The sequence below is a fragment of the Triticum urartu genome, chromosome 1A (genome assembly GCF_056163025.1).
Source record: "Triticum urartu cultivar PI428250 chromosome 1A, HENAU_Tu73, whole genome shotgun sequence".
In the NCBI taxonomy this organism is placed as follows: Eukaryota; Viridiplantae; Streptophyta; class Magnoliopsida; order Poales; family Poaceae; genus Triticum; species Triticum urartu.
The window spans coordinates 588,639,961-588,712,049 of record NC_141873.1 but is presented as its reverse complement, the minus strand read 5'-3'; the positions used below and the strand labels follow the sequence as shown (position 1 = coordinate 588,712,049).

Here is a 72,089-nt window from a genome sequence, read left to right as displayed (position 1 = left end):
CGGCGGAGGCAGGGCGACGGCGAGGCGCAGCCTGGCGGCGTCGTCGAGCGGGGAAGAATGAACTGAACCCAAAATTTTTGCAAGTGCTACTTATATAGACGAAGCATTGGTCCCGGTTCGTGACAGAAACCGGGACGAATGCCCCCTTTAGACCCGGTTGGTGGCACCAACCAGGACCAAAGGCCACTTTTCGGCAGCCCAAAGGGCGGGAAGCGGCGGCCTTTAGTCCTGGTTGGTGGCACCAACCGGGACCAAAGGGGGCATTCGTCCCGGTTACTGTCACGAACCGGGACCAATTCTCCACTTTAGTCCCGGTTGGTGCCACCAACCGGGACCAATGGCCTTGCGCTGGCGCGGTGGTGGGAGTTTAGTCCCACCTCGCTAGTTGAGAGTGACGAGCACCTGTTTATAAGCTCCGCTGCCTCTTCCCTCTCGAACTCCTCTGAAATGCAGGCTTATGGGCCTAATTGGACACTGCAATGCCTGTGGGCCTACTGGGCCTACTGCGGGCCTGAATCCTGGCCCATGGTTGGGTTTTTAGTCGTATTCAGGCCGTGCTGGCCCAGTAGGTGGCATTTTTTTTATTTTTTTCTATTTATTTTTTCGTTTCTACTTAGAACTAAATACTTATAGCTTTTTAGTGATTTCTTTTTTCTTTTAGGTCACAAAAATTGTAAACTTTCTGTTAGTGCCATTAGCTTTAAAATTTGAATAGTTTAAATTTGAATTTTTTTAAATTTGTGTGAATCACTAGTTTATGAATCACTAGTTTACTAAATTTGTGTGAAAACACTTTGTAGAATAGTTAAAATTGATTTTTGAGTCAATCTTTTTCCTGCTATTTAATAGTAGGTGGCACTTTTTTCGTTTTTTTGTTTTGTAGTGATTTCTTTTTTATTTTAGGTCACAAAAATTATAAATTTTCTATTAGTACCATTAGTTTTAAAATTTGAATAGTTTAAATTTGAATTTTTTTAAATTTGTGTGAATCACTAGTTTATGAATAACTTTACTCAATTTGGTAATTTTAGTTAGTCATAACAAATATTATAGGCATTTTTTTCTTTTTTGCTATTTATTTTTTCATTTCTACTTAGAACTAAATACTTATAGTTTTTTAGTGATTTCTTTTTTTAGGTCACAAAAGATAAAAACTTCTCTGTTAGTGAACATAGATGCACTTATAGAGAAAATTAAACATAAATTCATAATTAATTTCTATTTATGAATTTAGGTCCAATTTCCTCTATAGGTGCATCTATTTTCACTTTGAGAGGAGCTCAACAACGCAGAGAGGGACGGGCTTATAAACAGGTGTGGGCGCCCTTCGGTTGGCGAGGTGGGACTAAACTCAGGGCCAACCCTTTAGTCCCGGTTCGTGGCATGAACTAGGACCAATGGTGGTGGGCCAGGAGCCAGGACCATTGGTCCCGGTTCGTCCCACAAACCGCGACCAAAAGGTCCAGACGAATCGGGACCAATGACCCACGTGGCCCGGCCGGCCCCCTGGGCTCACAAACCGGGTCCAATGCCCCCATCTGTCCTGGTTCTAGACTGAACCGCGACTAATGGGCTGACCCGGCCTGGACCGTTGCTCCCTTTTCTACTAGTGGAGATCTTTGGTGCCTTGGTGTGTCTTCCAGTCAAGATAAGAAGAATTGACATGATTATCCCTTCCTTGTAAACCGACTATGTGTAACCTTACTACCCCTGGTGCCTATATAAACCAGAGTGTTTACTCTGTAGAGGCTAGAACAACAACCACCATCCTACTCGCCTAGGGTAGTTAATCTGATCTCGTGGTAGATCGACTCTGTAATCATCAATGCACTTCAATATAATCAAGAAGTGTTGGAAATATGCCCTTGAGGCAATAATAAAAGCATTATTATTATATTTCCTTGTTCATGATAATTGTCTTTTATTCATGCTATAATTGTGTTATCCGGAAATCGTAATACATGTGTGAATACATAGACACCAACATGTCCCTAGTAAGCCTCTAGTTGACTAGCTCGTTGATCAACCGATAGTCATGGTTTCCTGACTATGGACATTGGATGTCATTGATAACGAGATCACATCATTAGGAGAATGATGTGATGGACAAGACCCAATCCTAAGCATAAGCACAAGATCGTATAATTCGTTTGCTAGAGCTTTTCCAGTGTCAAGTATCTTTTCCTTAGACCATGTGTAACGCCCCGAGACCGATGTGCCAGGTGTCGTCCAGTTATTCGCTGCCGTTGCCTTGTCATTGCTTGCGTGTCAGGCATTGCATATCATGTCATCATGTGCATTTCATTTGCATACATGTTCGTCTCATGCATCCGGGCATTTTCACCGTTGTCCGTTTTGCATTCCGGCGCTTCGTTCTCCTCCGGTGGTCATTTCTACCTTTCTTTCATGTGTGGGGATTAAACTTTTCCGGATTGGACCGAGACTTGCCAAGCGGCCTTGGTTTACTACCGGTAGACCGCCTGTCAAGTTTCGTACCATTTGGACTTCGTTTGATACTCCAACGGTTAACCGAGGGACCGAAAAGGCCTCGTGTGTGTTGCAGCCCAACACCCCTCCATTTTGGCCCAAAACCCACCAAACTCTGCTCCATAATCTAGATCGTTCGATCACGATCGCGTGGCCGAAAACCGCACCTCATTTGGACTCTCCTAGCTCCCTCTACCTATAAATAGGTGACTCCCTCCGAAAAATCTCGCAGTCCAAACCCTAGCCCCGCTCTTGTCGCGCTGTCGGACATGTCCGTCCAGTCGCCGGACACGTCCAGTTACGCCGCCACCTCACTCCGTCCAATCAAGAGAGGCCACGTGATCGCGCCGCCGCCCTCGTCCACTCCCCTCGCGCCATCTGTCCGCCGTCGTCGTCCCCGCGGCCGCAGCCCGCCGAGCCCATCGTGGGCCCGCGCGAGCCCGTCCGCGCCGTTCGCGGCGCCCGAACCAGGAGCCCCGCTCCCGCAGCCGGTCAAGGGGAGGAGCCCCTCGATCCGCGCCCCCACCGCCAGCGCATCCTCGCTGCCGTTTGACTTCGCCGCCGACCAGGCCTGGCTCCCCCATGCCCTGCTCCTTCTTCTCTTCCCCGACCGGATCCGGAGGGGCCATGCCCGGAGCCGTCCGCCGCGTCCTCCCCTGCATCCATTCCCGGCGGCCGTGCCCGCCGACGTCGCCGGAGAAGCCGCCCTGCTGCCGCCGGCGTCCCTTGCTCTCCGGCACCGCCTCCATGGTTTCTTGCGTGTGAAGTTCGCGTGAGGAGGACGACGCCCTTGCCTCTGGGCCTCCTCCCGCGTATATGGGCCGCCGTGCCAGATCCGGCCCGACCTGCCTCCTCCTCAGCTGGGCCTTGGACCATGGTGAGAACCCATTTAAACCCCGCCCGTGAGTCCCCGAAATTCCCAGATTCATATGCCCATATTCATCGCATCATAATTCAGCATCCGTAACTCCGTTTTTGACATATAGCATATGAAAATGTTCGTCTCAGAGAGTACACCATTTCATCTCATTGCATCATTTTCATTTGAGATCATCTTGATGCCCGAAATGCTGTTAGAAGGAGGCTACTTGAGTTAATTGTCAGATCTGCTACTTTATCTTAGACATTTGTCATTTTTGCCATGATTATTGTGTGCATGATATGACCTTGAGCTCTACATATGTTTTTTAAGGGTTTTTTCATCTTTCCAGAGGTGCAACCCATGTATTTTTGTGATGTGTGTGGTGACTAGTGCAAGCTTGCAAAGTGAGGCACTTGGTAATTCTGTTTTCAGGGACTTCGTAATTTCACTAAGTCCTGGGATTGTTTAGTTCATGATGCCATATGTTCATGCTGTTTCCTAGTGATCCGTGCCTCTTTTGAGGATGATCAGTAAAGGAGTTTTGTTATTGTAAAGCTCTATCCATCCATGTCTTTGTTTGCAATTATGGAGCACCCTAGCTTGAGTCAATCGAGCTCTACTTTTGCTTCGTTGTGAATCTGGGCAGATCGTCAACTTGTTTGCGATTTTGCCGATGTTGTTGTAGTTGATCCGGGCATGCTATGCTATTCTTCTTGCCATGTCTAGCTCGCATTTTGTGTGTTATTAATGGATGTATGCTTGTCTTGCCATGACTTGCTCCGTAGTGAGTGCATCGAGCTCGTAAACATGCCTACTTGAGTTATATTTCAGCATGTGTCAGTTTTCACTAAGTCTGAAAACTGATTATGTTTTTACTATGTTCATGTGCTTGTAAGTATTTTTTTTCGGATCCCTTTTGGCTCAAGGTCACTAAGGGACTTCTGTTAAGCTTGTTGAGTAGCTCCATGCCATATTCTTCTTTGTCATATTCAGGTCATGTAGCATGTTGTTTTGTTGCTCCGAAGAGGGCTATATGATCTGAAATTCCAGACAAGTGTTAATTTCACTAAGTCTGAGATCTGTTTTCCATTTGCGTTTTTTCCATGCTTGTTTGAACCTGTTAATGGATGATTTGGCCGTAGCTCAGTGCTAGACTTTTGTTAAGCATCTTGAATGCATCCCTGCCATGTATTTTGTTGTCATGTTTGAGCCCTGTAGCATGTTCATCTCATTGCATTTAGATGGCTACTTGCTGTAAATCGCAGACTGGTGTCATATTTGAATCGCTTGCCATTTCCAAACCGTAACTCTGATTCCGGTGTTCTTTATATCGTTTTCAAGCGATTTCATCTCTTATTTCCAGTGGCACACTTGGATTTCCAAGTTGAGGCCAGGTTCATGCATTCCTTGTCCAATCATGCATATGCATCGCATACCGCATCCCGCATATCATACGATGTTCTTGTGTTGGTTGTTTACTATGTTGTGTGCTCTTTTCCGGTGTTTGCTTCTTCGGGTTGGTTCCGTTAACGTCGCATTTGTGAGGACCCGTTCGACTACGTCCGTTTGTCTTCTTCATGGACTCGTTCTTCTTCCTTGCGGGATTTCAGGCAAGATGATCATACCCTCGAAATCACTACTATCTTTGCTATGCTAGATTGCTCGCTCTTTTGCTATTCCTATGCTGCGATACCTATCACTTGCTTGTCATGCCTCCCATATTGTTGAACCAAGCCTCTAACCCACCTTGTCCTAGCAAACCGTTGATTGGCTATGTTACCGCTTTGCTCAGCCCCTCTTATAGCGTTGTTAGTTGCAGGTGAAGATTGAAGTTTGTTCCTTGTTGGAACATGGAGATGTTGTTCCTTGTTGGAACATGTTTACTTGTTGGGATATCACAATATATCTTATTTAATTAATGCATCTATATACTTGGTAAAGGGTGGAAGGCTCGGCCTTATGCCTGGTGTTTTGTTCCACTCTTGCCGCCCTAGTTTCCGTCATATCGGTGTTATGTTCCCGGATTTTGCGTTCCTTACACGGTTGGGCTATAATGGGAACCCCTTGACAGTTCGTCTTAAGTAAAGCTCCTCCAGCAATGCCCAACATTGGTTTTACCATTTGCACTAACAACCTACCACCTTCCCTTGGGTTCTGCAGACTCAAGGGTCATCTTTATTCTAACCCCCCCGGGCCAGTGCTCCTCTGAGTGTTGGTCCGAACTAGAGTCCTATGCAGCGCCCCCTCGGGGAAACTCGAGGTTTGGTTTTAGTTGTACGGAGCGCTCATCTGAGTGTGCCCTGAGAAAGAGATATGTGCAGCTCCTATCGGGATTTGTCGGCACATTCGGGCGGTGTTGCTGGTTTAGTTTTACCCTGTCGAAATGTCTTGTTGTACCAGGATACCGAGTCTGATCGGAATATATCGGGAGGAGGTCTATTCCTTCGTTGACCGTGAGAGCTTGTGATGGGCTAAGTTGGGACACCCTGCAGGGATTTGAACTTTCGAAAGCCGTGCCTACGGTTATGGGCAGATGGGAATTTGTTAACGTCCGGTTGTAGAAAACCTGAAGTTGACCTTAATTAAAATGAATCAACCGCGTGTGTAACCGTGATGGTCTCTTTCCGGCAGAGTCCGGGAAGTGAACACGGTTGTTGGAGTTATGCTTGACGTAGGTAGTCTAGGATCACTTCTTGATCATACTTTTATCGACCGTGCTTTGCCTTCTCTTCTCGCTCTCATTTGCGTATGTTAGCCACCATATATGCTAGTCGCTTGCTGCAGCTCCACCTCATACCTTTACCTTACCCATAAGCTTAAATAGTCTTGATCGCGAGGGTGCGAGATTGCTGAGTCCCTGTGGCTCACAGATACTTCCAAAACCAGATTGCATGTGCCGATGAGACCGTGCAGATGACGCAACCAAGCTCAGGAGGAGCTCAATGAAGATCTTGTCCTTTGTGTTGTTTCGTTCTATTTGATCAGTAGTGGAGCCCAATTGGGGTCGATCGGGGACCTTTGTCGCATTTGGGGTTCTTCTTTTATTTTGGTTCCGTAGTCGGACCTTGAGTGTATTTGGTCGGTGTAATGCTTTATTCATGTAATTGTGTGAAGTGGCGATTGTAAGCCAACTATGTATCTCTTTCCTTATTATATTACATGGGTAGTGTGAACATTACCTCACTTGCGACATATGCCTTCAATGCGATTATGCCTGTAAGTCGTGCCTCGACACGTGGGAGATATAGTCGCATCGAGGGCGTTACAAGTTGGTATCAGAGCCTTCCCCGACCTTAGGAGCCCCACTGCTTGATCGTAATTAGCGGCCGAGTTGTGTCGAGAAAAATGTTTTGAGTCATTTAGGAATTATATATCGGAGAGTTTAGGAATTCTTTTTACTTCCCAGTCTCCTCATCGCTCTGGTAAGGCATCCTGATGTAGAGTTTTGACTCTTCTCTTCCCAAATTTCACTAAAAAAAATTTTAGGATCACGCGGGTATCTTGGAATCGTTCCGATGGTTATGTGACGAGAACATTGTCTTGGTGCCTCCTGTCAGGGGTTTTGTGGAAGTGTCCCGGGGAGTTGAGCTCTAAGGTGTTGTCGTCATAATTTTATCGTTGCAGTTCTGGAATACCTGAGTTTAGTACGCCGACATCGAAAATCGCTTTTATGCAGTTCGTTGGTGAGATAACCTCGACGCCACCCAGTACTGGGGCGGGAGTTCGGGAGTATCGCCATAACTTGTATAACGGATGCTTTTCGAAGGTTGAGGTAGATGATTTCCGAAGGCTTCTTGGTTATGTGTTGAAGGATGGATACAGCTGGATGTAGGATTTGCTAGTTTTGGGTGAGATATTATGCTTCCCCTGTATCCCCAACACCTGATTGCATAACCGGAAAGGTTCGGGAGTTTCATAGGTGGGAATTCAAGTAGCTCTTAGGATTTCTTTCCGACAGATGTATGATATGACGCAACCAAGCTCAGGAGGAGCTCAATGAAGATCTTGTCCTTTGTGTTGTTTCATTCTATTTGATCAGTAGTGGAGCCCAGTTGGGGTCGATCGGGGACCTTTGTCGCATTTGGGGTTCTTCTTTTATTTTGGTTCCGTAGTCGGACCTTGTGTGTATTTGGTCGGTGTAATGCTTTATTCATGTAATTGTGTGAAGTGGCGATTGTAAGCCAACTATGTATCTCTTTCCTTATTATATTACATGGATAGTGTGAACATTACCTCACTTGCGACATATGCCTTCAATGCGATTATGCCTCTAAGTCGTGCCTCGACACGTGGGAGATATAGTCACATAGAGGGCGTTACACCATGAGATCGTGTAACTCCCGGATACCGTAGGAGTGCTTTGGGTGTGCCAAACGTCACAACGTAACTGGGTGACTATAAAGGTATACTACGGGTATCTCCGAAAGTGTCTATTGGGTTGACACGGATCGAGACTGGGATTTGTCACTCCGTATGACGGAGTGGTATCACCGGGCCCACTCGGTAGTGCATCATCACAATGAGCTCAATGTGATCAAAGTGTTTGATCATGGGATCATGCATTATGGTACGAGTAAAGTGACTTGCCGGTAACGAGATTGAACGAGGTATTGGGATACCGACGATCCAATCTCGGGCAAGTAAAATACCGATTGACAAAGGGAATTGTATACGGGATTAATTGAATACTCGACATCGTGGTTCATCCGATGAGATCATCGAGGAGTATGTGGGAGCCAACATGGGTATCCAGATCCCGCTGTTGGTTATTGGCCGGAGAGGCGTCTCGGTCATGTCTGCATGTCTCCCGAACCCGTAGGGTCTACACACTTAAGGTTCGGTGACGCTAGGGTTGTAAAGATATGTATATGCAGTAATCCGAAAGTTGTTTGGAGTCCCGGATGAGATCCCGGACGTCACGAGGAGTTCCGGAATGGTCCGGAGGTAAAGAATTATATATAGGAAGTGCAGTTTCGGCCATTGGGAAAGATTCGGGGGTCACCGGTATTGTACCGGGACCACCGGATGGGTCCCGGGGGTCCACCTGGTGGGGCCACCCATCCCGTAGGGTCCCATGGGCTGAAGTGGGAGGGGGAACCAGCCCATAGTGGGCTGGTGCGCCCCCCTTGGCCCACCCCCTGCGCCTAGGGTTGGAAACCCTAGGGTGGGGGGGCGCCCCACTTGCCTTGCGGTGTACTCCACCCCCTGGCCGTCGCCCCCCTTGGGAGATCTAATCTCCAAGGGCCGGCGCCCCCCCCAGGGGCCTATATAAAGGGGGGGAGGGAGGGGGCAGCCGCACCCCTGCATCTTGGCGCCTCCCTTTCCCCTTGCTACACCTCCTCCTCCCGCAGACGCTTGGCGAAGCCCTGCCGGATCCCTGCTGCATCCACCACCACGCCGTCGTGCTGCTGGATCTTCATCAACCTCTCCTTCCCCCTTGCTGGATCAAGAAGGAGGAGACATCACGCTGACCGTATGTGTGTTGAACGCGGAGGTGCCATCCGTTCGGCGCTAGGATCTCCGGTGATTTGGATCACGACGAGTACGACTCCATCATCCACGTTCTAGTGAACGCTTCCGCTCGCGATCTACAAAGGTATGTAGATGCATCTGATCACTCGTTGCTAGATGTACTCATAGATGGATCTTGGTGAAACCGTAGGAAAATTTTTGTTTTCTGCAACGTTCCCCAACAAGAAGGACATAGGGTTTTACCTCTTCGAGAGGGCCCGAACCTGGGTAAACATCGTGTCCTTTGTCCCTTGTTCCCCATTGATCCAAGATCCATAGCTCGGGACTCCTTACCCGAGATCCGCCGGTTTTGACACCGATATTGGTACTTTCATTGAGAGTTCCATTGTCGGATCGCCGAAAGGATCAATGGCCCGCCTAGTCTTTAACGATGCCATCCACGCCAGGGACACTTTCGTCCCCAACCAGATTTTTGCGTTTGGCAGTGTAATACTATGCGCCGATCCGATCGGCTAGGTTGGAAACTTCGCCCCCGGCCAGGAGATCAGGTTCGGAGGCCTAGAGTACACCGCCAACTCCCAGGGAGATCTTACTCTCACAAAACTTCAGCTCCCCTTGAAAAGCTTACTGATCCCGATGCTTTAACCTTGGGTGCGGTAAACCAGGCGGGGACTGACGTCACACGGAGCCCGGCCTTAAAGCCCGACCCCGTCAAATCGATCAAACTAGTTTTGGCCGAATACCGCCTGGGCGCAACCTCAAACGTCCCTAAAGAGGCTATACTTGCGGGTCAGCCCCGGATATTCGGAGCAGATGGACCCAACAGACCTTTCATTGCTAAATAATCTACTGGACCGGATTCGAGCCTTGGGAATCTCCGACGGCCAATCCTCGGTCTATAATCAGATCGGGCTTAAACCTGATGATAGGGAAATTTACATCCCACCTGTCACACACCTCGTCGCCACCATCGAAGACTTGACCAAGGGCTTGCAATAACCAAAATTAAAAACAAGTTGTGTCCTGGTTTGCGATCATCCTGCCCAAGCGTCTAACCTGGAGTCCGATGTTCGCCCCGAAGAGAGCCTGGAACCAAGCCTCGACTTGAGACATGACCTCGAATCTACATGACAACATGCAATTGATAGTCCAGATTTCGAACTTGGCGTACCAAATACTGCGATGGTGCTGGACACCGCCGCCAAAGTTCCGGATACGCAACTCGTTGGAACGCAAAGTTTTTTTCCACTCACCCTCCACGTCGGGAAATCTTGGCGTATGGGATTTAATGTACATAAAGCAGCAACACAGAGAAACGGTCCATCACTTCTGGGCTAGAATCCTCCTGGTCAAAGACAGGATGATGGATTGCTGCGACCAAGAAATCATAGCAACCTTTTGGTTTAACTGCCGAGACGAAGGAATTTTGAATTCCCTCGCCCGTCGCCACGTGCAAAGCTTCACCGAGTTATCGGATCTGGTACGCAAATATTGTGCCATGGAAAGCGCCTGTAAGGCACAACAAATGCTCGTGGAGTCAACCCATGCCGAGCAACCCAGAAAAGCTGGGGCAAAACGCGTATACCGACGGCGGCCGCCCAAACATGAGCCCGCCGAGAAGAAGAATAGATCCGTCGCCGGACCCAGAACAATCCTTGACGAGCTACTGGACAAACCATGCCCTCATACACTCGGTCTCGCTGAACACGAACCCAACCCACAACCTTCGAGCTTGTTGAGTGGTTAGGCAGGGTGCTAAGAGTGGGGAGGCTATCGTCGGAGTCACACCCTCCAATAGGCGGTCAAAAACTCCCCCCCTACAACGACATGGAGGTTTTGACGATCTATGAGACAAATAGGGGTACACGCTCCACTGATTTTTACATTCGAGATCGCAGAAGAAAATTAAACTTCCGACTTCAGTTATCTTCCTGACAAGATTATAGTTTTTGATAGTGCAATTCGTTCTGTTGCAAATCTTGCTAGTAATAAAAATATCTTACATAATCCCTCTTGTTGTTTCAACTTTCTATTTGTAGCTATTTCGTTACGGCAATACAAACCACTGCATCTCTTCTTAACTTGATGTTTGGAGTTGTTCTATGAATGTTAGTGATCTATACTGCAATATTAAATTGTACGACCTGCATATCGTGTTACTCAATCTGAGGGCCCATGAGTTTTTCATGACGTAGGGAAAAAAGCATCAGGTAATTGATATATTTCACTTAATATTTTCAGACCTTAATGTATTTCTGCATGAAGACTAATGAGTAATGACACTCACATTTTGATTCAGAACTTATACATGGTCCCTCTTATTATTTTTGTTTTATTTCATCAGAATTTATTTGGTCTAACACACTTAATATATAATACATACTAAAATTGGATATTAATTGATTTGAAATAGTTAACAACATAACTAAGTTGTCAAATACTCCATCCGTTCCAAAATAAGTGTCGTTGATTTAGTACTAAAGTTCATACTAAATCAACGTCACTTATTTTGGGACGAAAGGAGTATCAATTATGGTTTTGTCTGTTACACAATTTTATTTTCTCTTAAAACATACTTGTGTTATGACAAATTAAAATGGTATAGTGTGACAAGTTGCATGCCTCTTTGTGGATAAATTATGAAGCTTATATATGCTCGCACCATTTTATGAAGGATCAATAAATATGGTACCAAGAAGTTATGCAACGTATAACATAAAAATATCTTTAGAGATGTTTGTAGAGCATACATTTGTCTATGTTGTGTGTAACTACATAGAAAATTAAATCATGCAATAGAAAAAGGAAAAATTATGCATATTAGCATGTTCAAACCGGTTTAGGAATTTTGCCCATTCTGATGTTAAATTTGTTTTTTGTTTATCAAACTACATATTGAGTTTGGTGCTGAAAATGTGTAATATCATAGATCCATATAGTGCTTGTGTTGCAAAATTACTTCATAATGTATAGCAAAATTAAATACAAAAAACTACATGGGTGCACAGAGAGTACTTCTCACATTTTTTGAAACAAACTCGCAAGCTTTATTAAGTCGTCATAACGTTTACAAGACGAAGAGAAGATCTCAGGGCTGGCCTAACCAAACATGGAGACTAACCCCTAATGTAAGACCCGGCTTTGCTAGATTGTGAGCCTGAACATTTGAAGTTCTAAATTCATGACTAAATATGCTAGAAACAAAATGTAAGAACGATCCTTAAATTCGGTAATCACTGCTCCATAAGTAGCCGCGCTCCCGCTCTTGATTTCTTCCACAATTAATTTGTGGTCCGATGAGACAAAAATCCGATGAGCATAAATTTCCTTAACAAGGGCCAAAGCTTCCCTAATTGCTAGAGTCTCGAGTGTAGGAGGGTCAACCAAATGCAAGAAGTAAAGAGTAGATGCGCCCATGAAAGCACCCTCTGGTCGCTGCAGATTGCTCCCACAACACCAAAATCGTCATGCCGTGACACTACTGTATCAACATTGATTTTCACATAATTTGTCGACGGAGGGGTCCGGCTTGGCCTGGGTACTTGAGCTGGCTGTCTGGTTACTGTATCCTTCTGCAAAATCTGAATATCTGACAGGAAAGATAAAACAAATCCATGGGTAGATAATGGACTCTGGAATATATCCTTGTGGATGGCATTCCCTTGGGAGATCATATCGCACAAGGAGTCACGATCATTTTTGTAAATTCCTCCTGTGAAAATGAATCATTCATGGCAAAGATCCACTCCTTGTCACTGGGTTCAGAATTTTGACACATATGCTTGCCCATTTGCTTCTCAGAAAGGGCCCAAATGCTCCAGCCCATACTACAATCAAGTAGGCTATGTCTCCAGTTGTCCACTGCCCCACAAAGCGCGCCAAAGCAACCCGGGACCCCTCCGGGGTCACCACAAAAGTGCCAGTGCCTTCTTTTGAAGGTGAAAAACTACGCTAGCTAAGAAAAAGAAAAGGGCTGCGCTAATGGCAAGGAGCAAGAAAAGGGCAGCTAGCTCGAAATCCGATAAATCGAATACCTCCATATAGGTGAAAGTGCCATGTTGCCGTGATGAAGCAAATCACCCATAGGAAGTGATTGATGAGTCAATCTCCTTGCAAAGGCTAGGAGTTTAGAAGGAACCCTCATCTTCCAAATTGATGACTAGCCATCCAAGTCCTGATGCCCATTGGAGATGCCCTGTTGTGCTTCCAACCATTCTTCACGTTGTATTTTTGTTCTAAGGATCATGTTATATGTTGACCGTACTGAAAACCGACCCTTATGATCCGCCAACTAAGCCCAAAAATCAGGTATGTGTTGTGTGTAAATGGGAATTCCCAAAATCGCCAATGCGTCATAGGGAACAAAAGTGTCGCACACAAGGTCCTCTCTCTTGAAGCCGTTGAAGCATAAATCAACTGAGCCACGAGCACCAGAGGGTTTGCACATTGAGGGGCAAGTGGCCTCATCATCCGATCCCTAGGGATCTAGTTATCAGGCCAAATGTGCGTAGTCTCCCCATCTTCGATTCTTCTTCTTATTCCTTGGTGCAAAATGTCCCGACCATCTAGCATTGCCCTCCAAACTTGTGAAGGATGTGGAACAAGTTCGGCATCCATAAATGAACAACACAGAAAGTATTTAGCCCTCAAAATCCTTGCACCGAGTGATGTGGGTTCATGAAGTATACGCCACGCCTATCGAGACAATAGTGCCAATTTGAAAACCTTCAGGTTCCGGAACCCTAATCCTCGCAAATTTGTGGAGACGTCATATCATCCCAAGAGACCCAACTTGGCTTTCGTTTGTTATGCTTGCTGCCCGTATGATAGATGTGAAATTCTCACAAAGACTACCTGGTAATCTGAAACAAGCCATTGAGAACACGGGAGTTCCGGCGCCATCGATTTAATTAATACTTCTTTACCATCAATTGACAAGAGTTCAATTTCCTTTCCTCTGGTTTTTGGCCACCTCGACGCTTTCTCCTGTTACAAAATGAGGCACACCACTTTCTCCGGTGTTTGTATGAACATCGAGCAGGCAGAGAGATTGTTTCAGGATTCAGAAGCATAGTAGCTGCTAGTGTAAACAGATTACAACGTTACATCACACAGGAAAGAAACAACCGCTGCAAGATATATGGAAAAGGAGTCAAATACCAACATTCCAGCACAACGAAACAGAAAATATAGCTTTTGAAATATTAGAGGCCCTGCCGTCTAAAGCCAGTACAGAAGCAAGCTGATGGTGTAAACAGCTCACAACTTAAAACATCACGTCAACAGAAAAGATACTAAATGCTCCCTCCGTAAAGAAATATAAGAGCGTTTAGATCACTAAAGTAGGGTAACATTCAAGCACAACGGAACAGAGATTCATAAGGGGAGGATTACTTTGAATTACAAAAGAGGCATTCCGCGCCGACTCTGCATGCAGCATCAAAGCACTTGAAGGGATTGGCCATTGACAAGTCATGTGTATGACTGTTATCTATGCCATTATGCCTACAATAACGACTTGTGAATTCGAATCGAGCGTCTCGAGAAACTCTGCTGTCCACTTGTAACCACATGTGTTGATTAGACTTCCATTCACGGTCGCGGCTGTGAATGGATCCAAATTTCATTTCTTCTAGCACCTTCGCATTCAAAACGAAAATTTTAGCAAATTCAACACTCGGCGTGTCCCCAGAGTAGCCCTCCAACACCACTCTTTTGAGATGGCTCTCGAGGCATTCAATTGGATCCAGTGGGCCATATTTTTGCACACTTTCAATCTTCATCCGCGACCGTGCGTTAAACTGTAGATGGAGAGAATCAACAATGTAAAGATAGTTGGTTAATGTATTAGAGCACAAGCGATACTAGTTCAGACAGGCAAATACTACAACTCACAATGAGCAGGCCAATTAGTGCATCAAGATTAGGGCCATCATATTCAATAGCTAAAACCTTCACGGTGGGCATTGTGGTTGTCACGCTGATGGGAATCATTTTCTGGACAAACCAAAATGAGAAAAAAAATACTTGCATAGAAGGCTGATGTTATCTGAAAATCTGTGGCTCCAATGTAGAGTTTGAATATTTGCCTCGACAACACACCTAATACTTGCAGCTTAGGTGCTTGGATTATCCGGAGAGTCTCCGGACCAGAACCTGGATAGAGTGGCAAATTTTAGGTATTTCAGGATGTTCTTGAACGCTGTCCAGTGATCCACTCCTGGATTACTTTGGTACCTCCCTGCTAAACTAATAGCAAGGCACACATCAGGTCTGGTACACAGCATTGCATACATGATAGAACCTATGGCTGAAGCATAGGGAATGACTTTCATTTTCTCTCTATCTTCTGAAGTGGTCGGGCATTGAGTCCAACTCAACTTCACACCTTGTAACACAGGCAAGAACCCTTTCTTTGCTTGATCCATTCTGAATTTCTTCAAAACTTTATCAAGGTATGTGCTTTGTGAAAGTCCAATTAAGCGTCTTGATCTATCTCTATAGATCTTGATGCCCATATAAGCAGCTTCACCGAGGTCTCTCATTGAAAAATTCTTATTCAAGTATCCTTTTATGCTATTCAGAAATTCAGTATCATTTCCGATCAACAATTACATGTAATATCAGAAATGCTATAGAGCTCCTACTCACTTTCTTGTAAATACAGGCTTCTCCAAAAGTCTGTATAAAACCTTATGCTTTGATCACACTATCAAAGCGTATATTCCAACTCCAAGAGGCTTGCACCAGTCCATAAATGGATCGTTGGAGCTTGCACACTTTGTTAGCACCTTTTGGATCGACAAAACCTTCTGGTTGCATCATATACAACTCTTCTTTAAGATATCCATTAAGGAATGCAGTTTTGACATCCATTTGCCAAATTTCATAATCATAAAATGCGGCAATTGCTAACATGATTCAGACGGACTTAAGCATCGCTACGGGTGAGATGGTCTCATCGTAGTCAACTCCTTGAACTTGTCGAAAACCTTTCGCAACAAGTCGAGCTTTGTAGACAGTAACATTACCGTCAGCGTTAGTATTCTTCTTGAAGATCCATTTATTCTCTATGGCTTGCCGGTCATCGGGCAAGTCAACCAAAGTCCACACTTTGTTCTTATACATGGATCCCATCTCAAATTTCATGGCCTCAAGCCATTTTGCGAAATTTGGGCTCAGCATCGCTTCATCATAGTTTGTAGGTTCGTCATGGTCAAGTAACATGACCTCCAGAACAGGATTACCATACCACTCTGGTGCGGATCTTACTCTGGTTGACCTACGAGGTTCGGTAGTAACTTGATCAGAAGTTTTATGACCATCATCATTAGCTTCCTCACTTACTGGTGTAGGAATCACTGGAACTGATTTCTGTGATGAACTACTTTCCAATAAGGGAGTAGGTACAGTTACCTCATCAAGTTCTACTTTCCTCCCACTCACTTCTTTCGAGAGAAATTCCTTCTAGAAAGGATCCATTTTTAGCAATGAATATCTTGCCTTCGGATCTGTGATAGAAGGTGTACCCAACAGTCTCCTTTGAGTATCCTATGAAGACACATTTCTCCGATTTGGATTCGAGCTTATCAGGTTGAACCTTTTTCACATAAGCATCGTAGCCCCAAACTTTAAGAAACGACAACTTAGGTTTCTTGCCAAACCACAGTTCATATTGTGTCGTCTCAACGGATTTAGATGATGCCCTATTTAACGTGAATGCAGCCATCTCTAAAGCATAACCCCAAAATGATAGCGGTAAATCAGTAAGAGATATCATAAATCGCACCATATCTAATAAAGTACAATTACGACGTTCGGACACACCATCACGTTGTGGTGTTCTGGGTGGCGTGAGTTACGAAACTATTCCGCATTGTCTCAAATGAAGACCAAACTCGTAACTCAAATATTCTCCTCCACGATCAGATCGTAGAAACTTTATTTTCTTGTTGTGATAATTTTCCACTTCACTCTGAAATTCTTTAAACTTTTCAAATGTTTCAGACTTACGTTTCATCAAGTAGATATACCCATATCTGCTCCAATCATCTGTGAAGGTCAGAAAATAACGATACCCGCCGCGAACATCAACACTCATTGGACCGCATACATCAGTATGTATTATTTCCAATAAGTCGGTTGCTCGCTCCATTGTTCCGGAGAACGGAGTCTTAGTCATCTTGCCCATGAGGCATGGTTCGCAAGCATCAAGTGATCATAATCAAGTGATTTCAAAAGCCCATCAGCATGAAGTTTCTTCATGCTTTACACCAATATGACCTAAACGACAATGCCACAAATAAGTTGCACTATCATTATTAAACTTATATCTTTTGGCTTCAATACTATGAACATGTGTATCACTACTATCAAGATTTAGCAAAAATAGATCACTCATCAAGGGTGCATGACCATAAAAGATATTACTCATATAAATAGAACAACCATTATTCTCTGATTTAAATGAATTACCGTCTCGCATCAAACAAGATCCAGATATAATGTTCATGCTCAACGCTGGCACCAAATAACATTCAGGTCTAAAACTAATCCCGAAGGTAGATGTAGAGGTAGCGTGCCGACGGCGATCACATCGACTTTGGAACCATTTCCCACGCGCATCATCACCTCGTCCTTAGCCAATCTTCGCTTAATCCGTAGGCCCTGTTTCGAGTTGCAAATATTAGCAACAGAACCAGTATCAAATACTCAGACGCTACTGCGAGCATTAGTAAGGTACACATCAATAACATGTATATCAAATATACCTTTCACTTTGCCATCCTTCTTCTCCGCCAAATACTTGGGGCAGTTCGGCTTCCAGTGACCAGTCCCTTTGCAGTAGAAGCACTCAGTCTCAGGCTTAGGTCCAGACTTGGGTTTCTTCACTTGAGCAGCAACTTGTTTGCCGTTCTTCTTGAAGTTCCCCTTCTTCCCTTTACCCTTTTTCTTGAAACTAGTGGTCTTGTTGACCATCAACACTTGATGCTCCTTCTTGATTTCTACCTCCGCAGCCTTTAGCATTGCAAAGAGCTCGGGAATCGTCTTATCCATCCCTTGCATATTATAGTTCATCACGAAGCTCTTGTAGCTTGGTGGCAGTGATTGAAGAACTTTGTCAATGACACTATCAACTGGAAGATTAACTCCCAGCTGAGTCAAGTGATTGTGGTACCCAGACATTCTGAGTATATGCTCACTGACAGAACTATTCTCCTCCATTTTGCAATTGTGGAACTTATTGGAGACTTCATATCTCTCAATCTGAGCATTTGCTTAAAATATTAACTTCAACTCCTGGAACATCTCATATGCTCCATGATTTTCAAAACGTCGTTAAAGTCCCGGTTCTAAGCTGTAAAGCATGGCACACTGAACTATCGAGTAGTCATCAGCTTTGCTCTGCCAGACGTTCATAACATCTGGCGTTGCTCCTGCAGCGGGTTTGGCACCTAGCGGTGCTTCCAGGATGTAATTCTTCTGTGCAGCAATGAGGATAATCCTCAAGTTACAGACCCAGTCCATGTAATTGCTACCATCATCTTTCAACTTAGCTTTCTCTAGGAACGCATTAAAATTCAACGGAACAACAGCACGGGCCATTTATCTATAACAACGTAGACATGCAAAATAATATCAGGTACTAAGTTCATGGTAAATTAAAGTTCAATTAATCATATTACTTAAGAACTCCCACTTAGATAGACATCTCTCTAATCATCAATCATCTAAGTGATCATGTGATCCATATCAACTAAACCGTGTCCTATCATCACGTGAGATGGAGTAGTTTTCAATGGTGAACATCACTATGTTGATCATATCTACTATATGATTCACGCTCGACCTTTCGGCTCAGTATTCCGAGGCCATATCTGCATATGCTAGGCTCGTCAAGCTTAACCCGAGTATTCTGCGTGTGCAAAACTGGCTTGCACCCGTTGTATATGAACATAGAGCTTATCACACCCGATCATCACGTGGTGTCTCGGCACGACGAACTACATTGAAATTTAGTGAGAGGTCATCTTATAATGCTACCACCGTACTAAGCAAAATAATATGCATAAAAAGATAAACATCACATGCAATCAAATAAGTGATATGATATGGCCATCCTCATCTTGTGCCTTTGATCTCCATCTTCAAAGCACCGTCATGATCACCATCGTCACCGGCTTGACACCTTGATCTCCATCGAAGCATCCTTGTCGTCTCGCCAACTATTGCTTCTACGACAATCGCTACCGCTTAGTGATAAAGTAAAGCAATTACATGGCGATTGCATTTAATACAATAAAGCGACAATCATATGGCTCCTGCCAGTTGCCGATAACTGTGTTACAAAACATGATCATCTCTTACAACAATTTATATAATCACGTCTTGACCATATCACATCACAACATGCCCTGAAAAAACAAGTTAAACGTCATCTACTTTGTTGTTGCAAGTTTTACGTGGCTACTACGGGCTTAGCAAGAACTGTTCTTACCTACGCATCAAAACCATAACGATTTTTCGTCAAGTTTGTTGTTTTAACCTTCAACAAGGACCGGGCGTAGTCACACTCGATTCAACTAAAGTTGGAGAAACAGACACCCAGTAGCCACCTGTGTGTGAAGCACGTCGGTGAACCAGTCTCGCGTAAGCGTATGCGTAATGTCGTTCTGAGGCGCTTCATCCAACAATACCGCAGAATCAAAGTATGACATGCTGGTAAGCAGTATGACCATTATCGCCCACAACTCTTTGTGTTCTACTCGTGCATATAACATCTACGCATAGACCTGACTCGGATGCCACTGTTGGGGAACGCAGTATTTCAAAAAAATTCCTACGATCACGCAAGATCTATCTAGGAGATGCATAGCAACGAGCGGGGAGAGTGTGTCCATGTACCCTCGTAGACCAAAAGCGGAATAGTTAAGTAACACGGTTGATGTAGTCGAACGTCTTCGCGATCCAACCGATCAAGTATCGAACGCACGACACCTCCGCGATCTGCACACGTTCAGCTCGGTGACGTCCCTCGAACTTCTAGATCCAGCTAAGGTCGAGGGAGAGTTTCGTGAGCACGACGGCGTCTTGACGGTGATTGAGGGAGTCCTGGATTAGGGGGTGTTCGGATGGCCGAACTATACCTTCAGCTGGACTCCAGGACTATGAAGATACAAGACTGAAGACTCCGTCCCGTGTCCGGAAGGGACTTTCCTTGGCGTGGAAGGCAAGCTTGGCGATGCGAATAATCAGATCTCCTACCATTGTAACCGACTTTGTGTAACCCTAACCCTCTCCGGTGTCTATATAAACCGGAGGGTTTTAGTCCGTAGGACAACTTCAACATACAACAATCATACCATAGGCTAGCTTCTAGGGTTTAGCCTCCTTGATTTCGTGGTAGATCTACTCTTGTAGTACCCATATCATCAACATTAATCAAGCAGGACATAGGGTTTTACCTCCATCAAGAGGGCCCAAACCTGGGTAAAAACATTGTGTCCCTTGTCTCATGTTACCATCCGCGTGGACGCAGAGCTCGGGACCCCCTACCCGAGATCCGCCGGTTTTGACACCGACATTGGTGCTTTCATTGAGAGTTCCTTTGTGTCGTCACCCTTAGGCCCGATGGCTCCTTCGATCATCAACCATGATGTAGTGCAGGGTGAGACTTTTCTCCCCGGACAGATCTTCATCTTCGGCGGCTTCGCATTGCGGGCTAATTCGCTTGGCCACCTTGAGCAGATCGAAAGCTACGCCCCTGGCCATCAGGTCAGGTTTGGAAGCTTAAACTACACGGCTGACATCCGCGGGGACTTGATCTTTGACGGATCCGAACCACAGCCAAGCGCGTTGCACTGTCTCGATGGGTATGATCTAGCTCTGCCGCCGAACAGTGCCTTGAAGGCCGCACACGCATCGGTTCCGACCATTGATTCGGAGCCTACTGCGCTGATCGAGGACGAGCGGATGGACGCCGCCTCGGGGGCTGCGATCTCAGAGGCGATCGAGCCGAACACCAGCCCCGCACTCTGCAAGATCCATGACTCCGAGTGGCCGGACTCCTATTCGGACTCCGAGCCCTCCGCGCCCCTGCCGATCGAATCCGATTGGGCGCCGATTATGGAGTTTACCACCGCAGACATCTCTCAGCACTCGCTCTTCGGTGACATTCTGAAGTCACTAAAGTCTTTCTCTTTGTCAGGAGAGCCCTGGCCGGACTACGGTCAGCAAGGATGGGATACGGACGATGAAGAAATTCAAAGCCCACCCACCACCCATTTGGTAGCCACCGTCGATAATTTAAACGACGTGCTCAACTTCGACTCCGAAGCCCCGCCTCCATACAGATCGAGCCATAGAGCAGGATGAGCCGGCAGACGACGAGCATACCTTAGAGCAACCGTCCGAACAGGGCAACTCAGATAAAGAAACCGAACAACCCGTCCCCGGCGAAAACGGCATTCCGGACGACTTTACGCCGGATAAGCCCACGGAGCATAAGAACCTCCATAAAAGGCTCGTTGCAACCGCTCACAGCCTAAAAAAGCAGAAGCGGAAGCTAAAAACTACGAAGGACGCACTCAGAATCAGATGGAGCAAAGTACTAAACACCGCAGACAAATACGGTGGCAGTCGCCGCACTAAAACCTATCCGAAGCGAAAACTGCTGCCTGAATTTGATGAGGAGGCCCTAGAGCCCCCGCAGTCAAAAAGTAAGAAAGCCACCCGGTCGGATAGATGACCCCATGGCCAGCATAAAGTAGCAGGCGGCGCCGCACTCAAGCCATCACGCGACCCACTCAAGGATTCACACCAGAAAGATGGCCCAGCTAGATCTATTTATGGGCCAAGAAAGCAAGCTTCCGTAAGCAATGCAACAACACCAGTATCCGAACATCACGGCACACCCAAATACAGGGGAGCCGCACACCCTCTATGTTTCACCGATGAGGTCCTGGATTATGAATTTCCAGCGGGATTCAAACCCGTAAACATAGAGGCGTACGACGGAACAACAGACCCTGGAGTCTGGATCGAGGATTATATCCTCCACATACATATGGCTAGAGGAGATGATCTCCATGCCATAAAATATTTACCCCTTAAGCTTAAAGGGCCAGCCCGGCATTGGCTTAAAAGCCTTCCTGAAAACACAATTGGAAGTTGGGAAGAGCTCGAGGATGCTTTCCCAGCAAACTTTCAAGGGACTTATGTCCGCCCTCCGGATGCAGACGATCTCAGTCACATAACTCAACAAACCGAAGAGTCAGCTCGGCAATTCTGGAACAGATTTCTTACTAAAAAGAATCAGATAGTCGACTGTCCGGACGCCGAAGCCTTAGCAGCCTTTAGGCATAATGTCCGCCACGAATGGCTCGCCAGACACCTCGGCCAAGAAAAGCCAAGAACAATGGCCGCACTAACAAGCCTCATGACCTGCTTTTGCGCAGGAGAGGACAGCTGGTTGGCAAGACGTAGCACCAGCGACCCAAGTACATCAGAAACTAGGGATGGAAACGGAAAACCGCGACGCAACAAGGACCGTCGCCGGACTAAGGAAAACAGTCCGAAGAGCACGGCAGTCAATGCCGGATTTAAAAGCTCGTGGCAGAATCAGAAAAAGCCGCCCTTCGAGGATAACAGGGACGATCCGTCCAACCTAAACAAAATGCTGGATAGGATATGTCAAATACACAGTACTCCCGGGAAGCCTGCCAACCATACCCACAGAGATTGTTGGGTCTTCAAACAATCCGGCAGACTCAATGCCGAACACAAGGGGCTCGACACACCAAGCGAAGACGATGACGAACCTGAAAAGCAGAGCACCAGGAAACAAAAGAATTTTCCATAAGAAGTAAAAACAGTAAACTTACTTCACATAACAAAACACGCGGTGCCCATAAAGGCATGCGCCACACGGCCTATCCCAAAGGAGTCTCGCCACTGGTTGTCAAAACCAATCATCTTCGACCATCTGGATTACTCTAGAAGTACCAGGAGCACAGGCTGGACCGCCTTGGTACTCGATCCAATAATCGGCGGACTCCAATTTATAAATGTCTTGATGGACGGCGGCAGCGGTCTAAACCTGATATATCAGGACACAATCCGCCACATGGGGATAGACCCAAGAAGAATTCGCCACAACAAAACCTCCTTTCAAGGGGTAACGCCAGGTCCGGACACCCATTGCATGGGTTTTCTCCGGCTCGAAGTTATATTCGGCTCTACCGATAACTTCCGCCGCGAAAAGCTGACTTTCCACATCGTCCCATTCTTGAGTCGCTATCAAGCACTGCTGGGACGCGAAGCTTTCGCCCGCTTTAACGCAATACCGCATTATGCATCTCTTACGCTTAAGATTCCCGGTCCACGAGGCATCATCTCTTTGTAGGGGAAGCACTGAGTGCGCCTCCCCCGAGCGGAGGATTGTGCGGCCGCTTTATCAGCCCCACAATAAGATGGCTTCACCAACCAAAACATCTCAACAGGTCATCATGACCACGGACACGGATAGACGAGTTCGGTATACAAACTATCATCGATAAAGGCTTAATAGCCATACACCCCTGTTCTAGGGGCTACACACCTGTAAAATAATAGACAATAAAGCTCAATTTTACATATTTTCCTTTATGCTTTGTTTATTTTATATAAACTCCTGTTCGGCATGACCTCTTTTCAATTAAGTTCCTCTCTTTTACAGATGAACATCGTGCTGCGCCCGTCCAGGATACAGCACAACGGAGACAGGGGCGCAGACGTGCAGTAGGGACCCGTTCACAGGATTCTTTTCAGATTAAGACCCTGCCTAAACATTTTTTTACTGTCTCTTGTTGATACACATCCCCTGGTTTTCTCTAATAACCAAGGAGAGACTGGCGTCTTGGCATGTGGCCACGTCAGAAATTTTTGCGCGTACCTGGACACTAGGGGCTTCTAACAAAGGGTGTTTTCCCGCCCGCACTCATAAAGACCGAAGACCTTAGGGAGTGTTCGGCGTTGCGAGTTTTGGCCTTATATGCATCAGCTATGAATCATGTCTTTGGTCAAATGTTGGGTTGCCCGGCTCCTGTGTTCGGCTACCTTATGTTCCGCTCTATCGGCTAAGGTAGGACCAGGAGAACTACTGCGATTGTGCCCTGGTTCGGCCAGGCGAGCACCTCAGTAGAGAAAGCCGAAAACTGACTGTCATGATATAACGTGAGACTGGTCAACCACTCGAGGACTCACCGGAATCTATAGGATTCCTCCGCTTTAACGAAGGGCCGTTTCCCGGCCAGGCACGTACGCGCCCCGAATTCGGGCGAGCGCAGTCGCCACCAGAGGCTATCTAAGTAGCCTCACTATCAAGCTCCTATGGCTAAGTGAAAGTGATAAAGCATTATAGTCCGATTTGCCTCGTTCGCTGCGATATCACCTCCTTTGTAGGACAAAGATGTTGGATTAAGTGTGAAAAAGCGCCTTCTGCGAACACCCCAGCATTATGTGCGTGGGGGCTGAAGCCGACGACTGCATCTTTCAGATTTTATATAAACGGCCGCACAGGAGGTGTTAAAATACTTGCGGGCACAAGTATAAAAAGTTCTTATAATGTATCAAAATATCGTTTTACAATCATATATGCTATTCGAAGATAGCATCCTTCGAGCACTGCGTCTCTATTACACGAGCGCCTTGCATAACTTCCTAAAAATAGTGCTCGGCAGGTACTCGGCTTCTGTCCGAATCTCGGGATGCAACAACGGTGATCTCCATTTCCGCCCAGTATGTCTTGACACGGGCAAGAGCATCCGCGCACCCTCTATGGATGCTGACCTTTTCATTGCATGGATACGCGGCACCGCACCAAGGAATTGCTGCACCAAGCTGAAATAACTCTTCGGCTCCGACTTCTCCGGTCACAAATGACTCATGACGCACTTCATGGCGAGTCCGGACAACCTATTCAGCTCGGCCCATTCGGCCAGGCGATCGGCCACTGAGAGTGGACGCTCTGGATTATGGAACTGCGACCAGAAGAGTTTCTCCACTTCGCAATCTTTCTGATCTCGAAAGTGTTCGGTCACATCGGCAGCACTTGCCGCCAAATCCAGATAGGTGTCCGCTGTACTCCATAGTCGGTCCAACGGAGCATGCTTAGGATCACAAAACTTCCTCCGCAGCATATAGGGCTTCCCAGCCGTGATCTCTCCGGCCTGACGCAGCTCCTCCTTCGCAGCTCTCATCGCAGAGCGAGCGTCCTTGGCATCAGCAACGGCCTTCTCCAACTCCGATGGCTTCGCCCGGTCTTCTTTTTCAAAAAGCTTGCAACGGTCAGTAGCGCTTTTAAGCTTCACGGCCATTTCGGCCATCTCTTTCTTGCTTCGGCAGTGAGCAGCTTGTTCGGCTCTCAGCTCCTCAAGGGCTTTCTCGGCAGCCGCATCACTCTTTCTGGCTTGTTCCTTGGCTCGGGCAAGTTCCGCCCGAAGACTCTCCACCGCGGCCGCGCCATCAAACGCACATATTGTAAGATACTGGCATAAGCCCCTCTTGCAAGGTGTCGCGGGAGGGATTACATACTTTGCGCCTCGTCAAGCCGCTTGTTAACAAGCACGATGTCGGCATTGGCCACGTCAAGTTGCCGCTTTAGCTCGGCAAAATCATCAGTTTGGCTGCATTCTGGACACTTCTCCACCTGCATTCAAAGCCGGAATTTTAGACCTGGGATTATGATCCTCTGCGCGTCGTCACTTCTGACAACGCATAGAGTCTCAGGGGCTACTATCTACACAGGGCGCATCTTATTTATGCGCAACTGTCAAAAGTGCACATTATTTCACGTACCTCGAAACTTGTCAGTAAACTTCTGATGGCCTCGTGAAATCCGCTTTCCGCGGACGAAATCCTTTCAGTCACCATGCTCATCAATGCACGGTGCTCCTCTTAGATAGAAGCTCGCCCCAGCAGATTCTTCAGATCCTCCGGCCGAGCACTAGACGGTGCCGGACTTGTCCCATGGCCTCTTTCGAAGGACGGACACGGAGAACCTTGGGGGGCCACATGACTACCTTCCGCCCCTGCCGGATTCGGAGAAACCCTCCGCGACGACACCTCAGGGTCGCTCACCTCGCCAAGTGGTGCGGCAGAAGGAGGCGTTCCGCTCTCCATCATTTCTGGAAGAAGGTCCCCCGAAGACGAGCTCTGCTGAGAAGGGCTGAGGTCAGAGCTACAAGGTAAAATTTCAATTAATCTTCTCAGATATAAAGCAAGGATTTCCCTTATCTTTCCAAAAGAAAATCTTTCTCTACTTACGGCTCGCTGGAGGGCTGATACCCTTGAGGGCATAGTTCGGCCGTGGTATCCCTCGGCGCAGGACCCTCTGACGAGGATTTCTTCCCCCGTTTTGAGGCCACGGCCTCCGGGTCTTTAGAGGCGGTCCTTTTCTTCCCTTGGGGAGAGGAATTTTTGGTTCCTTCCTCCCGAACAGCCTCCTTCAAGGAGGCCGTAGTTTCCTTGTCCCCTCCTTCACTCTCTCCCAAAGGCACAATCTTCAACATCCTGACTAGCACGGGATCCGGCCTGGTCTCGGGGAGGGGAGCCGGACACCTGATCAGCTTTGCTTTCGCTATCCACTCCTGTTTAAAGGGACAGCTCTTTAGGGGGCAAGTTTATAACAACTATACGGATGGCGAGTCCGGGCACAAGGCTACTTACTTGAGTATCCGGGCGATTGCAGCTTAGACCTGCGTCCTCGGTCAAATCAGGACACATTGCTTGTGATCCGAAAAACAGTTTATACATCTCCACGGGTGTTGTGCCCATAAAATGCTGGAGAGCTCGTGGTCCCTCCGGATTAAACTCCCACAGACGAAGGGAGCGACGTTTGCCGGGCAGGGTTCGGCGGATCAGCATGACTTGCGTCACTTTGACCAAGCTAAGGTCTCCTTCTAAGAGATCCCTAATTTGGCCCTGCAACAAAGGCACGTCCTTAGATGGCCCCCAGTCTGGGCCTTTATTGGCCCACGACCCTAGCTGCTGTGGGGGGCCCGAGCGAAAGGCAGGCGACGCCACCCACTTGGTGTCCCTGGGAGCGGTGATATAGAACCACTCCCGTTGCCATAAGCCGAGCTCCTCTTGAAAAGAGCCCTCGGGCCATGGAGCGTCGGTGTTCTTGCTTATAACAGCGCCTCCGCACTCTGCGTGCCGTCCCTCGATCATCTTCGGCCCTACTTTAAAGGTCTTGAGCCATAATCCGAAGTGAGGAGTAACACGAAGGAACGCTTCACACACGACGATAAATGAGGAAATATGGAGGATCGACTCCGGAGCTAAGTCGTGGAATTCCAGCCCGTAATAGAACATCAGCCCCCTCACGAAGGGGTCCATTGGGAAGCCTAACCCCCGAAGGAAGTGAGACACAAACACCATGCTCTCACTAGGCTGGGGGCTGGGAACGGCCTGCCCTTGAGCGGGCAGCCTGTGCGAAATTTCGCCGGTCAAGAACCTGGCCTCTCTCAACTTTACCACATCCTCCTCCATGACGAAGGAGGGCATCCATCGGCCTTGAAGGTCGGAACCGGACATTGCCAAAGGTCCAAAGCGCCGGAAATCTAGAGCCTAGAGTGTTGGAACTCGAGGCGACGGGCGAACTCGTTTGAGATTGAAAGAAAGCAGTAAAGCCTTGGTCTCTTTATAAGAGGTTGGATACCAAGAGCCCTCCCCGTAACCGTTTGGGACTAGCCTTTAATCGAGAAAACATGCTAACGGGCACGATTGGGTTACCCACGTCCGCATTGATGAGAATCCCGTAAATAAAGGGGACACGATCTCTGCTTTGACAAGACGTGCCAAGGAAACCGCCTCGCGAAACGTGCTGAGGTGGGGAAGTAAAAACGATTCGAATAAAGGCTTGGCCGTAGTGTGATGTCACGCTGCGGAATACGTCAGCAGATTAGATTTGTGTTAATATTATTCTCTCTATGGCAATATGTGGAAACTTATTTTGCAGAGCCGGACACTATTCTTAGTGTGTACAATCTTTTATGAAGAACTTGGAGGAGGAACCCGCCTTGCAATGCCGAAGACAATCTGCGCGCCAGACTCGTCGTCATTGAAGCCTGGTTCAGGGGCTACTGAGGGAGTCCTGGATTAGGGGGTGTTCGGATGGCCGAACTATACCTTCAGCCGGACTCCAGGACTATGAAGATACAAGATTGAAGACACCGTCCCATGTCCGGAAGGGACTTTCCTTGGCGTGGAAGGCAAGCTTGGCGATGCGGATAATCAGATCTCCTACCATTGTAACCAACTTTGTGTAACCCTAATCCTCTCCGGTGTCTATATAAACCGGAGGGTTTTAGTCTGTAGGACAACTTCAACATACAACAATCATACCATAGGCTAGCTTCTAGGGCTTAGCCTCCTTGATCTCGTGGTAGATCTACTCTTGTACTACCCATATCATCAATATTAATCAAGCAGGATGTAGGGTTTTACCTCCATCAAGAGGGCCCAAACCTGGGTAAAAACATTGTTTCCCTTGTCTCCTGTTACCATCCGCCTGGACGCACAGTTCGGGACCCCCTACCCGAGATCCGCCGGTTTTGACACCGACAGTGATGATGAAGTTACTGATGCAGGGCTTCGCCTAAGCTCTACAACGACATGACCGAGGTGGAAATATGTGGAAGGGGGCACCGCACATGGCTAAGATCAACTTGTGTGTCTATGGGGTGCCCCCTCCCCCGTATATAAAGGAGTGGAGGAGGGGGAGGGCCGGCCTCCTATGGCGCACCCCAAGGGGGGATTCCTACTCCTACTAGGAGTAGGTTTCCCCCTTTTTGTAGTCCAACTAGGAGGGGGAAGGAAGGGAAGAGGGAGAGGGAAGGAAAGGGGGGCCGGCCCCCCTCCCCAATTCGGATTGGGCTTGGGGGGCACGCCACACCACTTGGTCGCCTCCTCCTCTGTTCCTCATGGCCCATCGAGGCCCATTAACTCCCCGGGGGGTTCCGGTAACCCCCCGGTACTCCGGTAAATGCCCGTACTCAACCGAAACCATTCCGGTTTCCAAACATAACCTTCCAATATATCAATCTTCATGTCTCGACCATTTCGAGACTCCTTGTCATGTCTGTGATCACATCCGGGACTCCGAACTACCTTCGGTACATCAAAACACATAAACTCATAATACCGATCGTCATCGAACGTTAAGCGTGCGGACCCTACGGGTTCGAGAACTATGTAGACATGACCGAGATTCATCTCCGGTCAATAACCAACAGCGGAACCTGGATGCTCATATTGGTTCCTACATATTCTACAAAGATCTTTATCGGTCAAACCGCATAACAACATACGTTGTTCCCTTTGTCATCGGTATGTTACTTGCCCGAGATTCGTCGGTATCATCATACCTAGTTCAATCTCGTTACCGGAAAGTCTCTTTACTCGTTCCGTAATGCATCATCCCGCAACTAACTCATTAGTCACATTGCTTGCAAGGCTTATAGTGATGTGTATTACCGAGAGGGTCCAGAGATACCTCTCCGACAATCGGAGTGACAAATCCTAATCTCGATCTATGCCAACTCAACAAACACCATTGGAGACACCTGTAGAGCATCTTTATAATCACCCAGTTACGTTGTGACGTTTGATAGCACACTAAGTGTTTCTCCGGTATTCGGGAGTTGCATAATCTCATAGTCATAGGAACATGTATAAGTTATGAAGAAAGCAATAGCAATAAACTAAACAATCATAGTGCTAAGCTAACGGATGGGTCAAGTCAATCACATCATTCTCTAAGGATGTGATCCCGTTCATCAAATGACATCTCATGTCTATGGCTAGGAAACTTAACCATCTTTGATTAACGAGCTAGTCAAGTAGAGGCATACTAGTGACACTCTGTTTGTCTATGTATTCACACATGTACTAAGTTTCTGGTTAATACAATTCTAGCATGAATAATAAACATTTATCATGATATAAGGAAATATAAATAACAACTTTATTATTGCCTCTCGGGCATATTTCCTTCAGTTTGGATCCGTGGGTTTTTTCTCAAGCGCCTTCTCTCTTCTCCCTCCAAACAGGTGTCACCGTCATCAATGGCGATCGGAGGAGAGGTCGGGGGTTCGTCAGGAGTTGACCGCACCGACACCTCTAGGTTTGTTCCATCGATGCAGATCCATTTCTGCAATGTTCCTCGCACTGGATCTCTTGATTTCTGACGTCTTTCCTGGCTTCCCTTCTTCAGGGATAAGATGGCCGATCCAAAGCACCAGTGGATGCATGTGGCCTCTCGTAGATCTGAATCTGCAACAATGTAAGCCCCCTTCCCTTCCAACCCCACCTATCTTGAGTTCGAGAATCAGCATCTCCCCCTTCCTTGTTGATAGCCACTGACGATTCTGTTTTGCTGCAGATCTGTCCCAGACGAGCGGGTTTTACCACCCACTGGCAATCTGCCCTGTTCGCTGATGAGGCTGCTACCTCAGGTCCTGCAGGGTTCTCAAAGGTACCCATCCCTAATGCTTCTACTCATGAATACTCATGTCCTTGTTCATGAATGATGTTATCTGTTACGTTTGAATGTATCACTGAACATCACTTGGCCTGATGTCTCGCAAGATTAATATTGTCATGTCTATGCCATTTCTATTGCTGTAACTTGCACCTGACAGATTAAGATTGTTTTTTTATTTCATTATAATTTCTTTGGTCTAACACACTTAACATATAATACATACTAAAATTGGATATTAATTGATTTGAAATAGTTAACAGCACAACTGAATTGTTAAATACTCCCTCCGTCCCAAAATAAGTGTCGTTGATTTAGTATTAAAGTTCATACTAAATCAACGTCGCTTATTTTGGGACGGAGGGAGTATCAATTATGGTTTTGTCTGTTGCACAATTTTAATTTCCCTTAAAAACATACTTGTGTTATGTTGAATTAAAATGGTATAGTGTGACAAGTTGCATGTGTCTTTGTGGATAAATTATGAAGCTTATAGATGCTCGCACCATTTTATGAAAGATCAATAAATATGGTACCAAGAAGTTATGCAACATATAACATAAAAATATCTTTGGAGATGTTTGTAGAGCATACATTTGTCTATGTTGTGCGTAGCTACATAGAAAAATAAATCATGCAATAGAAAAAAAATGCATATTAGCATGTTCAAACCGGTTTAGGATTTATGCCCATTATCACTATTGATGTTAAATTTGTTTTTTTTGTTTATCGAACTACATATTGAGTTTGGTGCTGAAAATTTGTAATATGGTAGATCCATATAGTGTTTGTGTTGCGAAATTACTTCATAATGTATAGCAAAATTAAATACAAAAAACAATATGGGTGCACAGAGAGTACTTCTGACATTTTTTAAAAACAAACTCGCAAGCTTTATTAAGTCGTCACAACGTTTACAGGACGAAGAGAAGATCTCAGGGCTGGCCTAACCAAACATGGAGACAGACCCCTAATGTAAGACCCGGCTTTGCTAGATTGCGAGCCTCAACATTTGAAGTTCTAAATTAATGACTAAATATACAACAAACAAAATGTAAGAACAATCATTAATTTTGGTAATCACTGCTCCATAAGTAGCCGCGCTCCCGCTCTTGATTTCTTCCATAATTAATTTGTGGTCCGATGAGACAAAAATCCGATGAGCATAAATCTAACATTCTTAAGAAGTTGCTCCCCATTTCTACCTATTCTTTCAACATGCACACTATCCACATCATCACCATGCCACATCATCAATACTAAATAGGAGCAACCCACTAACTGCCACATCATCATTTATTTTAATAATTAACTTTTTTACCCATCACATAATATTATTGCTCGCCAGATCAGTATCAACAAGCCGTTTTGTTTTTTGTTTCAGGGGTAACAAAATCATAAGCGAGCCTCTTTGGGCCTCCGTAACTGATGAGGCGGCGTAATAACCGATCAAGAGAAGCCCATCGGTCGATCTCTTCTTATCCCTGGCAGCAGGCGATGCCACCATTCACTACCCACGCACCATCGATGCCCGCAGCCGACCGCTCCGGCGTTCTTCCACGCGGGCGAGCACAGGCACCCCATGCCGCCGCATCCTCCTCTCCTTCTCCTGGCGTGCGAGGACCTCGACTGGGCCACCTCCATGGCGACATCGATCTGGCTGGCCGCCGCCTCACCTGCGTCTCGATCTAATCTGGGGAGAGATGGTGATGGGTGGGGGCGGCGGAGGTAGGGGAGAGGGGGAGGGAGATCCGGTGCAGAACTACCACGCTGCAGATTCTTCGAGGCGCCCAACCCCGGCCACCACGACGACTCTGCCTCCTGAAGCACGACCTTCGCCACCTCCCTGGTGCACGGAAGCGACGATGCCGCCGCCTCTCAACAATCGACTTCCCGTGCTCCCGCAAAAAAAACCCCTTCAGATAGTGGAGCGGCATCGGTCCCATAGTTTTCAACATCAGGTTGGTGTCTGCACCTTTGCACCAAAATTGTCTCATGCCTACCTGGTCATGCAAAGTTAATCGGACGTTCCCTCTTGCATTATATTGGTCTCAAAAGAACATGTATTGTATCATAATTATAGGATCCGATGCACACCATTGTGATTATTTCAGTGTCATGACAGGTCCGTTCTCTTTTTCATGAAGTTGGCTGGGGGCTTTGGCCACATGACAACTTCGTTTGAAATATGGAAGATATAAATCAGTGAAGTTGATGTCATACCACTCATGTTTCGGCACTGTACGGAGAACTTTGGGATCTATATTGTCATCCCAACAGATGAAGACATGGATTACATATTAAAAGTGCATCAATGTTCTGTCATTCAACACCATATGTCTGGTATATCGTTGACAACCAATGATTTTTTTATGCTTGAAAAATACTTCATCGCTGCACTATGATGGTAAGATATGTTTTGTCTTCCTCTAAGGAAACTTCATAGTTCCTACACTGTTTAATTTTTGCAGCACTAGAGTTCTTTTGAACGTATGAGATTCCAAATTATATTCTGATTTTTCATTCACAATGCTTTCTTCATTCCCATTATCGTGACCTTCATGGTAATCATTGCCACCTAAATCTAGCAAATAATCACCAGTTATGTATGGCTCAATATTTGTGCATCACCAGTTTGTAAAGGGTTCAGTATATCAATTCGTTGGACTTTGTTGCTATATTAATATGTACATTTCTATGAAATGTACATGATTTTGTTTTTGTTGGTGGTGTAGACTCATTGGATTATTCCTTTTTTTTGTCAATTTGATTGTGGGGATGACCCAAAATTTGCCAAAGTAGTAGTGAAGTGGGTGCTAAAATCTTCATCTTTCGGTTGCTTTAAAATGATTTGGCATCTCCAAGTAATGTTCCCTTCTTATTGTGAGTAACATGGGGCAGATCTTCATGGAATATACGGTAGAGAACCACAACATTGAGGGCGTTCTCCTTTGCTAATTGGCCATTACCAATCGAGGTGCCATCAGTTTTGTGACCATGTTTATTACTCTCGCTTACGATTTTTTTGCCTTTCACTTGTCGTCTGGCAAGGGATCTTTTCTGTATGGTCTCATGGCAGTATTGTTTATCTAATTGTATAATTAATCTATGCTGAGAATAAATGCAAAAAAATTAAAAAGTGGGCTGTGTTCTTGCTCCGTTCTGCTACTTGATGCATATGTCTTTTATCCTCCCATGTCATGACGTCATGTGATCAATCTTTTTGTTAGGAACAGTAATACATCTATTGCTATTTTGTATAACTACGAGCTTCCTTATTGACATCCACCGTTACTAATCCAGCAGGGCTCCTGATTCCATGGCGTGCCTTAGTCTTTTGGCGGGCATATTAAAAGTTGAGGGATCTTTTATTCCATTTCAATTTGCTTTGGAAATGTTCCGCCGGCTCAAGTACTCATGTCAAGGAATATAGCTGTATTTTCCTTGGAATTTACTTTTGCCTTGCAATGCTAATGGAGAACAGGCAACCAAATTATTGGAGGGATAGAGATTGTTAAAGAATAGATAAACAAACTATTTGCCATGGAAATTGCTATTCAGAGACTTGGTGCATTTGGGAAGTATGTAATGACCAAGTCTTTGATAATGCACTTCCAAATTTTGGTTGGTGCAAAATTCCCGTTATTAGCACCTACACATAGAATTGTATTGGATAGTGAAAAGTAAATTTCTCTTTCCCCTTGAACTCATAACATTATTCCATGTGACTGAAAGAGTAATCTGATCATCAAAATCATCATTCTACATTAATCATCAATGTTTATTTTTTGACCATACATTCCCGCAGCAACGCGCGGGGAGTCATCTAGTTTCCTTAACAAGGGCCAAAGCTTCCCTAATTGCTAGAGCCTCGAGTGTAGGAGGGTCAACCACATGCAAGAAGTAAAGAGTAGATGCGCCCATCAAAGCACCCTCTGGTCGCTGCAGATTTCTCCCATAGCACCAAAATCGCCATCCCGTGACACTACTGTATCACCATTGATTTTCACATAATTTGTCGACGGAGGGGTCCGGCTTGGCCTGGGTACTTGAGCTGTCTGTCTGGTTACCGTATGCTTCTGCAAAATTTGAATATCTGACAGGAAAGATAAAACAAATCCATGGGTAGATAATGGACTCTGGAATATATCCTTGTGGATCGCTTTCCTTTGGGAGATCCATATCGCACAAGGAGTCACGATCATTTTTGTAAATTCCTCCTGTGAAAGTGAATCATTCATGGCAGAGACCCACTCCTTGTCACTGGGTTCAGAATTTTGACACATATGCTTGTCCATTTGCTTGTCAGAAAGGGCCCAAACGCTCCAGCCCATACTACAATCAAGTAGGCTATGTCTCCAGCTGCAAGTGCCATGTTGTCGTGATGAAGCAAATCACCCGTAGGAAGTGATTGATGAGTCAATCTCCATGCAAAGGCTAGGAGTTTAGAAGGAACCCTCATCTTCCAAATTAACGACTAGCCATCCAAGTCCTAATGCCCATTGGAGATGCCCTGTTGTGCTTCCAACCATTCTTCAGGTTGTATTTTTGTTCTAAGGATCATGTCATATGTTGAACGTACTGAAAACCGACCCTTATGATCCGCTGACCAAGCCCAAAAATCAGGTATGCGCTGTGTGTAAATGGGAATTCCCAAAATCGCCAATGCGTCATAGGGAACAAAAGTGTCGCACACAAGGTCCTCTCTCTTGATGCCGTTGAAGCATAAATCAACTGAAACACGAGCACCAGAGGGTTTGCACATTGAGGGGCAAGTGGCCTCATCATCCGATCCCTAGGGATCTAGTTTTCAGGCCAAATGTGCGTAGTCTCCTCATCTTCGATTCTTCTTCTTATTCCTAGGTGCAAAATGTCCCGGCCATCTAGCATTGCCCTCCAAACTTGTGAAGGATGTGTAACAAGTTCAGCATCCATAAATGAACAGGACAGAAAGTATTTTGACCTCAAAATCCTTGCACCGAGTGATGTGGGTTCATGAGTATACGCCATGCCTATCGAGACAATAGTGCCAAGTTGAAAACCTTCAGGTTCCGGAACCCTAATCCTCGCAAATTTGTGGAGACGTCATTTCATCCCAAGAGACCCAACTTGGCTTTCGTTTGTCATGCTTGCTACCCCACCAAAACTTATGTATGATAGATGTTAAATTCTCACAAAGACTACCAGGTAATCTAAAACAAGCCATTGAGAACACGGGAGTTCATGCGCCATCGATTTAATTAATACTTCTTTACCATCAACTGACAAGAGTTTCTCCATCCAACCTCTTATCATTTTCTAGACTCTATCCCAGAGATATCTAAGTGTTCCATTGATGGAGCAACCTACATCCGTCGGCATCCCGAGGTACCTTCCACTAAGTGATTCATTATGCACATCTTGATCCTTAGTGTCATGTTCACAAAGACTTGTCATCGATAAGGTCGGGCCAACTTTCATAGGGGAATGGCGACAACGGCCCGCCACTGGTGCTAGTGGTCGTTCGATGGTCTAGAGACCTCAGTGTACTTTTTCATTATGTGAGGATGCTTTCTCCTTTCTGATGAAGCTTTTATAATTGATCCGCATCTCTAATATAAAACAACAATAGACCAAAAAAAGACCCTAATATCTGATGTCTGTCAACCAAGGAACGATCTCCAACGAACTACTACCTCCGTCCTGTTTATAGGTCCCCTTTGTAATTTGTGCAAATTTTGACCAAAGACTTAACTAACAAAATGTTAATGCATGTCAATAAAAATTATATCGTTGGATTCGTATTTGAACATAGTTTTTAATGATATAATTTTTGTGACATGCATAAACCTGTTGTTAGTTCAATCTATGATAAAAATTTGGCACGAAATACAATGGAGATAAATAAGCCAGGACAGAGGTAGTAGTTCATGGAAAAACCTATTTGACGCATATTGCGTCAAAAAATGTTCATGCTTTAAAAAATTGTTCGCACTTCAAAAAAATTTCTCTGTTTCCAAAAAATTTATCAAGATTCGAAGAAAGTTTGTGCTCTAAAAATTATTCACAAGTCCCAAAACGTTCATGTTATCAAAAATGTTCTCAAAATTCAAAAAATGTTCTCATTAAATAGTCAAAACTTTCAAAATTCAGAAAATGTACCGGATTTCATTTTTTTGTTTATGTATTCAAAACAAATTCATGCTTCCAAATTTGTTCGGGATTTTTCAAAATTGTTCCCTATTTCCAAAAAAATTTCTCAAAATTCAAAAAATGTTTGTTCTTTAGAAAATTATTCGCGCTTCAAAAAAATTTCTCCGTTTCGAAATTTGTTCTCAAGATTCAAAAAATGTTCGTGCTTTAAAAAATTGTTCACAAATTCCAAAACCTTCTTGTTTTAAAAAATGTTTGGAAATTCAAAATATGTTCCTTTTCATAAACTTTGTTTGCGTTTGTGAAAAAACTGTACGTTCAGAAAATTTGGGAAAAAAATCGGGATTTTGTTAAACAGTGTTAAGTCCGGAACTGTACTTAGTTTCTTTTAGATTTCCGCTGTAGTTCGGTTGACAAGCCAGTTCTATCGCAGTGGTGCCCACTGATCTCGCGCAAGCAAGAAGTCCCATGTTCGATTCCCTGCCACCGAGGGCTACCCTTTCTTGCGTTTTTTTCACGCTCGTATTCGACGTACACTGAATGGGCTGCCCTAGTCGGCGCCCCCTGTGCGACGGGGCGTATATTTGCTGCAGAACGCGGAAAATAGGAGCTCCCGTAGTTCATTCGCTAAGGAAAGCGGCAAACCCTATTTGGCGCTGCAGGCGTCAGTTATAGTGCATGTTCACTAACAGGCGCCTGCAGCGCTCCCGCTCTGGGCCGGCCCATCACACACATTTAATTCTGGTCAATACGCAAAAAGTGATTGTAGAGAAATTCGAGCCTGCGACCTGTAGTCTAACTTCCACTCACATCAGGCAAATGGGAAAGACGTTTATCACTCACATCGTGATAATTCTCTTCCTTTTCTTCTTTTATACTTTGCCAGGCGTTTTTTTTTCTTGTTGTGCGTTTTTTCTTGACTGGTTTTTCGTTTTGTTTTCTTCTGTTTCTTTTCCTTCATGTTTTTTCCTTTTTTATTTACTTTTTATGCACAAACTAATTCAAAATCGATAAACTTTTTTCAACTTAGATTAGCTTTTCATTCAAAATTGATATTTTTTTAACATCAACAAACTTTTTTCAATTTGATGAATGTTTTTCAATTTTACGAAATTTTTTCAAGATCGATGAACCTTTGTTCAAATCCGGTGAACTTTTTTTCAAAAATTGATGAACTTTTTTCAAATTTGCGGACTTTATTCAAAAGTGATGATTTTTTTTAAGTTGTGACCTTTTTAAAAAATTGTGAACTTTTTTTCAGAAAATTGATGAACTTTTTTTAAAATCGATGAACTTTTTGTCAAACCGATGAACTTTTTTTGAATTCAATGAACTTTTTTGCAAACTCAATGAACTCTTTTGGAAATCGATGAAATGTTTTTAAAGTTGATGAATGTTTTTCATTTTTTCTTTAGTTTGGTGAACTTATTTCAAAATCCATGAAATTGTTATCAAATTTATATTTTCCTTTTTTTCAGATAATTTATATTGGGTATATGTAACATTTCACTCAAATAAAATGTTAAGTAGGACTGTTTTCTTGTTGTGGACAACAAAGTTGCTTTGGTCTAGAGGTTAGTGCAGTTGACTCGCAACGTTGTGATCCGACATTCGAATCCTAGCAACCTCTTATTTCTTTTTGATGTCGCTTTTTGTCACTCACAGGAACGCCAACGGGCGCATACAGCGCCGTATAAGAGCTCCCGAGGAAAGCAGCTCCCAGGTGGAGGCCCCAGGACGAACCTTTATTGGGCCACAGGCCCAGTCAATTTTATTTAATTATTTTTCGAAAAACTTCCTTAACAATAAAAATCCCCTAAATTACCATAATCTAACATATGGAAAAAAATGCATGCAAGTATTTTATTGAAAAAATGGTACATCTCTAACTTTATAAATATACAGTGATTATGATTTAAAAGATGTATGGACTACAAAAATGAAAAATGCCATGCTAAAAACTTTAAAACTGCCATCATCAGGACAAAAAATGGCATGAACAAAAAAGAGCCATGTGAACACAACAAATAAATAAATAATGCCATGATAAAAATAGTGCCATATCTTAATGAAACTAAAATGCCATATCAAAACACAAAAATGCCACATGTTAATAATAAAAATGCTAACTCTACATAATAAAAATGTCATCTGTTAATAATAAAAATGTCATCTCTTAAAAATAAAAACTGTTATCCCTTCATAAAAAATGTTATCTCTTTAATATAAAAAAATGCTATCTCTTAATAATAAAAATGCTATCTCTTACTAAAAAATTACATATCTTTAATATAAAAAATGCTATCCATTAATAATAAAAAATGCTATCTCCTAATAAAAAAATTATAGCTCAAGCACATACTATGAAAGGGATCCTTAGTGATTTCGCCACTTCCATTGGTCTTAAGATAAATTTCCATAAGTCCACACTCATACCGATGAACTGTGATGATACCCTTACAAATGAACTTGCTGACATCTTTGAATTCAAAGTTGGCACAATGCCTTTCACTTACCTAGGTCTTCCCTTGGGGACTGGTAAACCCTCTATCCAAGATCTAATGCCGATGGTATGCTCTGTGGAAAGAAGATTATCCTCTACTCTCTCCATGATGTCGTATGGGGCCAAACTTTCACTGCTAAACACAGTCATCACCTCGCTCATCATCTTTGCTCTATGCACACTCAAATTTCCTCCAAAAATCTTGGAACTACTGGATAAGCTTCGGCGAAGATGTCTTTGGACAAAAAAGACGGAGCAGGGAGAGAAAGGCAACTCTTTGGTTGCCTGGGACAGGATTTGTCGCCCAAAAGAAAGTGGAGGCCTCGGGATCATCAATTTAAAACTTCAAAGTGACGCTCTTCTCCTGAAATATTTGCACAAATTCTATAATCAGCATGACCTCCCCTGGGTTGATCTCGTTTGGTCCACATACTACACAGACAAGATTCCGCATGCTTCTGATCCATGTGGCTCTTTTTGGTGGAGGGATGTCCTCAAACTAACTCCAATCTATCGTGGCATCTCCAAAGTTGAGGTTAACCGTGGTGATAAAATACTCATGTGGAAAGATCTCTAGCTTGATCAGCCCCTAGCAGACTCACACCCGCGGGCCTTTTCGTTTGCCAATAATGAGGATGTCTCAGTCCAAAATTTTATGCGCATCTGTTCCTTAGATGAGGCGTTTCAACTACCCCTCTCCATTGAGGCCCATGCAGAAGTTTGTGACATCCAGCGTCGTGTGGCCAATATTGTCTTAAATGATGACCCGACCACTAGAGACTTCTGGTCTTATTCATGGGGCTCTACAGAATATACTGCACGAAGATTTTATAAGTTCTGCTTCAGGGATGTCAAAGCTCACAAGACATACCATTGGCTGTGGAAATCCAAAGTTACAATCAAGATAAAAGTTTTCGGTTGGCTTCTCCTCTCAGATTGCCTCAATACAAGAGAAATGCTCAAGAGAAGACACTATAATGTGGGAGATGACCTAACCTGCCTCCTTTGCGGGCAAACAGAAGAAGATGTGGACCACATGATCCTGAACTGCCCGTTCAGCAAGTACTGTTGGTCAAAACTTGGGATGAACCCCGAACATCATACCACTCGACTGACATGGTTGGAAACAGCAAAGCGTAATTGGAACAAACCCATGTTCATGGAGGCCTTTCTACAAGCATCTTGGAGTATATGGAAGGAGAGGAATGACAAGCTTTTCAGAAATATCAACCCCTCCTACAATTCCTGGCTAACTAGATTCAAAACAGATTTTGGCTTACTTCAGTATAGAGTGAAAGATACCATGAAGGATTTCATCTTCCTACTCATCGACTCTCTACCTTCTGACTAGTTTTGTTTTCTAGCTTTTTCTCCCCCCAACAACCACAAAGTGGTAAGGGGTGCTCTATGTAAATCTCTTGTACAAGGTACTATGTAAATTTTGGAAAGTAATATATCACAGTGGGAGCCTCTCCCACTGTCACAGATTTCAAAAAAATAAATTTATAGCTATTTAATATATAAAAAATCCATCTCATAATAATAATAAATGTCATATGAGGTTCCACCAGTTTGCCCCTTTTTTGAGAAAAATGAAAAGTGACGTTCGCCAGAAGATCACGTGCAACAAACACACCTCGAGAGCTGACGTGGCATTGGATTCACGCCAAGATCCGCGCGGCAGACGGCGTGAAGGGAGTTTGTTGGAAGAGAGTGGTTTTTCTACACCCATCCTTGGTGCATCCACGCAAGAAAACATAACAAAACATTTTGAAAAAATTTGAAACTTTGTGGGAATAATCATCTGAAAATGCTAGAGAGGTTTGCAAATTTTCGTGGTCAAATGACATCAGAGGAGCTCTATGCAAAAAACAAAAAATTACTCAAAATGTACGTGCATTGTTTGACCAAATTTTTAATTTTGTTTTATTGTACAGTTTTTCTCGGATGTCATTTGACCGTCAAACTTGGCAAGCCTGTCTAACATTTGTTGATGATCACTTCCACAAAGTTTTCATCCTTTTTCAAATGTTTTGGTATTTTTTTGTGTAGGTGCACCGTGGGTGTACTGATGTGGGGGCACCTGACTCCTGGCTGATGGTTCCCAGCTAACATTTCCGAAGAAAAAAACTCAAGTACGCAACACAACCATGAAGCTGCATTTCCAAAAAAAACTCAAGTACGCAGATAAAAAACAATGAAGCAACGGTTCAACAGGAGCGCACAATGTCGTTTTCGGCGTGAATCGTTGTCCTCTCCCCTGGGAGAGGCCAATCTTCCTCCGGCGGCTCCCCTCCGCCGGCGACCTCTGTCATCGGTGGTGAGAGGGGTCGCCAGATATGCGCGCGTGGATCATTTTTACTCCCTCGTAATCTAGGTTTCTTAGGTTGTTCATCGCTTTGGCTTCGGGGATGACGATGACGGCGCTGAATAAAGTCTTTAGATCCTTCCTGATGATCCCATCGGTCCTATGGTTGGGGATGGATTTGGAAATATGTTTGTTCAAGCAAGGATGGCATGGCGGCGGCATCCTCGTGGTGGACCTGTGTCCTCGGGCTCCGCTGCTGCGACAACGTTTGCTCAAGTGTCGACGCGGAGCTTGGGAGGTAGTGCAGGAGCAGATGCAGATTGTGGTCTGCATCAACAACATCTGGAAGACGGAACATGTACTGGGTTCGTGGTTCGTGGAAGACAGATACGGTTTCCTCCTTCAGCGTTTTAGTTGTGGTGTGATGTCAGATTGAAATTCGATGGCGTGTCCGGGGTGTTGCCCCGGTCTGATTCGTTCAACGTCAAGTGCTTCACTTTTGATGAGCCACTTTGGAGGTCCGCAATATTGCATATCAGCGATGGAGTCGCGTCAAGCTCGGGTGAGGAGGTGATCCGTCATTCTTTTCTTCGGTGGCCGCTGTGGTGGTGCGTTGGTGTCAAACTTTTTTTTGAAACTCATCACCCCTTTGTATTAGCTAGTAATTAAAACATTGTCTTTTACAAGCAAGGGTATGATGGCATCCGGTGCCTCATCAAACCAGGAACTAGGGGAAGAAAATTTAGAGATTCTAGCTAGCTCATCAGCATAAGCATTAGCTTCCCTATGGCAATGCTCATAACGCACACATGTGAAATCCTTTGCCACGTGGAAACAATCATCCAAAATTGCAGTAGAGGAGCCTGGCGTATTCCCCCCATCCTGCATAGCCAAAATTACGTCTGAACTGTCGGAGTTAACAATCACCTTTGAACAGCCAAGCGATGTTGCCAGATTTAAACCAAACCGGAGTGCTAGAGCTTCTGCCATGAACACATCTGTACAGGCCCCGGCTACATTGTTACTTGCTGCCAAGAACAGCCCCTTACAATCATGCAAAACAGCACCCACAGTTCCTTGAAGTGAATCAGCATCAAACGAGGCATCGACGTTTAGTTTGACATATCCTGTTGGCGGTCTCTGCCATGGGTTTCTTTTTTCTTTTGCTGAACTAGTAGCAGCCGCCGAGAAGTTCTCAGCAAGGGCACGAATAGATAGAACAATTTGGTTTGGTTGTTGAGTGTGTTCCCCATGAACCAGCTTCCTCCTTTCCCACCACAAGAACCAGCATGCGATAGCAATGATCAAAGGTCCTTTTCCTTGCCCTAGAACCATTGTCTCATTTGCAGGAACAGATAACAAATATTCAAGAACAGCTTCTCCTGCTCGGTCGACAGCGCTTCCCCGCTCAATCACCTCCTGGAGACCCAGCATATACCATACTTGCTTTGCCTTTGGGCATAAAAAGAGCATGTGCTTAACACTTTCAGCTTCTTCGCAAGCAGGACACTTCGTGGATAGTTTCATATGCTGTTCTGCTAAGTTTACACGGCAAGGAAGCGTGCCATGTAGAGTTCTCTAGAGAAAGATCTTTATCTTAGCTGGACATGGAAGTTTCCAAATGAATTCCCATATCGGATTTGAAGCTGCAGCACTTGGACTGTTTCCTCTTTCCACTTTACTTTCATAACAGTTTTTCCACATCTCTAGGTAAGCCGATTTCACCGAGAAAATACCATGCTTGTGTTGGGGAACATTGCAGAAAACAAAAAATTTCCTACGGTTTCACCAAGATCCATCTATGAGTTCATCTAGCAACGAGTGATCGGATGCATCTACATACCTTTGTAGATCGCGAGCGGAAGTGTTCAAAGAACGGGGATGATGTAGTCGAACACGACGTGATCCAAATCACCGGAGATCCTAGCACCGAACGGACGGCACCTCCGCGTTCAACACACGTACGGTCAGCGTAACGTCTCCTTCTTCTTGATCCAGCAAGGGGAAAGGAGAGGTTGAGGAAGATGGCTCCAGCAGCAGCACGACGGCGTGGTGGTGATGGAGCTGCAGTACTCCGTCAGGGCTTCGCCAAGCACTATGGAGGAGGAGGTGTTGGAGAGAGAGAAGGAGGCAACCAAAGGTGTGTCATGAAAGCCCTCCTTCCCCCACTATATATAGGAGGGCCAAGGGGGGGCGCCGGCCCTAGGAGATCCAATCTCCTAGGGGGGTGCGGCCAAGGGGGAGGAATCCCTCCTCCCCAAGGCACCTAGGAGGTGCCTTCCCCTCCTAGGACTCTTCCTCCCTTGAAACCCTAGGCGCATGGGCCTCTTGGGGCTGGTGCCCTTGGCCCATGTAGGCCAAGGCGCACCCCCTACAGCCCATGTGACCCCCCGGGACAGGTGGCCCCACCCGGTGGACCCCCGGGACCCTTCCGGTGGTCCCGGTACAATACCGATAACCCCGAAACTTGTCCCGATGCCCGAAACAGGACTTCCCATATATAAATCTTTACCTTCGGACCATTCCGGAACTCCTCGTGACGTCCGGGATCTCATCCGGGACTCCGAACAACATTCGGGTTACTGCATATACATATCCCTACAACCCTAGCGTCACCGAACCTTAAGTGTGTAGACCCTACGGGTTCGGGAGACATGTAGACATGACCGAGACGACTCTCCGGTCAATAACCAACAGCGGGATCTGGATACCCATGTTGGCTCCCACATGCTCCATGATGATCTCATCGGATGAACCACGATGTCGAGGATTCAATCAACCCCGTATGCAATTCCCTTTGTCAATCGGTATGTTACTTGCCCGAGATTCTATCGTCGGTATCCCAATACCTTGTTCAATCTCGTTACCGGCAAGTCACTTTACTCGTACCGCAATGCATGATCCCGTGACCAGACACTTGGTCACTTTGAGCTCATTTTGATGATGCATTACCGAGTGGGCCCAGTGATACCTCTCCGTCATATGGAGTGACAAATCCCAGTCTTGATCCGTGTCAACCCAACAGACACTTTCGGAGATACCTGTAGTGCACCTTTATAGTCACCCAGTTACGTTGTGACGTTTGGTACACCCAAAGCACTCCTACGGTATCCGGGAGTTACACGATCTCATGGTCAAAGGAAAAGATACTTGACATTGGAAAAGCTCTAGCAAACGAACTACACGATCTTGTGCTATGCTTAGGATTGGGTCTTGTCCATCACATCATTCTCCTAATGATGTGATCCCGTTATCAATGACATCCCATGTCCATAGCCAGGAAACCATGACTATCTGTTGATCAACGAGCTAGTCAACTAGAGGCTTACTAGGGACATATTATGGTCTATGTATTCACACGTGTATTACGATTTCCGGATAATACAGTTATAGCATGAATAAATACAATTATCATGAACAAAGAAATATAATAATAATACTTTTATTATTGCCTCTAGGGCATATTTCCAACAGTCTCCCACTTGCACTAGAGTCAATAATCTAGTTACATTGTGATGAATCGAACACCCATGGAATTCTGGTGTTGACCATGTTTTGCCCTAGGGAGAGGTTTAGTCAACGGATCTGCTACATTCAGGTCCGTATGTACTTTACAAATATCTATGTCTCCATCTTGAACATTTTCACGAATGGAGTTGAAGCGACGCTTGATGTGCCTTGTCTTCTTGTGAAACCTGGGCTCCTTGGCAAATGCAATAGCTCCAGTGTTATCACAGAAGAGTTTGATTGGCCCCGACGCATTGGGTATGACTCCTAGGTCGGTGATGAACTCCTTCACCCATACTGCTTCATGTGCTGCCTCCGAGGCTGCCATGTACTCCGCTTCACATGTAGATCCCGCCACGACGCTCTGCTTGCAGCTGCACCAGCTCACTGCTCCACCATTCAACATATACACGTATCCGGTTTGTGACTTAGAGTCATCCAGATCTGTGTCGAAGCTAGCGTCGACGTAACCCTTTACGACGAGCTCTTCGTCACCTCCATAAACGAGAAACATGTCCTTTGTCCTTTTCAGGTACTTCAGGATATTCTTGACCGCTGTCCAGTGTTCCTTGCCGGGATTACTTTGGTACCTTCCTACCAAACTTACGGCAAGGTTTCATCAGGTCTGGTACACAGCATGGCATACATAATAGAACCTATGGCTGAGGCATAGGGGATGACACTCATCTCTTCTATATCTTTTGTCGTGGTCGGACATTGAGCTGAGCTCAATTTCACACCTTGCAAAACAGGCAGGAACCCTTTCCTGGACTGATCCATTTTGAACTTCTTCAAAATCTTATCAAGGTATGTGCTTTGTGAAAGACCTATGAGGCGTCTCGATCTATCCCTATAGATCTTGATGCCTAATATATAAGCAGCTTCTCCAAGGTCCTTCATTGAAAAACTCTTATTCAAGTAGGCCTTAATGCTGTCCAAGAGTTCTATATCATTTCCCATCAAAAGTATGTCATCTACATATAGTATGAGAAATGCTACAGAGCTCCCACTCACTTTCTTGTAAACGCAGGCTTCTCCATAAGTCTGCGTAAACCCAAACGCTTTGATCATCTCATCAAAGCGAATGTTCCAACTCCGAGATGCTTGCACCAGCCCATAAATTGAGCGTTGGAGCTTGCACACCTTGTTAGCATTCTTAGGATCGACAAAACCTTCCAGTTGCATCATATACAACTCTTCCTTAAGGAAACCATTAAGGAATGCCGTTTTGACGTCCATTTGCCATATCTCATAATCGTAGAATGCGGCAATTGCTAACATGATTCGGACGGACTTTAGCTTCGCTACCGGTGAGAAAGTCTCATCGTAGTCAACTCCTTGAACTTGTCGATAACCCTTAGCGACAAGCCGAGCTTTATAGATGGTCACATTACCATCCGCGTCTGTCTTCTTCTTAAAGATCCATTTATTTTCTATGGCTCGCCGATCATCGGGCAAGTCAGTCAAAGTCCATACTTTGTTTTCATACATGGATCCTATCTCGGATTTCATGGCTTCTAGCCATTTGTCGGAATCCGGGCCCGCCATCGCTTCTTCATAGTTCGAAGGTTCACTGTTTTCTAACAACATGATTTCCAAGACAGGGTTACCGTACCACTCTGGTGCGGAACGTGTCCTTGTGGACCTTCGAATTTCAGTAGGAGCTTGATCAGAAGTATCTTGATCATTATCAATAACATCCTCTCTGTTCGGTGCAGGCACCTCAGGAACATTTTCTTGAGTTGCGCCATTTTCCGGTTCAAGAGGTAATACTTCATTAAGTTCTACTTTCCTCCCACTTACTTCTTTCGAGAGAAACTCTTTCTCTAGAAAGGATCCATTCCTGGTAACAAAGATCTTGCCTTCGGATCTGAGGTAGAAGGTATACCCAGCAGTTTCTTTAGGGTATCCTATGAAGACGCATTTTTCCGACTTGGGTTCGAGCTTCTCAGGTTGAAGTTTCTTGACATAAGCATCGCATCCCCAAACTTTTAGAAACGACAGCTTAGGTTTCTTCCCAAACCATAATTCATACGGTGTCGTCTCAACGGATTTCGACGGTGCCCTATTTAAAGTGAATGCGGCAGTCTCTAAAGCATAGCCCCAAAAAGATAGTGGTAAATCGGCAAGAGACATCATAGATCGCACCATATCTAATAGAGTGCGATTACGACGTTCGGACACACCATTACGCTGAGGTGTTCCAGGCGACGTGAGTTGTGAAACTATTCCACATTTTCTTAAGTGTGTGCCAAATTCGTGACTCAAGTATTCTCCTCCACGATCTGATCGTAGAAACTTGATTTTCCTATCACGTTGATTCTCAACTTCACTCTGAAATTCCTTGAACTTTTCAAAGGTTTCAGACTTGTGTTTCATTAAGTAGACATACCCATATCTACTTAAGTCATCAGTGAGGGTGAGAACATAACGATAGCCACCGCAAGCCTCAACACTCATTGGACCGCACACATCAGTATGTATGATTTCCAATAAGTTGGTTGCTCGCTCCATTGTTCCTGAGAACGGAGTCTTGGTCATTTTACCCATGAGGCATGGTTCGCACGTGTCAAATGATTCATAATCAAGAGACTCTAAAAGTCCATCTGCATGGAGCTTCTTCATGCGTTTGACACCTATGTGACCAAGGCGGCAGTGCCACAAGTATGTGGGACTATCGTTATCAACTTTACATCTTTTGGTATTCACACTATGAATATGTGTAATATTACGTTCGAGATTCATTAAGAATAAACCATTGACCATCGGAGCATGACCATAAAACATATCTCTCATATAAATAGAACAACCATTATTCTCGGATTTAAATGAGTAGCCATCTCGTATTAAACGAGATCCTGATACAATGTTCATGCTCAAACTTGGCACTAAATAACAATTATTGAGGTTTATAACTAATCCCGTAGGTAAATGTAGAGGTAGCGTGCCGACGGCGATCACATCGACCTTGGAACCATTCCTGACGTGCATCGTCACCTCGTCCTTCGCCAGTCTCCGTTTATTCCGCAGCTCCTGCTGTGAGTTACAAATATGAGCAACGGCACCGGTATCAAATACCCAAGAGTCACTACGAGTACTGGTAAGGTACACATCAATTACATGTATATCAAATATACCTTTCGTGTTGCCGGCCTTCTTGTCTGCTAAGTATTTGGGGCAATTCCGCTTCCAGTGACCACTTCCCTTGCAATAAAAGCACTCAGTCTCGGGCTTGGGTCCATTCTTTGACTTCTTCCCGGCAGTTTGCTTGCTGGGTGCGGCAACTCCCTTGCCGTCCTTCTTGGAGTTCTTTTTACCCTTGCCCTTCTTGAACTTAGTGGTTTTATTGACCATCAACACTTGATGTTCCTTCTTGACTTCTACCTCTGCTGATTTCAGCATAGCAAATACTTCAGGAATGGTCTTCTCCATCCCCTGCATATTGAAGTTCATCACAAAGCTCTTGTAGCTCGGTGGAAGCGACTGGAGGATTCTGTCAATGACCTCATCATCCGGGAGATTAACTCCCAGCTGAATCAAGCGGTTATGTAACCCAGACATAGTGAGTATGTGCTCACTGACAGAACTATTTTCCTCCATCTTACAGCTGAAGAATTTGTCGGAGACTTCATATCTCTCGACCCGGGCATGAGCTTGGAAAACCATTTTCAGCTCTTCAAACATCTCATATGCTCCATGTCTCTCAAAACGCTTTTGGAGCCCCGGCTCTAGGCTGTAAAGCATGCCGCATTGAACGAGGGAGTAGTCATCGGTACATGCCTGCCAAGCGTTCATAACGTCTTGTTCTGCAGGGAGAACAGGTGCATCACCTAGCGGTGCTTGTAGGACATAATCTTTCTTGGCAGCTATGAGGATGATCCTCAGGTTCCGGACCCAGTCCGTGTAGTTGCTGCCATCGTCTTTCAGCTTGGTTTTCTCTAGGAACGCGTTGAAGTTGAGGACTACGTTGGCCATTTGATCTACAAGACATTTTGTAAAGATTTTAGACTAAGTTCATGATAATTAAGTTCATCTAATCAAATTATTCAATGAACTCCCACTCAGATTAGACATCCCTCTAGTCATCTAAGTGTCACACGATCCGAGTCGACTAGGCCGTGTCCGATCAACACGTGAGACGGACTAGTCATCGTCGGTGAACATCTTCATGTTGATCGTATCTTCCATACGACTCGTGTTCGACCTTTCGGTCTCTGTGTTCCGAGGCCATGTCTGTACATGCTAGGCTCGTCAAGTTAACCCTAAGTGTTTTGCATGTGTAAAACTGTCTTACACCCGTTGTATGTGAACGTAAGGATCTATCACACCCGATTAACACGTGGTGCTCGAAACGACGAACTTTAGCAACGGTGCACAGTTAGGGGAGAACACTTCTTGAAATTGTTGTAAGGGATCATCTTATTTACTACCGTCGTTCTAAGTAAACAAGATGCAAGACATGATAAACATCAAATGCAATCAAATAATAATAGTGACATGATATGGCCAATATCACATAGCTCCTTTGTTCTCCATCTTGGGGCTCCATGATCATCTTGTCACCGGCATGACACCATGATCTCCATCATCATGATCTCTATCATTGTGTCTCCATGAAGTTGCTCACCAACTATTACTTCCACTACTATGGCTAACGCGTTTAGCTGTAAAGTAATTTACATGGCGTTTCTCAATGACACGCAGGTCATACAAAATAAAGACAACTCCTATGGCTCCTGCCGGTTGTCATACTCATCGACATGCAAGTCGTGATTCCTATTACAATGTTATGAACATCTCATACATCACATATAGATCATTCATCATTCATCACAACTTTGGCCATATCATATCACAAAGCACTTGCTGCAAAAACAAGTTAGACGTCCTCTAATTGTTGTTTGCAAGTTTTGCGTGGCTGAAGTAGGGTTCTAGCAAGAACGTTTTCTTACCTACGTGAAAGCCACAACGTGATTTGTCAACTTCTATTTACCCTTCATAAGGACCCTTTTCATTGAATCCGCTCCAACTAAAGTAGGAGAGACAGACACCCGCCAGCCACCTTATGCAACTTGTGCATGTTAGTCAGTGGAACCGGTCTCACGTAAGTATACGTGTAAGGTTGGTCCGGGCCGCTTCATCCCACAATACCGTTGAAGCAAGATAAGACTAGTAGCGGCAAGAAAGTTGACAACATCAACGCCCACAACAAATTGTGTTCTACTCGTGCAAGAGAACTACGCATAGACCTAGCTCATGATGCCACTGTTGGGGAACGTTGCAGAAACCAAAAAATTTCCTACGGTTTCACCAAGATCCATCTATGAGTTCATCTAGCAACGAGTGATCGGATGCATCTACATACCTTTGTAGATCGCGAGCGGAAGTGTTCAAAGAACGGGGATGATGTAGTCGAACACGACGTGATCCAAATCACCGGAGATCCTAGCACCGAACGGACGGCACCTCCGCGTTCAACACACGTACGGTCAGCGTAACGTCTCCTTCTTCTTGATCCAGCAAGGGGAAAGGAGAGGTTGAGGAAGATGGCTCCAGCAGCAGCACGACGGCGTGGTGGTGATGGAGCTGCAGTACTCCGTCAGGGCTTCGCCAAGCACTATGGAGGAGGAGGTGTTGGAGAGAGAGAAGGAGGCAACCAAAGGTGTGTCATGAAAGCCCTCCTTCCCCCACTATATATAGGAGGGCCAAGGGGGGGCGCCGGCCCTAGGAGATCCAATCTCCTAGGGGGGTGCGGCCAAGGGGGAGGAATCCCTCCTCCCCAAGGCACCTAGGAGGTGCCTTCCCCTCCTAGGACTCTTCCTCCCTTGAAACCCTAGGCGCATGGGCCTCTTGGGGCTGGTGCCCTTGGACCATGTAGGCCAAGGCGCACCCCGTACAGCCCATGTGGCCCCCCGGGACAGGTGGCCCCACCTGGTGGACCCCCGGGACCCTTCCGGTGGTCCCGGTACAATACCGATAACCCCGAAACTTGTCCCGATGCCCGAAACAGGACTTCCCATATATAAATCTTTACCTCTGGACCATTCCGGAACTCCTCGTGACGTCCGGGATCTCATCCGGGACTCTGAACAACATTCGGGTTACTGCATATACATATCCCTACAACCCTAGCGTCACCGAACCTTAAGTGTGTAGATCCTACGGGTTCGGGAGACATGTAGACATGACCGAGACGACTCTCCGGTCAATAACCAACAGCGGGATCTGGACACCCATGTTGGCTCCCACATGCTGCACGATGATCTCATCGGATGAACCACGATGTCGAGGATTCAATCAACCCCGTATGCAATTCCCTTTGTCAATCGGTATGTTACTTGCCCGAGATTCGATCGTCGGTATCCCAATACCTTGTTCAATCTCATTACCGGCAAGTCACTTTACTCGTACCGCAATGCATGATCCCGTGACCAGACACTTGGTCACTTTGAGCTCATTTTGATGATGCATTACCGAGTGGGCCCAGTGATACCTCTCCGTCATACGGAGTGACAAATCCCAGTCTTGATCCGTGTCAACCCAACAGACACTTTCGGAGATACCTGTAGTGCACCTTTATAGTCACCCAGTTACGTTGTGACGTTTGGTACACCCAAAGCACTCCTACGGTATCCGGGAGTTACACGATCTCATGGTCAAAGGAAAAGATACTTGACATTGGAAAAGTTCTAGCAAACGAACTACACGATCTTGTGCTATGCTTAGGATTGGGTCTTGTCCATCACATCATTCTCCTAATGATGTGATCCCGTTATCAATGACATCCCATGTCCATAGCCAGGAAACCATGACTATCTGTTGATCAACGAGCTAGTCAACTAGAGGCTTACTAGGGACATATTATGGTCTATGTATTCATACGTGTATTACGATTTCCGGATAATACAGTTATAGCATGAATAAAGACAATTATCATGAACAAAGAAATATAATAATAATACTTTATTATTGCCTCTAGGGCATATTTCCAACAGCTTGGAGGGATGCCATGCCAAGAAATCAGGCATGTCAAAAGATGGGGGAGGAATATTCAGGATCCTCTCAGCGTTCACCGGCCAAAAAGTTTGCTTCATCAGTTGTACATCCCATTGTCCCGTTGTTGGGTCAATTATATCTGAAACTTTAGTTAGTAACTGATTACCTCTCACAATAATGGGCAGCCTTGAAAGAGACTGAGGGATCCAAGCATCAGTCCACATATTTACCTTATGTCCGTCTCCGATACGCCAAATATGCCCAAGTTTGAGTGTTTTGACACCCTCCATTATACTTTGCCAAGTATAGGAGACCTTCTTCTTTAAAGTAGCATTTAACAGATCCCCATCAGGGTAATATTTGGCTCGAAGAATTGTTGCACATAATGACTCCGGTGCATCCAATAAACGCCATGCTTGTTTTGCTAGTAGCGCTAGATTAAAGCAATGGATGTCCCTAAATCCCATTCCACCTTCTTTCTTGGGAACACACATTTTCCACCAGGTGAACCAGTGCATTTTCTTGTGGTTGGCGTCGTCACCCCACCAGAATTGCGTCATCGCGTCTGTTATTCCCTTACATATTTTTTTAGGATGTTCTACTATCTTTTTAGTTTGTCATGTCAGTTTTTACGTGACTTGTACTTTAATCTTTATAATACTACGAATGAGACACGTATTATCATAAAAAACGATGAAGCAACAGTAGCAATTCTAACCCAAACCCTCATGAGCCGTATGTTAAAAAGCGGCGGCAGAAGGTGGGGCGTGCGAGCGAGGAACCCTAACCCTAGGCCGAACCGAGATCCTGCCGGACGGTACGTACATGCTACATCCTCTCTCTCTCTCTCGGCGATAGGCACGTATAACGCTCGAATTGAATTGGATAGGCACGGCGATTGGAGCGAGGAGATCAGGCCATGGCCACGGCGCTTCATCACGCGGCGAGGAGGTTCGGAACCAGAGCGGCGACGGAGGCGGAGGCTATCATTGAGCGTAGCCCGGTGTACACTAGTACACGGATCGTCTAGTCCACTACAGGCTATGTACGTGCTGCAAAATCAACATTATCTTTGGCCCCCTCCCACGTCTACTAATATTCACATCTGCAAAAATCAACAAGCCAAAGCCTATTAGGGAACACGGATCGTCAATTAGGGAAGACTGAGAAACAGGCACCCCAAAGATCTCAGCAAACCCTATTCGCAAAAAAAATAAAAAACTCTCAGCAAACCCATTCCGAAAAACCTTTGCTACCACACATTCAAATTTTGCCCTCCCCCTGTATGCACCTCTTGATCCAAGAACCTATCAAACAAATAGTCTCATCTCTCAGATTGCAATTGGGAATCTCTAGACCCCCATTATTCCTTCACATGCAAATTGACATTCTAGAACCCTTGTCAAGAACCCGCCTGTCAAACATTCTACAGAAGACACCCACAAGCCATTTATAACCAAAACCTCTTAAATCAAGAATATATATTAGAAAATCCAAATTAACTCTATCGCCAGCCTTTTCAGAGTCCAATTTCAGAACTAGTCCTTCCTCATGTTAAGAGTTAATCAAATGAAGGGTTTCATGAGCAATATGCTTTCCAAAATGAATCTGCCTTTTACGAAAGCAGATTGATTAAGGGAGATTGATACGTCTCCAACATATCTATAATTTTTTATTGTTCCATGCTATATTATATTCTGTTTTGGACATTAATGGGCTTTATTATACACTTTTATATTATTTTTAGGACTAACCTATTAACCGGAGACCCAGCCTAGAATTGCCGTTTTTGCCTATTTCAGAGTTTCGCAGAAAAAGAATATCAAACGGAGTCCAAATGGAATGAAACCTTTGGAAACGTGATTTTCGAAACGAACGTGATTCAGAGGACTTAGACCCTACGTCAAGACATCAACCAGGAGGGCACGAGGTAGAGGGGCGCGCCTACCCCCTGGGCGCGCCCTCCACCCTCGTGGGCCCCACGTTGCTCCACCGACGTACTTCTTCCTCCTATATATACCTACGTACCCCCAAACTATCAGAAACGGAGCCAAAAACCTAATTCCACCGCCGCAACCTTCTGTACCCGTGAGATCCCATCTTGGGGCCTTTTCCGAAGCTCCGCCGGAGGGGGCATTGATCACGGAGGGCTTCTATGTCAACACCATAGCCTCTCCGATGATGTGTGAGTAGTTTACCTCGGACCTTCGGGTCCATAGTTATTAGCTAGATGGCTTTTTCTCTCTTTTTGGATCTCAATGCAATGTTCTCCCCATCTCTTGTGGAGATCTATTCAACGTAATCTTCTTTTGTGGCGTGTTTGTTGAGACCGATGAATTGTGGGTTTATGATCAAGTTTATCTATGAACAATATTTGAATCTTCTCTGAATTCTTTTATGTATGATTGGTTATCTTTGCAAGGCTCTTCGAATTATCAATTTGGTTTGGCCTACTAGATTGATCTTTCTTGCAATGGGAGAAGTGCTTAGCTTTGGGTTCAATCTTGCAGTGTCCTTTTCCAGTGACAGTAGGGGCAGCAAGGCACGTATTGTATTGTTGCCATCGAGGATAACAAGATGAGGTTAATATTATGTTGCATGAGTTTATCCCTCTACATCATGTCATCTTACTTAAAGCGTTACTTTGTTCTTTTGAACTTAACACTCTAGATGCATGCTGGATAGCGGACGATGTGTGAAGTAATAGTAGTACATGCAGGCAGGAGTCGGTCTACTTGTCTCAGACGTGATGCCTATATACATGATCATACCTAGATATTCTCATAACTATGTTCAATTCTGTCAATTGCTCAACAGTAATTTGTTCACCCACCGTAATACTTATGCTCTTGGGAGAAGCCACTAGTGAAACCTATGGCCCCTGGATCTATTTTCCATCATATTAATCTCCCGACAACAAACTATTTCTGGCGCCGTTTTTATTTTGCTTTCTTTACTTTGCATCTTTATCATAAAAAATACCAAAAATATTATCTTATCATATCTATCAGATCCCACTCTCGTAAGTGACCGTCAAGGGATTGACAACCCCTTTATTACGTTTGTTGTGAAGATTTATTTGTTTGTGTAGGTGCGAGGGACTCGTGCGTGACCTCCTACTGGATTGATACCTTGGTTCTCAAAAACTAAGGAAAATACTTACGCTACTTTGTTGCATCACGCTTTCTTCTTCAAGGGAAAACCAACGCAGTGCTCAAGAGGTAGCAGAGATCAACATATTCATGAGTAAAGATGACCTATCAGTAAGTACCTTATAAAAAAATCTTAAAGCTATGATACAATAAACTGATTGGCCTGAACTTTCTCATGGTCCTAGCATGATGGTCCTAAAGATAGCTAAGTTATTACTTCCCCAAACATTAAACATAGCTAATGGATCATCCTCAATAACATCTATTACATTATGTATCCTTCAAGAATAGCTACCTCCGGGGAAACCCTAGATCAATAGATCGGAGGATGGCGGCGCTTTGGTATCGTTTCCCCCTTGGGGAGTCATTCTTGGAGGTGTACACGGGCTCGAGGGACCAGTGGACGGCTTCTTTGATGGAGCGGTGCTTCATCTTACACATTGATGGCGGCGGATCTTGGCGGCGTGGTGCAGTGGAGACTCGGCGTATGATGCGCGGAGATGGACTCTGTTAGAAGGGAGAGAGAGAGAGAGAAATTGTTGCAGAATATGATGGATGTATTATTGAGACTCGAGGGCGAGTATATATTGAGTACAAGACTTGGAGGGCAAGACGCCTCTCCTGGAGATAAGGTAGGAGACGGATTACAAATCCTAGACTACCAAATACATGTATCCCAAATATATCTCTAACATCCCCCCGCAGGAGGAAGCGGTAGCGTTGCGAACAACAGGAGCGTCGCGGACGGTCAGACTGGAGAGAGTAGCAGCCGACGGGCTGACATCCCCCCCCCCCCCGCAGTCGTAGCAGGAGCATCGTTGACGGTGTCGCGTCGCGGACGCGTTGACTGTAGTGGAAGCCGACGAGTTGCTCAAGCGGATGATAGCCCTTTGTGCCGTTGTCGAGGTAGCCGAGAGCGTGGGTGGTGTAGCTGTGTCGAGGTAGCCGTGCGAAGAATGCCGTGGTCGGTGTCGAGTCGGGGTAGCCGGTGTCGAGGAAGTCGCCATGGAGCCGCGGGCGCAAGAGGGCGCCGAGTTAGCATGGGCGTAGTGGTGTCGAAGTAGGGGTGCGCCGGGAAGAAAATGTTGTTGACGACGCATTGCGGCGGGTTTGCCAAGCCCGGGGACACATCGTGGATGAAGGCACGCACCGGTATTGCCAGCACCGGGCATGCATAGACGGACGAAGACGAAGTTGACGAAGCGCCAACCAGGCTTGCCAGGCCCGGGGACACGTCGTGGATGAAGGCACGCATCGGTGTTGCCAGCACCGGGCATGCGTAGACGAGGGACCTGCAAGAGCTGTACGCCATGTCGGAGAAGTCGGAGGGGCCAGCAGAGAAGAACTCGACGACGATTGCGGTGTCCATCGGCGCGGGGCCGACGCCACCAACGGTGGTCGGAGTAGACGAAGTGGTCGGGGTAGATGACGGCGACGCTGGCAACGAGCTGGTGCTTGGACGAAGACGAAGGGGGTGGACGGGCGGCGGTGGCGGCTATGAAGGTAGCGGCGGCGGCGGTGGCTAGGTTAGGAGTGCGGCGTCCGTGCTCGAAGTAGGCGAAGAACCCTGACAGCGTGACGAGGACCAGCGCGGACGGTGGCGTTCCCGCGCCAAAGGAGACGGCGCGGCGCATACCACGGAAGGTCGACGCGCGGTGACGGCGGAGTGGACCGCGGGCCGCGGCGCTACGGCCCCAAGGGGCGACGCAGCGGCGACAGGCGGGTCGGGACGACGCCGGGAAGACCTCGGGGTGGCGGCGTGGACCGTGGGCCGCGATGCTGCGGCCCGAAGGGGCAACGCAACGGCGGTTCGCGAGTCGGTGCAGCCGCAGGGACGGCCTTGGGGCGGCAGCGGGGACCGCGTATCGCGGCACTATAACCCGAAGAGGCGACGTAGCGGCGACATACGAGTCGAAGCAGCCGCGAAGAAAACCATGAGACGGCGGTGCTGCGGCCCGACGGGGTGACGCAGCGGCAGCCCGATACTCGATCGACGGAGAGACGCACGATACTCGATAACGATATGTGCACGTGCGGTTGATCAGACCGAACGCACGACGAAGACGGAATAGATCGCGTGCTTTCGAGTGATCAAGTCGATTGCTCGCAGATCGATGAAGTCGCTGAGTACGGCCGGAAGGGAATCGGCGTGGTGCGATGCATGCACACCCGCACGCAAGCACACATGCACATGATGCACAAGTAGAAGACTTGCACACAAGATGTAGCAGCGGTGTGGATGGGCAGCCCTCTGGCACATGAGCAGACGACCACACCACGCGGCAGTCCACTATGCCCGCGCGCGGGACGAGCAGGACAGCGCCAGGAGCCGCCACATCAGCCCATGTGACGCCGTTGCATGCGTCAAAGCCGGGTATCCTGCAGCAACTGATCCAGATCTGATCCGTTGTCGGAGTAGAGGCGTGATGTAGATGACAAACTACGGTGAGCGACGCAAACCGATTTTAGATCGGAAAACAAAAAAGAGACGCCGATCAAAGCGACCGGCAAGAAAAAGAAAAAAAAAATCCGGATCAAAGGATCGGGAAAAAGACTCTCTAGGGCAGCCGGTTGACACGACCGGCGGACGAACCCTAGGTACGGGCGGCGTGGCCCCCGGCGGCGATCATGGAGACCGACCGCCCCGGAGGCGGCGTGGAGCGGAAGCGGCGGGCGGCGGCTAGGGTTTGGATCGATTAGTCTAATACCATGTTAGAAGGGAAAGAGAGAAATTGTTGCGGAATATGATGGATGTATTATTGAGACTCGAGGACGAGTATATATTGAGTATAAGACTTGGAGGGCAAGACGCCTCGCCTGGAGATAAGGTAAGAGACGAATTACAAATCCTAGACTACCAAATACATGTATCCCAAATATATCTCTAACAGACTCGCGCAAGAGGAGGACGTTGTCTGGCGTTATGGTGGCTTCGATGGCAAAGCGGCCTGGTAAGGTCGGTGCGTTGGTTTATGTTCTGAAGATGGATTGGTGGAAGACGGCAGCGATGACACATAAGAGTGCGTCGCAAAGCGGCCTGGCAAGGTCGGTGCGTTGGTTTATGTTCTGAAGATGGATTGGTGGAAGACGGCGGCGATGACACATAAGAGTGCGTCGCAAAGCGGCCTGGCAAGGTCGGTGCGTTGGTTTATGTTCTGAAGATGGATTGGTGGAAGACGGCGGCGATGACACATAAGAGTGCGTCGGACCGGTTCGTACCCCAAACCCAGTATGTGACTTGGCACGAAGCTATGTGTTGTTTTCGTCCAAAACCCTGATAGCTCCGTGCAGTCTACACCATTTCCTCAAGGCCTGAAGCTAAGCAACGTGTAGATGAGCATTGCGTCTCTTCTTCATCGTCTCTACACTCAGGGCTTATAAACCGCTGCGAGTGCCTCTCGCTTGGCGAGGTGGGACTAAAAAACAGCTACAAAGAAAATCAACTAAAAAACTCTAGTACCGGTTCATGCCATGAACCGGTACTAAAAGTGCTGGTGGGGCCCCAGCCCGCCACAACCCCTTTAGCACCGGTTCATGGCACGAACCGGTTCATGACACGAACCGATACACCACGAACCGGTACTAATGAGCTCCACCCGCCTAGCCGTTGGAACCGACACTAATGGTCACATTAATGCCGGTTCAGTTACAAACTGAGACTAATGTGCGTCACATTAGGCCCTTTTCTACTAGTGTTTACGCATGATCTTGCTCTCGCGAACCCTGTCTTCCAAACCAATACCGTCCGTCACACATATATAACAGCTACAGGCGTGAGCTTCTGCATTGCTGCCTTGAAGAGTCCATGGCCACCTCATAGGCTCTTGTGTTTGCATCACGAAGTCTAACAACCTCCATATATAGCATGTGTATACAGGACAGGTTCGATTGCCGAAAAGTGATGGAGTTAGCTGAAATCTGGTCTTGCTGACTGCTGCAAGTGTGCCCGCCTGCTCAAAATTGCCAATAGCACATAATCTCCTTACCATTATCGCCAACTCCCACGGCATACACAACCCTGCACCATTTGTCATGCTTCTCTGGATGGTAACGATGCACGAGGTACTTTGCACCTTTATCCACCTCCTCCACCTTGTACTGACCAGCCTTGTAAAGAATCTCCCCGAATTTCTCGAACATAGCCCTTGTGTAGATGTTGCCAGCATGTAATTCCAAGGGCGTGTCCATCCTCATCAGTCATCACTGGAGCAGCCTGCCCTGAATGCAAGGGTAAAATTTTCAGGAATTACGGGCACAAACTGAAGTAGAGCAACATCACCTGTAAAGAAACTCAATGAGAATGGAAACTGAATAACACAAACCCTGCAAGAAGCGCACATGTTTGCGTCATGATCATATCAGCCGGCGTCCATAGCTGACATACGCGAGGAACATAATTTCTTCCTAATTCTAATATAATCCGGGACCAGTACGTGTTTAAATGTCTTGTTCCTAGCGTTACTGACACAATAAACATGGCTACAGGAACAGTAGGTTCAGTTTACCTCTTCATCCACCACAAAGCAAAGACGACAGCAGCTTATGTATGAAATCTGAAAATTAACAATATAATATGCAGAAACTTGTTTTCGTGAAATAAATGCTATATAAGCTTCAACCTCTGCTTTTCTTTAGGTGTTAAAATCAGACAGTTATATGTAGTAATAGTATCATCTATGCACGATAATTACTACTACACTGAAAAAAGAAACAAAAAAAGTAGCCATGCTGGCACCATGCAAATACCTACACGATGTACTGTAGAATTTTGTCGCCGGCATCTGGTGTCTGGGTGCATTAACATCGCCATGTTCAGAACTCGCTCTCATTCAAACACAAACCCATTTTCTGCTGCTGGACTGAAACTTTAAGCAGAATAACTAAACCCAAGTGCTGAACCACCACATCTGCATGGACACGTAAATACCTGATGATGATTTATGTAAGAGAATAAACCCGTATCTCTGCTGGCAGCGTTGAAGTAAAGGCGAGAATAAGGGCGCAAACATCACAGGCTGATGTCACTGCATCAAACAGTTTCTGAATTTTATAACCATGATGCCAATGCAAACAGGTTCCTCACCAGGTTAGGCAGCAGAAACAAACAGCTGTTGGGTATTCCTGAACCCGTGTCTCAGTGCAAAAAAGTTCTGAATTCGCATGCCGTTGTGTCCAAGGCGGCGACACTCTGAACAAGTGAACTGTGGAGCGACCGCCAGGAGTCCGACCCTGGTCTTCTCTACTCTGCATCAACATCCAGGTACTGCAGCTCTTCTCTACTGTGGGTTGAATTAGAAGAAACAGTGAAGCAGTTAGGCATCACGTGCCACAAGTTAATAATTAGAAGATAAAAAAGAAATATGGTGTACAAAACCTTCAAAAAATGTATTTTTCTGTCGTATGCAACCTGAATTGTTTCCACACGTTATTTGAAACAATTTACAGTAGGCTAGAAAATAGATACCATTATCTTTTCTATGAAGCTGAACTGGGCAGACTGAACCCATTATCTTCTCCACTAGCGGCATATAGTATTGAGTTGAAGAACTGAATCATCTGAATCAGAGCACCAAAACCAATAGTTCCCATTAGAAGGTTCAGTGTAGTTTTTTGACTTATGAAAATCCAGACAAGTCCTACTGCAGTTTCACACAAGTCCTAACTGAGGCTTTAGTAAACTTCGTAGCAAACTAATTTTCAGACCACCAGTTTCAGACTAAAACAGCTTCAGCAACCTGTTTTTCAGAATAACAGTTTAAGGCGTTGCTTTCCAAGCACGACCAGATTAGATCATAACATCCGGACATTAAGTTCATATTACAGCAAATATGAGTTTCTTGCTAAAAGAGAATTGTAGGATGGTGGAGCAAAGGCAGTTCGAAAAATAAGAAAGGCGTTCATACTACACGGGTGCCCAAACTTAGAGAAAGCAAAGGCAGTTCGAAATATGGTTGTGCTCTCTTTCTTCTCTGCATTTCATTTTCTCTGGTTTTTGGCCACCTCGACGCTTTCTCCTGTTACAAAATGAGGCACACCACTTTCTCTGGTGTTTGTCTGAACATCGAGCAGGCAGAGAGATTGTTTCAGGTTTCGGAAGCATAGTAGCGGCTAGTATAAAAACAGATTACAACGTTACATCACACAGGAAAGAAACAACCACTGCAAAATATACGGAAAACGAGTCAAATACCAACATTCAAGCATAACGAAACAGAAAATATAGCTTTTGAAATATTAGAGGCCCTGCCTTCTAAAGCCAGTACAGAAGCAAGCTGATGGTGTAGCAGCTCACAACTTACAACATCACATCAACAGAAAAGATACTAAATACTCCTTCCGTAAAGAAATATAAGAGCATTTAGATCACTAAAGTAGGGTAACATTCAAGCACAACGGAACAGAGATTCATAAGGGGAGGATTACTTTGACTTACAAAATAGGCATTCCGCGCCGACTCTGCATGCAGCATCAAAGCACTTGAAGGGATTGGCCATTGGTAAGTCATGTGTATGACTGTTACCTAGGCCATTATGCCTACAATAACGACTTGTGAATTCGAATCGAGCGTCTCGAGAAGCTCTGCTGTCCACTAGTAACCACATGTGTTGATTAGACTTCCATTCGCGGTCGCGGCTGTGAATGGATCCAAATTTCATTTCTTCTAGCACCTTCGCATTCAAAACGAAAAACTTAGCAAATTCAACATTCGGCTTGTCCCCAGAGTAGCCCTCCAACACCACTCTTTTGAGATAGCTCTCGAGGCATTCAATTGGATCTAGTGGGCCATATTTTTGCACACTTTCAATCTTCATCCGCGACCGTGCGTTAAACTGTAGATGGAGAGAATCAACAATGTAATGGCAGTTGGTTAATGTATTAGAGCACAAGTCAGTCATGCTTATGTTGATACTAGTTCAGACAGGCAAATAAGAATACTACTCACAATGACATACAGCCTCTCCAAGCAGGGGAAGCACTTGAGCAGGCCAATTAGTGTATCAAGATTAGGGCCATCATATTCAATAGCTAAAACCTTCACGGTGGGCATGTGGTTGTCACGCTGATGGGAATCATTTTCTGATGAAAATGACAAACCAAAATAAGAAAAAAAAAACACTTGCATACTACATGTGAATTCTGATTGCTTGGTTGTAGAAGGCTGATGTTACCTGAAAAACCGTGGTTCCAATGAAGAGTTTGAATATTTGCCTCGACAACACACCTAATACTTGCAGCTTAGGTGCTTGGATTACCCGGACAGTCTCTGGACCAGAACCTGGATAGAGGGGCTGCAACCTCTCAAGGCAAGGAGCGTCCTCGATGACAAGCTCTTGTAAAAGGTCAGCGAAATCCCAATCACAATCCCACCCCAACACCCTCCGCCTTATTGCAGAGAAGCCGATGCTCCTAAGAGTCGCGGAGCTGATGCAGAGACGAGCAACGCCGAGAATGCCTTCCAGAAAAAGGCTTTCCAATGAATGGCAGCCAGAGAGCATGTTGCGCAGAGAGTCCCCCGAGATGGTGACCTCGCATATGCTGAGCTGCTTGAGGTGTGGGAAATTCAGAGAATGCGCCGACAAGGCCGAGATGGTGACCTCATACTTGTCGAGGCATGGAAAATTCGCCCGGACAGGTCCGGGGAATGGCAGCGGCGGAATGTGGCAACGCGGAGTGTGGGCGCGAAGCGGAGCGCGGGCGGCGGTAGCATGCGGTGTTTGTCATCATCGGCGCTGTACCCTAAGTAGAGGATCTGGAGACCGGTGAGGGCCTGGGAGCGAAGCCAGCCGTCGAGCGTGTCATGGTGGCGTTGGCGGATGTCGGGGAGCTCGAAGAGGAGGGCTGGGCCAGGGTGCTCGGCGAGGATCCTGGAGATGAGAACAACGAGCTTGCGCTCCTTCCAGGAGAGGGAGAAGTCGGCGACGAGGTTGAGGGGCGCGGAGCGGCCTGCGTGCGGGCTCCTTCCTTGGTGGGAAGGAGAGAGATGATGGTGCAGAGGACGGCGTCGGGGAGGGCGTTGATGAGATCGAGGCCCGCCGGCGGTGATTCTCGGTCGGACTTGCGCTTCTTCCTGGAGCGCCACGGCGGCGGCGGCGGATGGTGATGGTGGTGGAGAATGGGAAACGACGATTTCGGCGGATTGGAATGATACTCAAATTTTTCTCTTTCCCATTTTCTTTTACCACTCCCGAAGGCGCAATGGACCGGCGGTGAAAACTTGTGACGTCGCAATCTAGCTGCGAAGCCGTTGGATAAGTCGATGAGCGATCCAACGGGCCCTAATTTGCGCGAGGAAGCACGCGATCCGTGTGCTAGTGGTTACGGAATCCATCGCTTGTTGCGTTCTGTGACATAGCAGCATGATCATCACACTCTTATCAACCCAACCAGTCCGAAATCCATCTCTTGAGCGTCTTTTTTTTTTTGCAGGGACTTAAGCGTCTGTTGTGACAAGACGTTCTCTCACGCCAACTCCACCGTGCGGCCCCATCTTGTCCGGCCCCGTCCGTTTGGGGTAAAAGGGACAAACCAAACGGCCCAGCGCGCGGGAGCAAATGGACTTTTGTCCGTTTCGTGTTCGCTTTCGACCCATCCCCGACCCAAATTTACGCCGAGTTTGGGGTGAAACGGACAGCGCGTGGACGGGCGGGACTCGCGCGCTTGTCCTCCCCTGACCCGCCTGTCGGTGGCACAAAGCAAAACCCCCTGCCCGCCCCATTTGGCGCCATTTTCCACAAACCCTCCCATGTCCCTCCCGTCGCCCCCTCACTCCCCCGTTCATGGCCGACGCTCAGCCGAATTATGGCGGCCTGACCGTCGACCTGCCCGAAAAGGTGAAGAAGAAGGCGGCCAAGGCGCCAAGGAAGCCGCGGTCGGAGTGCACGCCGGAGGAGATCGTCAAGTTAGACGCGGAATCGGCAAAGAAGAGGAACCGGAGGGCGGTCGTCAAGGGCAATGCCTCCGCGGCCAAGTTCACTGCCGAGCGCGATGCGATGGAGGCCGCGCAGCGCAAGGCCGCGGTCGACGAGAAGGAGGGCATTGTCAACAAAGCGCACGCCCTCCTCATGCTTGGCATGTGCCGTCCAGCCGGTTTCCCTGCAGCGGCTGTCGGCCCGGCGAGCACAGGCTCGTCGTTCGCCCGGCCTCCGCACTGCCAGTCACCGACGTGGTGGACCACACCCATGTTGCCCGGCTTTCCCCCGCCAAGGCACGACGACCAGACCCATTTCTCGGGGTCGCCGGACGTTGGCGTGATCTCGCCGTCCACACCGCGCCCCTCGGCCGTCATCGACCTCAACGTCACGCCTGGGTCCAGCAGGGACGGCGGGCCGTCCGTCGAGATGCAAAGAAAGCAAGTACGGGCACCATGCCGTCCCCCCGCGTCTTGTTCGACGGAATGCCAACACCAACGCCACCGGTCGACGACCCCTTCTACAACCAGTTCATGGAGGATGTGATCTACGAGGGGGGGCAGGGCCGTGTTGCCGACGATGGACGTGTAGGCCGCTGGCTCTGTTGCCGGAGTGAACTAGGGCCGCTGGCCTGATGAACTAAGGCTTGACATTTGAAATGTTGCTCTCTTTTTAAAATGGAGGCAGACAAAATGGGGAAAACGGATGCGGCCGCGCGCTGGGTGCATGGCCACCGCATCCCAGAACACGTCCGGACACGACCCCATTGCCCTACCCAAACGGAAAGAATCCGGACAAAACGGACGTCCGTTTGGGATCGCGTGATGAAGTTGGCCTGATAGACTAAAGACGTTGTCCCCTCTATCCTCATTGATCAACGCGCAACAATGTTTTTTTCTTCTTCTGTTTTGACGGGGGAACGCCCAACAATCCAACACATTAACATACGCATCAAGGCCGTTCGCTCGTGCGTGCCACGTGGGCAGTAGGGGTGGCCATGACACTGTTGTGCCTTTTGTTTGCTTCATCGCTGCCCCATCACTGGTCGTTTCCTTTGTCCAGAAGAAAGAGACCTCTCTTCTCTCCTCAGTCTCTTCTGTCGGCGGCATCCCCCAATCTCACGGCTCACGCCACGCCGCCGCTCTTCCGCGCCCTTTCCTTCCACCCGCACCTTGTTGCCCGTTGCTCCTCCCCACACTGTCACGACCGCGCGCCTAGCCATCGGAGCTTCACCTCCCTCGAGCCTTTCGATCTGCATCTCAGGAGCACACGGGAGAGAGGCGCCGTGCTTCTTGCCGGACCAAGATCAGCACGTCCATGTCCTCTCAATCTACGACCATCAGGAGGAGGTCCAGCAGAGCACGAAGTCTCCAACAGGAGAGGCGTTGATTCTGCCGGATCGGCCGACCGCGTGATGTGCGGGGTGGGGAAGATGGAGAGACGGCGGGTGGAGAGGTGGCTGCAGGAGAAGGTGAGAAGAAGGAGGCGCGGCGCAAGGCCTCTCGACCCATGCGCCGGGCGCGCTGCAGGGTCAACAGTGTCGTCAGGCCCGTCCACAAGGCTGTGCGAGCTGTGCAACTGCACAGGGCCCCTATAAAATTGTAGGGGCCCGATCGAAGGAATAAACCACGAACCTGTCCGGTTCGTCTGGCTGGCTTTTCGTTCGCCCAATCATATGGCTTCTTTTTTTTTGAGGGCAGAAGCTAAACTTTATTGATGGTAGTCCACATGATGTGGGATACACACCGGGTCATGGGGGTACAGCAACCAAATGTGCCTTCCTCGACTGAGGAAAAGAGAATGTTTAGCTAGACTATGGGCCTCGCCATTAACGGAATGGAACCCAGGGCCGTTATGGATCGGTTATCAAAGAAATCAACCTTCGAGCTACTAATTTTAATTGTAGTTTTATGTTTGAAGCCCGATCATATGGCTGATGCGCGAGAAAAGGATGCACGTTTAGGGTGAGGCCGCTATTAAGTTTCATTCGAGCCAACAGGGCCCAGTCGGCCTAGCACCGATCCAAGATCCAAATAGAAAAACAAGGCAGGCTAGTTACACTACTGGGCCTACTCGTTAGCGGAGCGTGCGTGTGTCCACCAGTTCACCAGCGATCATCTATCGCTCCGAACGACTTCGTGAGAAAGAAAGGGAGGCGCCGCCTGCCTGCTTCGATGAGGAGATGAGCCGCCGATAGATAGCGGCCGCGGCGTCCAGCCGTCGCCGCCTGCTTCTCAACTGCAGTAGCCACAACTGGCATCCCCCAATATTTTCCAAGGTAAGCCGTAAGCCACAAACCAGAAGCAAAATAGATGAACGGAAGATTAGTTAGGGTTATTTCTTTCTGATACAATCGCTCTCTTTCTGACTCTTTTGATATTTTCATGTCGTATGTAATGCAATCCCTAGTAGTACAGCAGTACTACTCGATTAGGCATGTGCCCATAATCTAATTTCTAATTCTAGTACTAATTCATTGTTGTGTGCTCGCCTGCTACACTGCTAGCATATTTCTTTCCAATATAAAGATTCTTGTTTCAACGATTACTAGACGGATGATTCTTTTGGTAGAACATGAGATCAGTTTACTGTTTGGTAGAACCCTAGGTTGGATGTTTTTCCGCAAAAAAAGAGTACTACATTTACTCTTTATAGCATTACAATATATGATATATTTTGTACAAAATAACATATATTGAAAGCTATATAATTAGTGAAAATATGTTTAGTCATATTAGTTATACAAATTTCTGTATATTTTTGGGCCCCCTTCCCCATTTCGCACCGGGCCCCCGAATTTTTGGAGACGGGCCTGAGTGTCGTCTTCGAGCGCTTCACGGAGCGGGCCGTCAAGACAGTAGTGCTGTCGCAAAAAGAGGACATGGGGCTTGGGGAGGGCGCCGTGGCGCCACGCCACCTGCTGCTCATCTACAACTAATGCTGGTGATGAGCATTTGGAGAGCTACCGGACATTGGGTTTGACAGTATCGCGGTCAAAGAAAGGGGATACGAAGTTTCCAAAGGTCTTGTCGCTTCTTGCCACATATCTGGGCACATCAGTTCAGAAGAGTGAAGAATTACTAGGTTCTGATGGAATAAAGGAGTCGTCCACTATCTTTCATGGCCAGAGGGTGCCAGATCCCAGTATACAGCTCTATGCAGAACGCATTTTTCAAGTATGCTGAGTGCAATCCATCCTGCTTTGTGTTGGCACTTGTCTACATGGTGAGACATCTACATCAGCCAAATGTGTACATGACGCCCTTCAGTGTTCATCGCTTACTAATTACAAGTGTGGTGGTTGATGCCAAATTCACAGATGATGCGTAGTGTGTAGTGTACCCAATGCAGCCGCAATTCCGTTGTATTTCTTTGCATATCATATCACAAACATGCACAGGTTTCCCAGTAACTTTCTCAAATCTCAATGCATCTCCTGCAGGTTTTTCAACAACGCATTATATGCTAGGGTGGGAGGAATCAACACAATCGAGATGAATCGTCTCGAGCTGGATTTGTTGTTTAATCTGGACTTCGGGTTGAAAGTGAACCTAGAGACTTTTGGGAGCTACTACTTGCAACTGGAGAAACATGCACCGGTGTCACCAGAGAGACTGCCGGTTTGAGCTATAGCGATAGCACCGACGAGTGGATTTCTAGCTTTTGGTATATGGTAGTTGACCTGATTGTGTCAATGACTGCACCAATGCTATAGGTTGGGGCCTTTCTCACAAAATCTGATGGCAACACTTTGGTAAGCTATCGCCGAAAGGTTTGCTTTTTTAGATGTTTGCTTGAGGACTAGAGGATGGCAGGATGACTAGGGGATGCCTTGGGAGAGGGTGTCCAGCAAGCACTGTTAAAGATATTTGAAGGAACTGTAAGTGCTCATGCTGTTTAGACGAGTCGGAGTTTTCCAGTGTGCAAGCGTGACTAATCTGACATATTTTTCTGCTTCATGGATTTTGAACTCGCATGTAACATATTATGTTTGTTTGTTTCTAAACAAGAACAATTTCACATTTGCATTGTTAGGTAATCAGTGTGCCAAGAAAAAGAAGTCGAGATATCATATCCCATGGTTAATGTCGAGGTAATTGTTTTAAGAACTTCTGAATAGCATTGGCTGCTCAAACCTGCTACATAGACGTAGATCAGTAACCTTTCAGTAGTCTAGCACCAAAAGTTCCTAATTATTTCATGGTGCTATGACTTTCAGTCTTCATTTTATACTTGTTGGTTGCTTGAGGGACACAACCAACTGAACATCAAAGATTGATGCCCTTGTTTCACAAGCAGTTGGCCCTAGGTACTAAATATATACTTTAAATTTGTAATAAACACCACCCATTACAATGACGAGTGGCACATACGCAAGCACTCTATTGTTAGATGCATATTAATTTTTTTTTACGGGTTGATATAAAAGTATACTCTTAATTTGTAACATTATTGCTCCCAATGCCACTGGTTTCAAACTAATTGAGGGAAATACGATCAAATTGGAAGAACAAAATACAGTCAAACTCAAGTATAAGGAAGAAGAAAACATACCCTTGATATTTGAATCACGGAAGACCGTCAACTTCTGTGCCGCTATAGAATCGATGCCCCGGATGACATCGCCACGTCAACGAGGCATCGTTGTAAGATCCGTGCCAAATAAATCAATGTGCACAGTCCATAGAGAATAGAGAGGAGGCAGGGCTCGGTTAAGCTTCTATGCCGGAGATTCTCGCCTAGGTACAGGAGAGGAAGGAGAAGGAAAGAGATAACATCGAGCAATTTCTTTAACCCTAGCTCCCATGGCGTACGTCGGCACATGAGAGAAGAAGGGGCAGAGGAAGAGAGACATGAGAGAGAGGATGTGTACAAAATTCAGCTACACTTCAAGGTTAAATCTCTGATGTACCAGCAACTCCCCACGCTGATGGATCATGTTCCTTGGTTTCACATCTAATGGCCCAGAAGCTCTCGGCGCACTCATTGCACGAGATATGTTCTCGCATAACCAGACGTTCGAGCCAACGACACCTCGACTGCCATGCGCATGTTGTTTCTGCACACGCAGCGCAAGCATGACCCAGAGCAACGACCTGGTCCAGATGTGGCCATTCGACACGCCGGACAGCCACAGGCATACATACCCAAGCCAAGTACTCCCTAGTTTCTTTTTAGTCTGCATATAAAAACAGGTATTTCCTGTCAAGTCATTCCACCATGACCGGTAGGAGGAGTTTTGGGTCCACATATAACCAGGCAGCAAAGACCAAGGCCGCGGAAGCACTATATCTTTAGAGATGATGAGTCTTATGGTGATCTGCAGAAGGCTGCACGTGTGGTATGTCCTAAACAAAGAAACGTTTTGAACTTAGTTGAAAAAATTGCCTATTTATTCCATTGGTCCCACATCTTAATGGATATATATATCTTTTGCCAGGGTCCTTATATATCTGTTCTCAGACGTGTTATGTCTAATATAAGCCTATGCAAGAGCAGATGGCCAAGCTCAGTCTCTTAGGGAGTCTTATGGTGAAACTTCCTCGGCTATCAAAAATATTAAAGACTTCCTCTGCAGGCTGGAGAAGCTTATGGATAGTCAGTCGAAAAAGATTGTTGGGTCTTCCGAGAAAGGGGTTGTTGAGGAAGCTTCTACGATCAGGGAATTGGCTGAGGCACTAAAGGAGCCCAAACAGAGCGAGGTGTCTGCACTAATCAAAGACCACAGAGATTTTCCTAGAGATGTATGAGAGATTTGAGAAGGCCGCCACAGAGTTGAAAGAATTGAAATCTTTATTGGGTGGATTCATGGTCTCCTTAGGACTTCTCTTTAGGGGCTATGGTTTTCCTCCATCTTTAATCAATCCTCCAAGTCATGTGGACCTTCCAACTTCTAGTCCAGTGCCATGCCCATCTTTTTCAAGTTGGTTCTGGGCCAACTCATTTCCACATGATTGGGGAAAGGGCAAAAGGTTAGTGTAAGAGTACATTTTTACTACTTTGAATGTTGTTATTTATGTTGATATTGTTGTTGGCAATTGTACTAAAATCTTATACTTTTCATATTTGATTTTAATCAAAATATACTTACATACTAAAATTTTATATTACTTGATTAATTATAGAAATCAACACAATTATATCACTAAATATCATTTGTTTGTTATGCAATTTTAATCTATCTTAAAAACATATTTGTGTTATGATATATTGAAATTTTGTTTTGTGAAAAATTTCATGTCTTTCTATAGATGAATTATGACGTGTATAGATGTTTGGACCATTTTAGGTAGGATCTATAAATATGTTGCCAGGAAGCTATACAACCTATGACTTAAAAAATATCTTTAGAGATGTTTGTAAAACGTATGATTGTTTATGTTGTGCGTAACTACATAGAAAAATAGATGGTGTATGTAACATCCTGATTTTTTGAGGTTGTGAAAATTGAAAACAAATGAGGGTTAATAAAATCCTAACAGAAGATTTTAGTCAAGAATTTAAAATGAATTAATATCAAATGGAAGTAGCAATTTAGTTTGAGGCACATTTTCAGTTTGATGTACATGTTTAGATTTAGATTTGACATTTGTACAAGAAGCATTTCGCAGGCTTTGTTGTGCCTCTTTCGCTGATGGACTGTGGCATGCTCATTTGTATATGCTATAGGCGGTGGAAAGTTGTGACGTCGCAGATCTTCCTGCGCAACCGTTGGATAAGTCAACGAGCGATCCAACGGGTCTTAATTCGCGCGAGGAAGCAGGCGATCCGTGTGCTCGTGGTGAAGTTTATTTCAACGTGACAAGGAGATTGAAATGAACTTCACGTACTCTACAATACAAAGAAGAGTACATCGTACAATGAATGGGCTGTTTAGAGCATCTACACCCATGGTCACCTAATTTTGACCCCCTATATGCCCACGGACGCGTCCGCTGAAGATGACCGGGCGCATCTTATTTCTTCTGTTCCACAGCTGCATCCCTCGTATGACGTACCCAAATCCACACAAAACCATGCAAACGATGTTACTACGTACTTGAGCATAGAACATAGCAATCCGGCATAGAACATAGTTTGATACAAAAGATGTGGGCTGAGTTCATCACTTAACAATACTCAAAGTCAACTAAAACCGGCAGGGGAGGGAATTTCACCACTTTCTCCATGCCGGACGCTTCCCCTTAGGGTCTCGGTGGCTGGACTCGGCGTAGGCATCGCCTGCTTCGGGCGCGTCGTCGTCGTCATTGTTGTCTGAAGCAGAGGAGGATGAGGACGAGGTGATAATGCTCGCCATGCGACGGGCTTCGCGGAACTGCTCCTCCAGGAGCCGTGCTGCTCTCTCCGCCGTTGTCGCCCGCTACCTCGCCAACCACTCCGACTCCTCCGGCGCCATGCGGAGCGCCTTCACATCTTTGCGGCGACAACGTCGGGCGTCCGTCTCCGCAGATGTGTACGAGCGGCGGATGGTGGTGCGGAGCTCCTTGTCGCCGTCGCTGGCCGGGGGAAGTGGGTGTGGCGCGGCTGCTCGATCCTCCCTTGGTTCTATGGCTGTTAGCCGCCTCTTCCGCTCGCTTCTTTGCGAGCCGATACGAGCAGCCCATGGACTCCGGCTACGGTTCCTCCAGCAACAACACCCATCGGCGGACCGGAGGGGCAGGTGCGGGCGGTGCTGGGTGCCGCCTGGTAGGGGTCGGAAGGGAGCGCGACGAACGAGCGCGGGGCGCCCCAGAGGTACTGCTCCCCACCCGGCCAGTCGTCGACGCCTCGAAAGAGGAGATGCCGCCCTGATCCAGCAGCGAGCGGCGGAGGGCAATGCAGAGCGCTAGCTCCTCCTCGTCGGGCGCGGACGAGCCATCGGAATCCCCGGCGGCCTTGTGCCACTCCTGTAGGTCGGATTCACTGTCGGACATGGCGGGCGGGGAAAGACGAAGTGGATTATGGGGAGAAGTGGAGAAGTCGAGAGAGTATGGATCGAGTTTGACTAGGGTTTGCTCGTCGGTCGTCATATATTTGTGAGGGCTGGAGTGGGGTAATTACGGGCCATAGCGGACTAGACCGACGTGGGGGAGTGCCCGGGCGCCCCCATATCCGCCTCCTATTTGGGCTGGATATGAGGGGTGCCGGTCAGCCCGGGCGTTTGAGGTACATTTGAGGCATCCGTCTGGGTCAAAAAAAAAACATGACCGGGCAGTGACCGGGCGGCCCGCCCGGGCATTTGAGGAGGGTTTGAGGCGC

At 46.3% G+C, this 72,089-nt stretch overlaps 1 protein-coding gene and 1 pseudogene across 2 annotated transcripts; both read right to left on the bottom strand.

Moving 5' to 3' along the window:
- Positions 1-14,211: 14,211 nt before the first annotated feature.
- On the bottom strand, positions 14,212-56,576 carry LOC147993179 (uncharacterized). Its single transcript, XM_087539251.1, has 4 exons — positions 56,336-56,576; positions 14,862-14,977; positions 14,687-14,818; positions 14,212-14,622 (listed from the first exon to the last, which is right to left on the bottom strand). The coding sequence occupies exons 1-4, from the start codon at positions 56,574-56,576 to the stop codon at positions 14,212-14,214; spliced, it is 900 nt and encodes a 299-aa protein (XP_087395377.1).
- A 1,532-nt stretch (positions 56,577-58,108) lies between these two features.
- Positions 58,109-63,687, bottom strand: LOC125532399 (uncharacterized; annotated as a pseudogene). Its single transcript, XR_015613986.1, has 8 exons — positions 63,573-63,687; positions 62,112-63,176; positions 61,886-62,019; positions 61,376-61,772; positions 60,407-60,498; positions 60,026-60,221; positions 59,693-59,849; positions 58,109-59,160 (listed from the first exon to the last, which is right to left on the bottom strand). The product of XR_015613986.1 is annotated as an uncharacterized LOC125532399 (transcript).
- Between the last annotated feature and the right edge of the window lie 8,402 nt (positions 63,688-72,089).

Excerpts from the sequence above, each read along its gene's own strand:
- LOC147993179 (XM_087539251.1), bottom strand. The coding sequence starts at position 56,576 with ATGCGCCGCGCCGTCTCCTTTGGCGCGGGAACGCCACCGTCCGCGCTG. Across the intron at positions 14,819-14,861 it reads CAGATTTTCAGATAACATCA|AAAATGATTCCCATCAGCGT; the intron begins GCCTTCTATGCA and ends TGGTTTGTCCAG. Across the intron at positions 14,623-14,686 it reads GTATTTGCCTGTCTGAACTA|TTTAACGCACGGTCGCGGAT; the intron begins GTATCGCTTGTG and ends CTCCATCTACAG.